Source organism: Vigna unguiculata, chromosome 11 (genome assembly GCF_004118075.2).
Source record: "Vigna unguiculata cultivar IT97K-499-35 chromosome 11, ASM411807v1, whole genome shotgun sequence".
Taxonomy (NCBI): Eukaryota; Viridiplantae; Streptophyta; class Magnoliopsida; order Fabales; family Fabaceae; genus Vigna; species Vigna unguiculata.
Genome location: NC_040289.1, coordinates 15,937,130 through 16,009,218, shown reverse-complemented (window position 1 = coordinate 16,009,218; position 72,089 = coordinate 15,937,130). Strand labels below are relative to the sequence as shown.

Below are 72,089 nucleotides of genomic sequence, written 5' to 3'. Positions count from 1 at the left end.
ACTTTTAGTTTGAAATACATCACAAACAAGTTACATCATATCAGTTGTAGCTTTAACATAATCCAAGGTTACAAGAAAAGTTAGGCTAAACAATCTCATTGTTACATGTTAGGTCTCCAATTTCTTCCTCTGAAAAATAAAGAAAGTAAGGGTGAGTCTTTCCCTTAACACCAAAACTTCATCATAACATTTCAAAGTATGGTCATTTGAATAAACTTTCAATTGAATGAAACATTTTCACAAAAGTTTAAATCTTCATAATGTCATAACTAACCATGCCAAAAATATCAAAATCAAATTAATTAATAAAATAATCATTTTCGTATATTTTAAATTTAGGATTTCAAAATCCTCATTATCAATCTTTTAATAATCATATTCGTATAATTTCGAGTTTCAACTCATCAGTATATTCATCTCATATTCTTTCTTTATATACTTTGGGTCCCAAACGCTGCCATTAGACTTTTCCGAATCATAATGGTCTTACACCAATATGGATAGTGCCAGCAGGCTAAACGTTCTCACGGATACAATGTGTATGTTATTCCACCTTCCTGGTCTTAAAGTATAGTCAAGAGGACGGTCGAGAATAGAGTGTGAGGCCTGTGAATTTTCGAATACCCGGCTAATTGTATACGTCAATCTAGGGTATCTATATCACCACCCTCGATTCTCCTAGGTCTATCAGACCTTTCTCTGGACTCTATACCCAATGTATCTTTGTACTATCCATACAATTCTTTTTATTCTTTATTTCTGTACTTTAATTTACAATCATCCTTTCGCATTATCTTTATGATTCTTGAGACTTTCACAAAATTTTGGCAGCATAACAACTGCGTTTTTAATTTGTCACAATTTTCAAAATAGTAAAAACAAGCAAGTTAAAAAGAATTTAAAATTAACAACCAAGCATAAATCATTCTTTCACAATAACTTTACAGAAAATTAATCAAAACAGTAATCATAATTAAAACATAATTTTCGTATAAAATTTTATAAGTAAAATAACAAACTTGTTTTATTTATAACCTTCTCTGTAAAACTCCAAATAAGATGATTCTTGAACCGAACCCTAGGTTTTCATACCCAAGGAATCCATTTTTCAACTCAAAATTTCAAGATAATATATAAAAATTTCAGAATCAAGAAGATAGATTGTATACTTAAAGAAAACTTGCTAAGATAAAGACTTGGAGATTTGAGATAGACCCCCATACCTTGGAGATGCTAATTATACTCTAAGATGAAAATGAAGACCTCAAGATTCTGGATTTCCCTCTCCAAATTTAATTTTTTTTCACAAGAGTTTAGACCTCTCCTTCTCTATTGTTTTGAATTTTGTGAAGAAGACGTGTAAAGTGAAGTCCTATTTATAGGAAAAATCTTGGACAAAGGGATAAGGATGTATTGATGGTAAATTTATGAGATTCCTTAGTTAGTATAAGTTTGTTTTGACCATAGAGAGAAGCTTGGTCGAAATTCCCATTGTAGGAGACTTCATGGTAGTTGCAAGAAGACTTGTTGACTTTCTAGAAAGACTTGTTTTAAACTCCAAAGTGTAAAATTCATATATCTTAACACAAAGCTCTATTTGTAAATCCCAACGGTGAAACTAAAGAACTATGTCTCTAGAACGGGTAGAACAAATTGGAGATCAATCCAACGGTTAATCAGACGGGAATCAAATTTTTACTAAAATAACCCAAAACAGGACGTAACTGACGCTAGTTCAAACTGCAAAAATTATTTCTATCACCACAGACCTCTAAATACAAATCCAAACGGTCCAACTCTAGTGCTATGTCTTAAAAACTCTGTATAAAAATTGCATCTTGATCCAACGGCTAACGATGCAGAAATAAAATATTTACTAAGGTAACTCAGAACTGGACAGCAGCTGGAGACCTTACTTTTACACTAAAGTTCGGAAGTAACTGCTCCTTGCATACACCTCCAATTCAAAATCTCACCGTTCATATTGAAGAACTATGTTTTAAGAATGTTCTATAAACATTTCAACCTAATCTAATGGTTAATGAAGCCTTAATCACAATTTTACTTACACAACTCAAAATAAGAAGTAGTTAGCACCCAAAAGATAACATCTTTTACATTGTATAAAGCCCTTTGTCAAATTACTTATGAAATCATAAAATTACTTCATACTGTATATTTAAACAAGAAAATTAAATATAATTAATATAAAATAGAGGGTGTTACAATTCTCCCACCCTTTTAAAAATTTCGTCCTCGAAATTTATTTAGTTTCAAATAAATGGAGATACTTCTCTTTTATCCTCTTTCATTTAGTGTTTATCATCACCTTGAAAATGTGCTCTAGGATTCCTAAATTCTAAGAATAACTAAATATCATAGGATTAAACTCGAAATCCATTCCATTCAATTCTTACAACTAATCATTAATTTTCTCAATTGATTCAACTCTGCTTTAATTAACTCATTTTCTTTCATCTAACCTCAAAGAGTCAATTTCACTACATCTAAACAAAACTAATTGATTATCCTTCAAACTTAAGCACATTAATCTTTACAATCTTTAAGAGATTCTAATCTTACACCGATTATCATGATTTCATATATCACCCTATATTCATACTACATAATATTCATTATTTTCTTCTGAAAAAATTCTTAAACACTCCCAATCCATAACTGAACAAATTTGATTTAGAATAATCTCTTGCAATGAGCACTTAACGCTCCAAAAATGGTCCAATGATATTCACGATGTCCTCATGTCAAAACAAAATTCATTCGACCTATTTACTCACTAATAAAAAATCATAAGTTTATACCCCATACATACTTCAACTAAAATATTAAATCTTCTATCACAAAAATCTCTAAAAGTCTTCAAACCTCTTAAACTAATTTTTTAAGAATGTTCTATAAAAATTTCAACCTAATCCAATGGTTAATGAAGCCTTAATCACAATTTTACTTACACAACTCAAAATAAGAAGTAGTTAGCACCCAAAAGATAACATTTTTTACATTGTATAAAGCCCTTTGTCAATTTACTTATGAAATCATAAAATTACTTCATACTATATATTTAAACAAGAAAATTAAATATAATTAATATAAAATAGAGGGTGTTACAATAGTCCTCTTCTCTTAATGCGATATCAAGCTCATGTTAATACAAACTATTGCAACAAATCAAACTCAGTCAAGTATTTGTTCAAATATGTCAACAAAGGTTCTGATAGAGCCACAATGAAAATTACAGACAAAGAGAATGAATCTACAGAAATGCGTATTGTTGATGAGATTAAAAAAGATATTATGATTGTAAATATTTATCTCCATGTGAAGCAGTTTGGAGAATTTATGGCTTTGATATCCATCATAGATGGCCTGCTGTTAAACGTTTAACTTTTCACCTACAAGATCAACAAATAGTTTTTTTTAAAAATGATGATAGAATTGAATATGTATTGGAGAGGAATGACAACTTCAATACGATGTTTCTAGCTTGGTTTGAAGCTAAGAAAAGATATAAGGAAGGAACTTGACTTATGCTGAATTTCTAACAATGTTTGTTTGGATGTCTCAACAAAGGCAATGGAAACCAAGAAAGCAGGGTTATAATATTGGTCGATTGACATATGTTCCTCCAAGATCGGGTGAATGCTATTACATGAGAATCTTACTGACAAAACAGAAAGGTTGTATTAATCATGATAGTATAAAGGCAATTAACAGTAAAAACATTCTCTACATACTAAGAGGCTTGCCAAGAATTAGGATTATTGGCAGATGAAAAAGAATTCATTGATGCTATTAAAGAGGCTAGCCATCTTGCATCTGGAAACCAAGTTAGAAGGTTATTTGTTTCTTTGTTAATCATGAATACAATGTCAAAGCCAAAAGTTGTTTGGGGTGCAACTTGGAATTTATTGGCAGATGGTATCCTATATCAAAAAAGGAAGGACTTGAAGATACCAAGTACTAAATATAAATAATCTCCATTCTTTATTCCATATTTTTTTTATTCATGACATGCTTTGTTTTGTAGGTTTTCAAATGGAAGAACATGATTTACACAATCTATGTCTCCTAGAAGTAGAAGAACTTTTAAATTCCAATGGGCGAGCTTTAACAGATTATAGTTCCCTTCCTCAACCTGATCTTTCAAATTCATTCAAATTTCATAATAGGTTTATTATTGATGAAATGAATTATGATAAAGAACAAATGGAGAAGGTACATCACTCTCTATTGCAATCAATCACTAATGAACAACTACATGTTTATAACAAAATTATGACAGCAATGAATTCATATGTAGGGAATTTCTTTTTCTTATATGGTTATGGTGGGACTGGAAAAACATATTTGTGGAAACTTTTGTCAGCTGCTATTAGAGCAAAGGGAATGATTGCGCTTAACGTAGCTTCAAGCAACATTGCATCTTTATTGCTTCTTGGAGGTAAAACTGCTCATTCTACTTTTTGCATACCACTAGCAATCAATGATGAATCAACGTGCAACATCAATCAAGGAAGTCTTCGTGCTAAACTATTGATGGAAACAAAACTTATCATACGGGATGAAACTCCTATGATGAATAAGTTATATTTTCAAGCTTTTGATAGAACATTAAGAGACATTATGAGAGCTAGAAATGAAGATAATGTTGACAAACCATTTGGTGGAAAGGTTGTTGTCTTGGGCGGTTATTTTAGACAAATCTTGCCAGTAGTAAGAAAGAGATCAAGGTATGATATTGTGAACTCATCAATTAACTACTCTGATTTGTGGCAATATTGCACAGTTCTTAAGCTATCAAAAAACCTAAGGTTAAAAATTGTTGTTTCAAATGAAAGTGCAATAGATATAAAAGAATTTATTGATTGGATTCTTAAAATTGGAAATGGAAATATGAATTTGAATGAAAGTGGTGAAGCGAACATTTCAATACCAAAAGATCTTCTAATTCAAGAAAGTGAAACACCTTTACTTTCTTTAGTGAAATTTGTTTATGGTGGTCTAATTGAAAATATCTTGACTCCTGGCTTCTTTGATGACAACGCTATACTTTGCCCTACAATTGATAGTGTTGAACAAGTAAATGACTTCATTTTATCTTTGAGTCTTGGTGAAGAACAAATTTATTTAAGTTCAGACACTCCTTGCCAATTTGATGATGATCAAGAAATTCAAGGTGAGTGATTTACTCAAGAGTTTGTAAATGATATCAAATGTTTAGGAATTCCAAATCATAGGATTAAATTGAAAGTTGGCGTACCAATTATGCTTTTAAGAAACATTGATCAAGCAAATGGTCTTTGCAATGGTACAAGGTTGCAAGTTAATGATTTGTGAAAGAATGTTATCTCTGCTACGGTAATAATAGGCAAAAATGTTGGTGACAAAATTATTCCAAGAATGAACTTGACACCTTCTGATTCCAGCATCCCATTTAAATTTCAAAGCAGGCAATTTTCAATATCCTTATGCTTTGCAATGACAATAAACAAAAGTCAAGGCCAAACTCTTTCTAAAGTTGGACTTTATCTTCCTGACCCAATTTTTACTCATGGACAATTGTACGTAGCAATTTCTGGAGTGACAAAAAAGAAAGGACTCAAAATCTTAATTCTGGATGAAGATGGAAAAGTAAGCAATACAACTACCACCAGTACAAACAGGGGATTTGGTCGCGGTTATTTTTACTATTCTACCCCGGTTTCAAAACCGAGGCATATAAAGTCGAGGCCAAAAAGGTGACTTTTTTGCCTCGGTTGAAAACCGAGACATATTCAACAGTTACTGCCTCGGTTCTGTAAGCAACCGAGGCCTAATGAGCATTAAAAAAAATCAGAACTGGACCTCCATCTCTGACCCCAGTTCCCTTTCTTCGCCACCATAGTGGTGCACCAAATCCTTCATGTTTCAGTGCTTCATCCTCAACAACAGCTCCTCAAACTCATCCTGCACATGGAGCAACGCCTGATCCAACAACCCCTCAAACCTCATCTCGTCCACCTCCCTCTCATACAACACCTTCAGCGTCATCAGCACATCCTTCAGCCTCACGTCCCTACCCTGATATGCGGCCTTGGTCCTGCTCACAAACTCCACCACCTCCTGCAGCCTCTGAACCACCATCTCCACCTCCTCACAAATCTTCTCTATCCCCTCCTTCACTTCCTCCATGCACCCCACGTACTCCACCAGCTTCTCTAGCCTTCTTTGCTACGACTTCCCCGACGACAACTCGGTCGAGAAGGTGACCAGCTTGGCCTGAAGATCCTCTGTGCGCTTGAACGTGTTAAGGAGTTCCACCACCGGGGAAACCGCTCTGGTGATCCTGGATTCGAGGGTGAAACAGTAGCGCGCATAAGAGGATGAAACAACAGCGCCCAATTTTAAACCCTAGAACCTTTCCCCTTCAGCTTTCTACCTCAATACCCTAGACAAAAGCTTTTTCAAAAATGCAGTCCCTTTTTGGCTTCAGATGTTGTTGGACCGAGGCCTATAACACTCTTTGGCACCGGTTTTACACGAACTGAGGCCTATAGTTGTCTTTAGCTTCGGGTGTTAGCTGAACCGAGGCATAAAACTTGGCTGCAATTGCAAAAATGCCACCGCGCCATTATATGCTTCGGTTCTTGGCCAACCGAGGCATATAAGGCGAGGTAAAAAGGAAATTTTGCACTAGTGTACAAATGTGGTTTACAAAGAAATATTTGAAAATCTTTGATAAGAGGTATACAAATTATTTTAACAACATTCTTATAATTTGTCAATTATTGTATTTTTAACTGTAATTCCTTTCTTTTGTTACAGATTATATTATGCAATAGTGTATAATATACACACCTCGAGGATATTTTTATAGCTGCACCGATATTGAAAAGTACATGGTCATTGATACATGTTTGAATTGCATTATTTGTTGTCCAGCATTATTTGTTGTCCACTCATGGATTGATGTTTTGAACACCATGGTTGCTGCAGCACAAATATTATAATTGTTATAAAGATTCTGAATTGTTGTTATTTTAATTTCTATTTGTGGTTTGACTATACAGATATCTACCTACATGTTCTTTTTGGTTACTGCAGTACATGCATTATAACTCTTATAACACCCACATTGATTTTGAGTAACAGAATGTCTCTAAAAATGTATAACGAATATAAAATATAGTGTGTTATAGTTATTTGTAAATGCTTTATGTTTTAGTTACCTTATATATTAAAGTATCTGCAAAAACTATTTTACAATTAAAGCCACTGTTTGCACGTGTTACTGAAGTTGTGCTGGCAGTTTCAGCTAAGATTCCTTTTCTCTGTTTTCACATGATGATCTTTGTTATTCCATTTCCAACTTTCACTTTACCATTCCATCCAGAATTTTCAGTTACCCATATATTTCAACCATGACTTCGTTCTGCAATTAAAGGAATGGAGATAGAGCAAAGCAGTACAGATGGAGTAAACAACACAACAATACTTTGGAAGTTCAACACAATCTACATATGATGTCAGGTATGATGTAAATTTGACCACAAAAATACATCTTTGGAAAGCATTGATATTTGTTGTTGTATGTGTTTTCTGCTATCAACGGTTTGTGGTATCTAATAAACTCTGTCATCCTCATATCTGACAAAAATGTTAAGATTTTTGCCACAATGGTAAACAAAGATATGGAGATATAGTAGGATTAAATAGGAAAATGTGTAGTAGAGATGGAGATAAAACCATCCGTGAAGATATGGTGTCTGATCTTTAATTTTTTGTCATTTTATTTAAATTTTCTGATATTTTTCATTTGTCTTCTTCATTTGGTTAATATTTTTAGATACAAAATTATTTAACCCAATAGGCACACAAAATCATTTTCATTTAAAAATTATTATATTTTATTTCAATTGTTTAAATGTTTGTTTAATATATTTTTTTAAAATACATAATATATATATATATATAATATAGACTTCTTTTCATAATTTTATTATTTTTTTAGTAATATTTAAATATTTTATAGGTTAATATAGTACTGAAATTTCTTTTCTTCTGAAATATTTATTTAAAATTTATTCTTATTTTAGTTGTTATTTACTAGGTTTAATGTTTTTTTATTACTTTGTAAACTTTTAATTTATTTTTCATTTGTAATAAATACATATGACTTTTCTAACCATTAATCATATTTTGAAGAAAAACATTTTGTACTTATATATGTTTGTGTTTATGTTTTCATTTCGTTGTAGAGAAAAATTTCTTCATGTTTTTATTTATTGTTGGAAAATAATTTATTGTCTTTATAATTAATTTGTAGCCATTTGGATTTGTCGATCGACACTTTGCTGTTGGTTATGCACACGAATTAGGTCCATAGTGGCACTTGCTAGATGTAAATGGTAAGAGCACGACAATTACCTATAACATGGATTCAAATAACCCAAAAATCATAGAAGGTTGGAGTAATGAGAGATTTGTATGACATACAAAGTGACTCTCACATCCAGTTCAATATTTGAGAAATTATTTATTTCACCTAATTGTGTTTAAAGGTGGTTGTACACCAAGGAGTTTGACAACATTTCTGTGCTGTATCAGTCATCAAGAAACAAGATCTATATTTTTAGTCAAATTGACAAAGTATCAAAGCAAAACAAGTCACTTGGTATATTCCTTCTGATTTCTTTTTATCCTCTCAAGTATAATTTAATATCAATTTACATATAATTAAATGAAAATACTTAATGCACTAACAATAACCTTTTGAATCATGCAAGACTTGGCATCAAAGTTTGCCAACTTCATTCGGGAGGAAAATGTACAAGATGTATTTCTTATAGGGCCTAAAACTATAGTCAATTGCAAAATCCTAATATCGAAGAAACATAGAAGTTCAACAAAGATAGGTCAAGATTGGAGGGTATTTTGTTCTGAAAATGAGTTAAAAGAAGGTGATATTGTTGTCTTTCAAGCAGACAATGATTTCATCGAACCAAATATTGAAGTGTTTGTTAATGGTTATTGTTGTGATTAGATTAAGCCTAATTCTGTAATGTTGTTGTTCAAGATGGTGTATTTCATGACTTATGTTTATTGAACTTGGTTATATGACATATTTTCTTTGATGCTTGATGAATATGGCTTCAATGGCACACAAAAATTATGTGTGCTTCACAATATAATATATTGATCAAACAAAATATTTGATTGGAAGGAATATACCATTTTATTGGACTGAAATTTGTTATTATTATCATGTCAACAATATCATTATCTAAGTTTAACATTTTATATATTAATTTATACTTCATTAAATTTTTAAAATTAGTGAATCAATAATAAAATATTAATCTAAACTTTTTGTTACACATTTAGAATTTATAATCAATAATAAAAATAATCCCGTGAATTGCACGGGTCAAAAAAATAGTACCATTAATTTGAAGCTTTCATTTTATGTTTAATCGACTCACCAACAAATAAAGAACCACAATGTTACAAGAAAGAATGGCTAAACATGATTTTCAGTACATTTCCAGAATTCTAATCAAATTTATTTTGAATGGTCATTGCCACTGAAAATGGAAAAACCTTTTATCTCGAGCATCATATCATCATATCTCCAAATCCGTAATACGTTAAAAACAAAAAAAATATTGATCTACGGAAGTCGACATCCACGAGTGTATTTGCTCTACCTGATGTCGACATTCGTAATATTCCCAATTGACAACAAGATCCGTAACACGTTGAAAACCAAAAAAATGGTGAAACGGATCTCGACTTCTGTAATTCATTTCCTTCTACCGGATCTGCAACTCTGAACTCAATATCGGATTTCCACATCCGTTTAAGGTTAAAAACCAAAAATAATTGATCTATGGATGTCGACATTAGCAACCTAATTTTTTCTACAAAATACCGACATTCGTAATGGTGCAATTTCACGTCCACATCCTTAACATAATAAAAACACACAAAAAAAGTGAAACAAATGTTAACATCCACAATTCAATTCCCTCTACCAGATGTCAACATTCGTAATGGTTATTTTATAGGAAAAAAAATGTAACTACGAAGTTTTGTTTTATTGTGTGGTTTACAAATTTAAACATACATTACAAAGACAAAAAATACAAATAAATAACTAAGAATAAAGGTGAAGAATTAACTTTACTCCAACTTTGCTTCACGCTGATGTGGACCACAAGACAAAATGGCAACACAAAATAACTATGAGTGGACTGCAGATTTGGAGGCTGTAATGGGGATCCGGAGAGAAAAGAGAAAATGATGGATGTGGAGAGAAAAAGGGACTGGAAGGTGCCACACAAAAGCTAGGTTAAATTGAGAGTGCATGCAATTGATAGTGGGCTTGTTATACTAAATAAGAGAGAGAAAATTTACTTTTTTAATTTCATTGTGCAGGGCAAACTCAGAATTAAATAATGTTTTGGGTATAGGAGAAAGGGGATGTAGGAGAAGCCCACTTGTTTGTATCGTTTTCAATTGAGTCAAAGATTGAGTTTGAATTCATAAATTTGCTATAGACAACTTTGTTATTTTAAATCTTTTATTAAATTCAAAATCATTTATTTTATAGAAAAAAAAAACTATTTGAAACTATTTTTAATACATTATAACATTTATTTTTATAGATTATTGATAATTATTTTGATTCTCATTTATTTTTTCAAATTTTAAAAAATAATTCTATGAATCTTATTAAAAATGAATTTTGCAACAAAATTACCGATGAAACCTAAAATTAGTAAGAATTTTAGTTTAAATTCATATTGAATATCAAATAAGACATAAGGATAATTTAATAGCGATAAATTGAATGAATAACTTTTTACTGAAATATTAAAGTGTTTATAGAAATCAACATAATTATTTTATTAGGGACGTAATTGTAATTATTACAAATTTGATGAAAGACTAAAATATAGTTATTAAAAATATTTAAAGACCAAGTTGTAAAAAATAAAAAATAATTAAAGACCAAATTTCTATAAATAGAAAATTTGTAGGGACCAATTTATACTTTTTAAAAGATTTAAGAACTTATATATCATTTTAAATATACGTACTTTCATATTATCTCATTTTAAAGATAACCATATTGTATATTACTCATGGTATAAAATAAAGTTAATAATAAACCTAATTAAAAAGGAGGGAGAAGAGACTAATACCAAATCATGTAATTATAGAAAATCAATCAATCATATGAGAAGATGCGGCAAATTAATGGACATACATTTATTCATAACACTTTTTCTTGGGAGTCTATTGATTCACTAGTGCATTTTGGACTTTTTAACTCGAGCTTTATGCCTCGGTTATAGCGAAAACGAGGCATATAAACACGCGGTGGTAGTTTTGTAATTTATGCAATGTTTTATGCCTCGGTTGTTATTGACCCGAGGCAGTAAAGCAAGTTTATGCCTCGGTTGTTATTGACCTGAGGCAGTAAAGCCAGTTTATGCCTCGGTTGTTACTAACCTGAGGCAGTAAAGTGTCAGCAATTTTTTTTTCTTTTTTTTTTCAGACTCAATGGTTTCAGGTGTTAGGACCCGAGGTAGAAGATGGTGATATGCCTCGATTTTCAATTGAACCGAGGCAGAAGGTGGGATAAAAATCTTCAAAACCGGAAAGAGTCCATCTCCTTCCTCTGGTGTGAAAAAACCCTCACCCTCACATTTCCCTCTTCGATCCTCTGCGTAAGTTTCATCAGAGAAGTGTAGCAATGGAGTGGCTAAAGCATTGCATTCTAAATGGGTTCGTGATGTTGTTGTGTTTGTGACTTTGGGTGCGGTGGTTATGAAGATCTGATGGAGGCGTTGCTATGTAGTGAATCTCGCGATTAAGGTTCGTCATTGCTTCGTTCAAATGTTGCAGCGTTGAGTTTTCTGGCGTGGTGGATGTGTGTTGGCTAGGTTCGTAGTGGTTTGTTTGCGTGGAAAAATCCATGGCGCGTTCTGGATTGATGGGTTCATTCCGTCTTGCTGCAACGGGATTTTGGCGAAGCACTGGTTCGTTTCGTGAGTGCATGACCGTGAACGAAGCTACGCTAATGGTGGTTCGAAGGTATTGTGTCGTTCTTGATCTGCCCGTGGTCGCACTTCTTGATTTGCTCCGTCAGCATTGTTCCGTCGTGATTCGTGTGGTGAAGATGGTGTGGAAGGCTGGAGTGGAAGGTCGGAGAAGATGAAAGAAAGATCATTTCTGCAATTTCTTTTAATTTTTAACGTATATTACACTTCGGTTGCCATCAGAACCGAGGCAGTAATGATGGGATATGCCTCGGTTGAGAACCGAGGCAGAAAGATGACCCTTTTTACATCGGCTGCATATGCCTCAGGTCTTAAATCGATGCTAAATGACCAAAACACTAGTGCAGATTTAACATTTTACTTCGCCCTATAGGCCTCGGTTGTAGAGGAACCGAAGCCTATAAGGAGGCGGTGGCATTTTTGCAATTTCGTCCAACTATATTGCCTCGGGTCCACTAAAAACCGGTGCAGTAAGGGGTTTTAGGCCTCGGTTACAAAAGAACCGAAGCCTATAAGATAACCTAGTAACCCTAATTTAAAAAATGCCACCAGCGTCAGTATTATTGGTCTCGGGTTTTTATTGAACGAGGCAATAAAGGGCTTTATGCCTCGGTTATTAATTGAGCCGAGGCCATAAAGCCTCTTATAATTCCCAATTCGCAAGCTCTCACTGTTCATTGTCTCCCACAACTCTCTTCCCTCTGCGCGAACCCTCCAATTTCTAGTCTCCGGCGAGCTTCATCCAGCGGCTGTGCCAGCGGCTAGGGTTTTTCATCGGAGCCGCCTTGCCTCAGCCCCCTGGAACCTCCTCCATCACGACCGTTGCGCCGCCTCTGAACGGCTTGCTCCTCCGTCTCTTTCTCTCGCGCATAACTCAGCACCTAAGCCCTAAGCTGCCATCTCTAGCATCCCACAGTTGTTGGCGTCGACGAGCCTCCACCTCGAGCGTCTTTAAGCCCACCGTGGTCCGCTGCGATTGCCGCTCTCGCTCAACTCCCGCATCTTATCGCTACTCTGCCACTTCGGAACCCTTGTCTTCCGCTGCAATTTCCGACGAAGGTTTCCCTCTCCGTTCTCGTAAGTCAAGTTGGAGCTACGACAAACTGGTTTCATCCTAACCCAACTCCATTGATGTTGTTCTGGTGTTTTATTCATTCTATTTGTTGCTCGCTGCATTTTGGGGACTCTGATGGGGTTTTGAAAGGGGAAGCATGTATGTTATTTCTGGATTGGTTGCAACGTTCCGAGTATATGGAAAATCACCTCCCACCGTTGCTGCAAAATCATGGATGAATAAATGAAAAAAAATGATGGTGATGAATGAGAAAAAGAAAATTGAGAGAATTCTTACCTGGAGGCGGAAGCAACGACGGAGGCGGAGCCGAAGAGAAAGGTGCTGAAATTTTGAAAAAAGTAAAATAAAATAAAATTTGATATGTTGTATAAGATAGAAAGGTTTGGAAGCTAAGAGTAAATTAGAATGCAGTAATAAGGAGTAACCTTTGCAGGAGGTGAGTTTGAAGTTGACGCCGCAAGATTGAAGAAGTTGAATAGCGTGAGAGAGAGTGGTACCTAAAGCTTCAAAGGCTCCAGGAGTTAATTGAATATGGCTTCGGTTCGACCACAACCGGAGCCGAAAAGAGGGTATTTTTGCTTCGGTTACCACCCGGGACCAAAAGTTACCCCCTTTTGCCTCACCCCAATATGCCTCGGTTCTGGAACCGGGGCAGAATATTAAAAATAACCGAGGCCATAAGGCCTTACTGCACTAGTGAAATAACCGCAACGAAAAGTCTTTCCTGCACTAGTTATTAAAGAATATGCCTAGTTAAAACCTTAATAGGAAAAATATCTTAGGATCAAAACCTAGTAAAGGAAGATGAGTACCCCATCCTTTATTCTTCAATACAATATTGTTTATCATATATTCTATGTCCTCTCTTCATGTAAACTCACCTAATTAAGATGACAAAGTCCAATCTTGTGAACCAATTGCTCAAAAGTTCTCTTTTGCAAAGAATTTGTAAATATATGTTAGATTTTCACATGAACGAATATTTTAGATCTGTATATCACACTTTCAATAATAATTCACTATTGTCTACATATATGGTTGTTGATTTCATTTTTTCTAAATATAGACCACAAGTTTGTCACACATGTTAAATTATAGACCTCATTAAAAAACATTCATGACTTATCTCATGTAATGCTAAAAATTTGCATGATTTAATGAGGTTGTTGTTATGATATGTTTAAAAAACTGCCATGAAATCGTTGTGCAACCACATTTGAACAAATCACTATAAGAAATATGATTATTATATACGCCAATCATTCATAGGTAATGTGTAAATTTTTCGTAGACAATTTAATGTTATCTACAAATTATCTACAAAGAAAATTTCGTAGGCAAACCACTGGAAAATAACTTTATCTACGAAATATGTGTTGGTAGATAACTTACCTATGAACTTTATCTATGAAATTGTGGCGTCAAAAATTATTTATGAAAATAACTTGTGAAAAAAATAATTGAATTACCTACGAAAGATTTTGTAGGTAACTTACCTACAAAAAATACCTATAAAATTTTTTGAAAATAATTTACTTATAAAATTTTTTGTAAGTAACTTAAATATAAAAAAAATATTATATATATATATATATATATATATATATATATATATATAAATTTATAAATACATAAACAAAATAAATTAGTTTATTTATTTTCGACCATCTAAAAAAATAAAGGTCACAACAAAGTATCTACATGGTCAGTTTTAGAGTTCAATTCTAAATCGTCAATGAGCATTCTACAAGACAACTAAAATACACTTCATAAAATGAAGCAACACAACCAAACCTAAATAAAAGAAAGAAAATTTACTTTAAATTTTTGAAAGAAGAAATTAAAATCACTCCATCGTTACTGCTGACTGTACTTCATTTAATTTTTTTTCCTTGGCATCTAAATTTTGATTATGAGAATTGGCTGGGTCATCCTTAGCTGCAACTTTCACCTCTTCAACAACTTCTATGACAGCCTTTTTCACAGAAGCAATTAACTCAGGCAACAAGCTTAATTTATTACCTAAATGCTTATAATCTTGTGGAACAGAATGGTCCTCATCAGGTAGTTTATCAACATGCGTGCAATCTCCTTCAGGTTTAGACTTTGAATTATTAGAATCAGCAGAAGCAGCAAGTGGATATGCATTCTTAGCAACTTTATTTTACTCTGAATACGATTAGTCTATGTGTCAGCCTTTAACTATGTCCTCAATTTTTACCACTTTTCCCTCCCCAAGCAAAGTAATTGATTCAAAAGTCTTGTGTAATTTTAGTTTCCATCAATCTAACTACAAATTTTCATTGTCGACATATATAATATTTTAAATAAGAGGTAAATATGTTTTTTTTTTCCTTTTAATTTAATTTTTAGTGAAATTTAGAATTAGTTTCTCTTTAATAACACTTCGGCCTAGTTTAATTTTTCAGTTTTAGAGATGTATGAATTTAATTTTTTTAACCAAATTTTATTAACTTTATTTGACATTTTAAATGTGTTTCTCAACTTGCATTGAAGCGAAAATATGTCAAAAACAATGTAAATAACTCAAACGCTATCATGTTAATAATTAATGTAAATGGTGCAAAAATGTTTAAAATGTCAAATAAACTTAATAAAATTTAGTTGAAATGATTAAATCCTCATTTCTAAAATTAAGGGACTAAATTGGACTAAATTCGACCAAAGTTTCAGAGGAACTAATTTCAATTTTCACTGAAAATTAAGATATCAAAAACATATTTAATCCATTATATTAAACACTATTTCCGAGGTTAATTTGAGTATTGTATAAATTCATTAACACTAAATAAAAATAAATAAGAAATCCTTATATTTGTTATAGTAGCTCATATCAAGATACATTTCTTAATCACCGATGTGACTAGAATGGACTTATCACTATGTTCTGGATTCTTTTACAGAAATGGTTGACAATAAATTTTCTTTAATTATTTGACAAAGTTATATTATTTCTGAAAATATTAGTACAAATATGTGAAATTATTATGCAAATGGATTACCATTATTCAAAAAAAAAATAGTCTATACTAAAATAGTGGAATTTTTTAAATTAATGACAAAGAATAGGCTATGATTCAGTTAAAATCATAGTATATATTGAGATAGACTAGAATTTTAAATGAATCATACTCTATAGTGTCTTGAGTAAATTACGATTTTAACTGAATCAAATGAGAAACGAATTATTGAACTTTTACAATATCAAATTCATGTTTTTTTAATAAAATCAAGAGCTATGGGAAGATTTTGTTTGGAGAATGATATCTCTTCCATTGAAGTGTTCAAATTGCAAGCAGATTCTCTAATTTCTGCTTCTAGCATCTCAATTGCACTCCGGGAAAGAGAAAATCACTATTAAAGTTGTTATGTTACTGATTTTTTCTCTAGCTAAATTTGCAAAGAAATTGAGACATAACTTGAACTTCCTCGATTCCTGACTTCGTATTAGAAAGATATAAGAACGTAGATATTGATGAAGAATCTAATCAAAATGCAACGCTTCAAGTACTAGAAAGCAGGGAACTTTTACTGAAAACCTCAATTTAATCACACAACTCCAACTAACTTTCCTTATCCTAGTTTATTTCTTCTTATCAGATATATTTAACTGTAATGATCAATTATTATATTACTAAGTCACTGGATTTCAATCCCCTGCACCTATTCAATGTTCAAGTTTAAATACGGTTACTTAAATTTTAAACTAAACAAAAACTAGGTAGGATTCTAGATTTGTAGTAAAGTTCCATTTCTACTTATTCTATAAATGAAAATGAACATTTTAGATGAATAATCTTGTATACACTTATTCATGATCTAAGGGGCATAAAGAGAAAATGGTAATAATAATAAGAAGAAGAATTATTTTTAATAATAATAATGTGATATTACAACTTTTGTCCTTCACAAGCTTATTAAAGAGCCAAGCTTAAACGGAAGTACCAAATTAATGTGTATACGTAGTTTTCAGAGACAAATTTTTTCTCTTCGTAGTATATTTGCACCTAGTTTTCTTAGCTTAATTGTAACACAAAACTAAGTCATTTGTTAGTATTATGGTGTTTGATTTAGTCCCACATCGCTTAGGATTATGAGATGTGGTTCTCTATTTTGCTATATATGAGACACTTTGTAAAATTTGATACACACCAAAATAAAAATACTTCCAAGTGTAGTTGTGGATGTAGGCATACACATTATACGCTGAACCACAATAAATTCTTTTTGTCAATTATTTTTCTCTCTTTTATTTTTTCCTTTATTTCCTTGTTCCTAACAATTGGTATCAGAAACATTTTTTCTTAGTATGCTCTGTGGTTACAACATTATCTTATCTTCCACATAAGAAAAGATTTTCGTCAAAGGCAGCAGGAGCTTTCTTCAAAAGCAGCGGGAGCAATGGCATTGGAAGAAGGAAAGGTGGGGATTGAGAAGTTTTATGGCAGTGGCTTCGGGTTCTGGAAGATATAGATAAAGGACTACCTGTATTAGAAGAAGTTGTATCTACCCTTAACAGGGATGAAGCCAACCGACATGGAGCAGTCAGAATAGGAGTTGTTAGATTGGCAATAACACTTGGTGTGATCTGACTAACACTAGCCAAGAATGTTGCGTTAACATCATGAACGAGAAAACAACCGTAGATTTGATGCAGGTGTTATCAAATATGTATGAGAAGCCATCTGAAGCAATAAAGTGTATTTGATTCTTAGGCTACTCAACCTAAAAGTGGGTAAAGGTAACTCCGTTACTAATCATATTACTAAATTTAATACAATTATTGTGCAGTTGACATCAGTGTAGATAACATTTGATGATGAGGTGAAAGAATTAATTTTATTCTCATCTCTTTCAAAAAGTTGTAGTGCAACTATTACTACGGTTAGTAATTCTGCAAGTGATGAACGATTGACACCAACCAAGGATGGAGGCACATGTTTAAGAAGACTAAGCATGTTTAGAAAGAAAGTTCATTAATCCTTCATCCCTTTCATTTGTGTTTGTTATTTTTTATTCCCTAAGTTGACTTAGTTAAATCAAACTTGTTGACCTTTGACTAAGTTTAACTTGTTGACTAGAGTTGACTTGACTTAAGCCAACATGCTAATTTATGTTTATTTGCTTTGTAGGTTAATTAGGAGTAAGAAAGCAATGCTAGGTGGTGCATGGTAATTGGGAAGCATAAATGATGTGGAAGAGAGAGTAAAGCAAAAGCATAAAGCATAAAGAAAAAGGCATAAAGCATACTCGTTTTTAATTATTGTCATCATCGTCATACTCATCTTTGTCATCATCATCATCATCATCGTTTTCTCTATATTCATGATCTTATTTTTCTTCTTTTTCTTGTTCTTGTTGTTGTTCTTCTTCTCCTTCCAATTCTTCAGGATTACTATCAAAGTCATGCAATCCAAATACACCTTCAATTTTAATTATTTCACGGAGGTGACATTTGATCAACTTGGTAGGGGATATCTCCTTTCACCTCATTTGACTCAATGCAACCCCTAGGTTTGGTTTGTATTACATACACCAAGCACATTTGCCAATGTGAATGTTGGATATGAGACATAATAAACTTGTCTTATATTATTTGCCAGAATGAATATATCAAATGGTTGGTATCTTAAACTCATTTCAAGTTCAACAATATTATACCTGGGATTCACTCTTGTACTTCTTCTAGAAGGATCATACCATTCATAATAATAAACAACTCTCTTTGGAGAAGTACAAGTGTTGTACTCTAGCTCATATATTTTATAAATTATCCCTTAAACATCATTATAACCACCCTTTGTAAAGCCTTTGACGTACACACCACAATTAATTGTCTCCTATCATTTGGACCATGCATTAGTGTGGAACTTGTACCCATTGACAAAGTACGTGTGTCATTCTTTGACGCATCTCATGGGCCAATTTGTCAAATCCCTTAGGTCTTGATTTTCGAGAATTAATGGCTCTTTATAAATCTACAAATATGTCACAATGAAGAGTTACATCAACTTTGATAACATCAATTTGTTTAATTAATGGGACCATACATACTTGATATTTGGACCAATGAGGAAACTCTGAGTGTATTTGAGTATAAGCGGTTGCTTGAGGTATTTTCTCAGCCATAAAGAATGAGTTGTTAAATATGAGACAATAGGGTGAATAGAAGCTTATATCAAATTTATAGATTAGGTTGTAGATAATGGGATTACAACATACTAAAGGTATTTAACTTCAGTGCAATTAACAATGCACATGAGCAGAGTTGAATTCATCATCAGTTAACTAGTGAGTCACCTCCTTGCCTACGTGACGACCAACTTGTTGAAACACTAATAATGTTGAGTCACATGTTTCACTTTGTCAATGTGTTTCATTCTTATAGTTGTTAGGCAACAACATGTAGTTTTTGAAATAGTGAGAACAAAAGTATGTGGTCCTACGACCAAGTAAGCTACCCAAATTGATCCTTCTACTTTCGCTTTGTTTTTTACAGAACGTTTTAATTCCATCAACACGAGAATAAAAGCCAAATTTAAAAAATATAGTAATCATTGGTTATCACCTTTCAAATAGATACATTCACCTATATTGCATTAATCCATTAAGTTATGCTTCATATGGAAGATGAATAGGGAAACACTCCATTAAATAAAAGAATCCAAAAGGGAATATTCTTTCCAATTTGAATAAATAAAATATTTTCCTCAAACCTTCTTAGTGAATCTTCCGTGAGAGTTGTTGAGCACAAGTCTTTGAAGTGACTAATTTCAATTAGAAGATTTAACACATGTATTGGTAATGAGATGAATACAACAAGTAGTAATATCTCAATGAATACATGAAAATCATGACTTTTCACACCGTGAATACTACCCTTTTCAATACTAGCACTTCTTGCCAAGTTTGAAGAATAACCATCTAACATTCTAAGTTCCTTGTTCCAACGACAAACTATTTTAGTAACATATTTTGTTAAGGTGTAATTTGCTTTTGGCTTCAACAACTTCCTGAAAGTTTATGGCTTCAACTCCAAGTCTCTTCATCCATAATATAAAGTTAAATCTCTTCTTGCCTTGCCATTATTGTTTTGTCTTGTCACTAACATTCATCATTGTGTTGAAGATGTTGTCAAAGAATTTTTTTTTTCTATACGCATGACAACAACATTATGTCTTAACAAGTTATTTTTCCAGTATGGAAGATAGCAAAAGATGCTTCTTTTAATCTAATTATGCCACTTCCCAAAATCCATTTATCCTTGTTACACACTTTCAATTAGTTTTGGAAAATATTCAACTTTTCTCCAAACATGTGATGTGACACCAAGGCTATCCACAAAATTTACAATGAAGTAGGATGCACCATTTTTGCCATCATTACTACAAAAAAGCGCATAAAATTATTCAAAACACAATCAATCTTCATAGCCTTCAATCGTAACTTTGAAACTAATCTCTTAACTTCATAATAATTGTTTGGCAAAGTATTTGGTGGTGTAGGATCGAAAAATATTTGTTAAATTAAGTCCAAGCATTGGTTGGGAACGTTCCAATTCAATTTGCAAGTCAAAAGTCTAATGCGTATTGACCGTTTTGACTTTGTTGCCCTTTGTAATACAAGATCATTTGTCTCTTTTAATAAATTGTCTTTTCATAAATTGTAAAACCTCTGAGTGGATTCATTGGAGACTCTTCTAAATGAATATAATCTAGTTGTTTGAATGAAGCATGTTAGATAAGAGCATTACTCACTATCTATTGCATATACATCTCTTGCAATTTTGATGTTCAGTAAAATCAACAGAGGACATATCTTTACCATGATCTGTCCAAATCCATTAATTTAGTCTGAATCCTTATTTGTATAGGTGAACTTTAATGACCTCGGAAGACGGTAATTTAACTTAAACGACATAAGTGCAACATAAAACAATTATCAAATATGAGACATTAGTGAGTTATGACATTGTGAGTTGACCCATTATTAATGTGCATATGAGGTGGAGAAATATCTTTGTGAGAAGATAATGCTTGACCTAATTAATTAGGTGAGTTGACGAACATCTTAAAGCCTCTTTAAGAAAAGAGGTTGAAAAAGATAAGAGTTTTTAAAACATTAAAGCTATATGATACACAATCCAAGTATGCACAAGGTGACCTGGATACTTGCTACCTAGGTGTTATAGGCCATATTAGTTAATGTAGTTAAAATAGTTGTAAAGGTTGTTGACTGGTTTTTGGAGGTTCCTATGACTTGCAATTATAGGTTTTTAAGTTTTATAACAACAAACATAAGACGATGAACTAAGGAAACTGTTATTCTATACAACAATGCATGCCTTAAAGTGAATTCAACGCAATGGGGAAATGGGTTGTTCATTGTACTCTAATTGAAAACTAAATGATTAAATTGTAGAGTAAGACAACATCTAAAATGTTTATCAAGAAATGAAAAGGTTGAGATGCTTTTTATTAAGTTGTATTAAGGTTGCTAAGGTATTTAGTACTCACAAGTTATGTTCACTCCAACTTTTTTCCATTATTCCTAAGATGTACCAATTTACCATGAATCATTAAATATGATAAGCCAATAAAAACTTACAGTAAAAAATTTAAAATGATTTGGGAAATGTTCTTCCTTTAGTGGTCAATGCTTTGGGTAAGATATCAAGAGCAGATCAATACTAATAGATCTTGCTGAAGGATTATCTTGTTTTCTTTTAGAGTTATGAATATGGTGAAGTTGTTTAAGAAAGCTTTTTGAAAATTCCCACTGGACATTAAGATAGCAAGCTATCTAGATGTGAAGGTTCATTTCTCAAGCTCATGAAAGGAAGAAAAGAGTTGGATTCAAGCTTAAACTCACACGGCATTAACAACACTTAAAGAACAAAAACGAAAGAAGAAACATTAAAAATGGAAAGCATAGAAGATGAAGCATGGAAGAAGCACGCCACTCATAGGGGGTGATCTAAGACAACCAAGCCCTAGAGATGAGTGATGGTGCCGCCACTTGCAAGCAAGATAAGGCAAATGTGAGTTCACTTTTAGGAAGGAGAGCTCACGAAAATTTAATGGTTGAAACACAATAGTTTAGAAACAAAATGATCAACCTTTTTACAACACAAGGAGCACCCTTTAAATAGGAGTTCATAGGGGTCCTTTAGCAAATACAAAAACATGAAAAAGGATTAACTAGCAAACCCTAAACCTAATGTGAGAGTGAGTCTTGGCCAAGTGAAGGGAGATGATTGGTGGAGGCATTCCCATGAGGATTATAGGCCAAAAGAGGAAGGAGACCAAGTGACCTTCTAAGGCATAAACCACAAAGGTAAAAGGAGACAAGGTACATGTCTACTTTTGCTTTTGCTTTATGCTTTTTGCTTTCCTCTCTCTTCCACTTCATCCAAGTGCTCCAATCACCAAGTGCCACCTAGCCATGCTCTACTTTCTCTTAATTACCTACAAAACAAGACAAACAAGGATTAGCATGTTGGTTTAAGTTAATCTAATCTTGGTCAAAGGTCAACTTTGGATCAAAGTCAACAAGTCAACCAAAATAAGTCAACTAGAAACCAACTTAGGGAATTCAAACTAAAAGTAATGCAAAACAAAGATAAAGGTGATGGAATAGAAGACTCCCCTCTAGACATGCTTCTAGTGATCCTTCTTGAGGGAGCTTCTAAGGAGGTGGTCACGCCTTCATCATCCTCCCCTTCTTGGAGAGAATTCGACCACGAATTCTTAAAGCCTACATCAAAAGGAGAAAGGTCACAAACATTGAATGAGTTACTTATGTTGTAGCTTGGGGGTAAGTCTAACTCATAAGCATTGTTGTTAATTCTCCAAATGACTTGAAAGGGGCCATTCCCTCTAGGGAGGAGCTTAGACTTCCATTGAGTAGGGAATCTCTCCTTTCTCAAGTGAAGCCAAACCCAATCTCCCTCTTGGAAGATGACTTCCTTTCTTCCCTTATTACTATCCTCTTGTTGTTTCTTAACTCTCCTCTCAATGGTTTCCTTGACTTGTGAATGCAAGTCTTGGATGTACTTGGCTTTGGCCTCACTATCTTGGCAAGTCCATGCCTCATGAGTGGGAAGGGGAAGGAGGTCTAAGGGAGTTAGGGGATTGAACACATACACAGCCTCAAAAGGGGAATGAGAAGTAGTGGAATGCACAACCCTATTGTAGGCAAACTCTATGTGGGGAAGAAGTTCCTCCCACACTCTAATATTTTGCACTATCATACATCTTAGCATTTGCCCTAGGGTTCTATTAACCACCTCGGTTTGGCCATCACTTTGGGGATGGCAAGTGGTGGAGAAAAGAAGCTTGGTGCCAAGTTTACCCCACAAGGTTCTCCAAAAATGGCTTAGGAACTTGGAGTCCCTATCACTTACAATGGACCTAGGTAGGCCATGTAGTCTTACCACTTCCTTGAAAAAAAGATTTGCAATATAAGTTGCATCATCAATCTTATGGCAAGGAATGAAACGGGTCATCTTAGAGAACCTATCCGCCACTACAAAAATGGAATCCCTACCTTTTTTGGTCCTTGGGAGGCCTAAGACAAAATCCATAGATATGTCAACCCAAGGCTTGGAAGGGATAGGCAAGGGAGTGTAAAGACCATGGGGTTGGACTCTAGACTTGGCTTTCATGCATGCTATGCAACTTTTGCAATGCCTATCTACATGCTTCCTCATGTGAGGTCAATAGAAGTGTTCTTTCAAGACTTCCAAATTCTTGTTTGGCCCAAAATGTCCCATTAATCCTTCCTCATGTGCCTCTCTAATGAGTGAGGCTCTTAAGGAACCTTGGGGAATGCAAAGTCTCTTACCTTTGAAAAGATATTGATCGAGAAGGTAAAAGTCTTTGTAAGTCCCTTGGTGGCACTCACTAAGAATGGAGGAGAAATCAGCATCCCTTGGATACAATTCCTTAATATGAAAGGAGGGAATGCCTTCTTGAAAGTGCATCCGCCACAATGTTAGCCTTTCCTTGCTTATGTTTGATCACATATGGGAATTGCTCTAAGAACTCTACCCACCTAGCATGTCTCTTGTTTAACTTGCCTTGGCTTTTCAAAAATTTGAGTGACTCATGGTCACTATGTATCACAAACTCCTTTGAAAGAAGATAATGTTGCCAAGTTTGCAAAGTTCTCACAAGAGCATAAAGCTCTTTGTCATAGGTGAAGTAGTTTATGTGACTCCCTCTGAGTTTCTCACTAAAATAGGCTATAGGGTGCCCTTCTTGGAGAAGCACGGCCCCAATGCCTACATTGGATGCATCACACTTAATTTCAAAAGTTTTGGAGAAGTTAGGGAGGGCTAAGAGTGGTGCATTGATCAATTTTTGTTTTAAAGTTTCAAAAGTCTTTTCTTGATCTTTGCCCCACTTATAGACCATACCTTTCTTGACCAATTCATTGAGAGGGGCGGCTATGGTGCTAAAGTTTGGCACAAACCTCCTATAAAAACTAGCCAACCCATGGAAAGACCTAACATTCTTTGGGGGAGGCCAATCCTTGATGGCCATCACTTTTTCTTGGTCCATATGGACCCCATGTTGATTTATTTTGAAACCTAGGAAGATCACATGATCCATCCCAAACACACATTTCTCCATGTTAGCATACAAGGATGCCTTCCTTAAGGTCTCTAACACACTCCTTAAATGATGCAAGTGGTCATCTTGAGACATACTATAAATGAGAATGTCATCAAAGTACACCACAACAAACTTCCCTAAGAACTCTCTAAGAACATGGTGCATGAGTCTCATGAATGTACTAGGTGCATTGGTCAAGCCAAAAGGCATGACTAACCACTCATATAATCCAAACTTAGTCTTGAAAGAGGTTTTCCATTCATCACCTTCTTTGATTCTAATTTGATTGTACCCACTCTTCAAGTCTATTTTGGAAAATATGGTTGCACCATGTAACTCATCAATCAAATCATCTAATCTAGGAATAAGATGCCTATACTTGATGGTTATGTTGTTGATAGCCCTAAAATCTATGCACATTCTCCATGTTCCATCCTTTTTGGGGACAAGAATCACGGGCATTGCACAAGGACTTATGCTATGTTGCACCCACCCCTTTTCTAACAACTCATTCACTTATTTTTGAATTTCCTTAGCCTCCTCGGGACTAGTCCTATAGGCTGGCCTATTAGGCAAAGATGAGCCTTGTATAAATCAATTTGGTGTTCTATACCTCTTAGGGGTGGGAGACCCTTTAGAGGTTCTTGAAAAACATCTTTGCACTCATCTAAGACTAATGACAAGTCTAAGGGACATCTAGAGTGAGGGTTTTGGAAGGAGGGGGAAGATTCACTAGGATAAGCTAGGAAGATGGGTTTTTGGGCAAGCATTACCTTCTTCACCCCTTTGAGGGTGACCATGCTCTTCTTGGACTCATTGTCATGCCCTTGTGCCTTCTTTTGCGCCTTCTCTTCTTTTCTTTTCTTTACCATTTGCAATTGGTCCTCATTGACTTCTCTTGGTGAAAGAGGTAGTAATGTGATCTTTTTGCCTTGGAAGCTAAAGGTAAATTTGTTGGCATGGCCATCATGAAAAGCTTTCCTATCAAATTGCCATGGCCTTCCTAATAAAATGTGGGTTGCTTCCATGGGCACTAAGTCACATAATACCTCATCTTTGTAGTTTCCAATGGAGAAGTTAATAAGGACTTGTTTGTCCACTTTAATCTCACCTTCCTCACTAAGCCAAGAAAGCTTATAGGGCTTGGCATGATGGATGGTTTTCAAGCCAAGCTTGTCCACAACCCTTGTGCTAGCCACATTAACACAACTTCCACTATCAATTATGAGGGAACAAGTTTTGTTGTTGATTTGGCACCTTGAGTGAAAAATATTTTCTCTTTGGTTTTCAAATTCTTTAGGCACTTGGCCTAGCATGCGCCTAACCACCAACAAACCTCCTTCATTAGGTTTGATTTCATTCTCACTTGAATATTGGGAAGAAGCGTGGGAGGAAGAACTTTTAGGGGAGGGGGGAGAAAAATGTTCACTTTCAACCTCTCCTTTAGGGTTCAAGATCATCTTCCTCTTTGTTGGGAAATTTGAAGCAATGTGACCATAGCCCAAACACTTAAAACATTTGATGGAACTAGTTCTTGAACTTTGAGAAGAGTTTGCACTTTCATGGAAGGTTCTAGACGAATTAGTCCTAGGTGGGTGGTCTTTGGAAGGTGGTTTCTCATCCTTTCTTTCCTTTCCTTTCCAAGTTCTAGAGTAGTATTCATTGTATGAAGTATTCCTCTTGGCCTCTTGTTTCTTTTTCAATTAACTTTCAACTTTTAAGGCCAAGTGTAAAATTTTGTCAAGAGTGGAATACTCATACAACTCAACTACATCTTGAACTTCTCTTCTAAGACCACTCACAAATCTAGCTACCTTTTCTTCTTCACTTTCAAATTGGAGTCCTACTTTGAGAAGCATGGACTTCATCATTTTAAAATATTCATTCACACACATAGACCCTTGTTGAAGCCTTTGGAGCTTCAAAAGAGTCTCCCTCCTATTGTAGGAAGGAACAAATCTAGCGCGCATCAAAGTTTTAATGTCCATCCAAGAGGCCGCGGGTGGCTCTTGGTTAATATTGTCCATACATAATTTATGCCACCATGTCATGGCATAATCTTCAAATTCTAAAACTACTAAATCTACTTGTTCTTGATCACTAACTAAATGAATATTGAAGATTTGGTCCACTTTTTGCTCCCACTCTATGTAGAGGTTTGGATCATTCTTCCCCTTGAACTTTGGAATCTTGATTGGTGGAGGTTGTCTTTGTGGGAGTTGATTGCACCTTCCACCACCATCATAGCCGTGTCTTCTTCTTCTTCCACCATGGCTAGAGTCCTCGGAAGAGGACCTCCTCCTTCTCCTCTCATCTTCCCTAAGCTCAAGTCTTTGGATGTGCTCTTGTAGGAAGATCTCACTTTGCCTCTTATCCGCCCTCAATTGGTCAAAAGTTTCTCTCCTACTCACTTCCATCTGGCGTAAGATGTTGGCAAGGGTCATTTGTTCACTTTCTTAGGCCATAGGAGTCACCATGGGAGGGGAATAAGGTGAGGCCGACTCCTCCTCTTCTTCTACCTCCAATATGGGATCCATATTCATGTTCATACACCAAATACTCACCAAAAATCGAGACAAGGAAGAGGTTAGCTAACAAACAATTCAAAACCCGAGACCAAGTGTGGTCTTCTCAAGCACCGAAGTGTTTTTTATCACACTCCCAAAGCACACAAGCAAGGCTAGCACTCAAAAACCTTCCAAATAAGTGAAAACACCTTTAAAGAGATGAAAACCTTTTCAAACCTCAAACAAGTGGCTCGGCCACAACACTCTAGGAAGACAAGGAAAAGAAAACTACTAAGACAAAACAAAGATTACCTAAAGACAAGCAAACAAAGCTAAAAAAAACAAGAAAGTTTAACTTCTAAGGAAACTTGTTTTTAAAGACAAAACTTGAACAAGACTAAAACAATGAAAAGCACTTTAAGGACTCTATGGAAAGCATTTGAACAAGCCAAGATTATACCTCAAATTATGCATACACCATGAAAGATCATAACCAAGTCAAAGCATGAAACTAATTTGTCAATATCACCCAAAATCCAAGTATAAATTTTGGTAGCATAACACCTAGTAAAAATGGCCAAATGGATTCACCAAGCATTGTAAAAGCTCTCGGCCAAACTGTTTTTGGTCTTGAAAACACTTTTTCTTTTCAAAACTAGGTACTTAAAATGATGAGAAGGATGTTTTAAGGTGTCTTGAACACTTAGTTCCTTAAAATTAGGTTAAAATCAATTTCAAGGAGCATACAACAACACGAGGCATAGATCTCATGCAATAGTTCAAAAACTTAGAAACAGGAACAAGAAAACTCAAAGAAGCATATGACAAGAGACTCAAGCAAAAGTTAGACACATTTAAAGACTCAACATGACATACACAAAGACACAAACATGTAGCTATCATGCATTTAAACTCATGGATTTGAGGCTCAAAGAGTAAGCATCAAAAGACATGTTATCCAACCACATTTAGGAGCAAAAGAGTCACAAAACCGAAGCCAAAATTGCCACAACATAACCTGAAAACGTTGTTTTTCGTATTCTCGGCAGCTCTGACCTTTGCTCACTCATTTGATCATAACTCTCTCCACAGAACTCCAAATGTGTTAATTCTTTTTTTGTTGAAAACTAGACTCACAGAGCTTTCTATTGATATAAACAACGTTACTTTTGAACCACTGAGATAGCTGCAGTATGTTTTTCAAAAACCCACACGTTGCTGCCAGCACTGCTTTTATATGGACCATTCAAAGATAGCTACACAAGACAAGGTTAGAACATGAAAACACCATATTCAAGGACAACCAAAGCTCTAGATACCAAATGATGAAGGATTATCTTGTTTTCTTTTAGAGTTATGAATATGGTGAAGTTGTTTAAGAAAGCTTTTTGAAAATTCCCACTGAACATTAAGATAGCAAGCTATCTAGATGTGAAGGTTCATTTCTCAAGCTCATGAAAGGAAGAAGAGAGTTGGATTCAAGCTTAAACTCACACGGCATTAACAACACTTAAAGAACGAAAATGAAAGAAGAAACATTAAAAATGGAAAGCATAGAAGATGAAGCATGGAAGAAGCACGCCACTCATAGGGGGATCTAAGCCAACCAAGCCCTAGAGATGAGTGATGGTGCCACCACTTGCAAGCAAGATAAGGAAAATGTGAGTTCACTTCTAGGAAGGAGAGCTCACGAAAATTTAATGGTTGAAACACAATAGTTTAGAAACAAAATGATCAACCCTTTTACAAGACAAGGAGCACCCTTTAAATAGGAGTTCATAGGGGTCCTTTAGCAAATACAAAAACATGAAAAAGGATTAACTAGCAAACCGTAAACCTAATGTGAGAGTGGGTCTTGGCCAAGTGAAGGGAGATGATTGGTGGAGGCATTCCCATGAGGATTATAGGCCAAAAGAGGAAGAAGACCAAGTGACCTTCTAAGGCATAAACCACAAAGGTAAAAGGAGACAAGGTACATGTCTACTTTTGCTTTTGCTTTATGCTTTTTGCTTTCCTCTCTCTTCCACTTCATCCAAGTGCTCCAATCACCAAGTGCCACCTAGCCATGCTCTACTTTCTCTTAATTACCTACAAAACAAGACAAACAAGGATTATCATGTTGGTTTAAGTTAATCTAATCTTGGTCAAAGGCCAACTTTGGATCAAAGTCAACAAGTCAACCAAAATAAGTCAACTAGAAACCAACTTAGGGAATTCAAACTAAAGTAATGCAAAACAAAGATAAAGGTGATGGAATAGAAGACTCCCCTCTAGACATGCTTCTAGTGATCCTTCTTGAGGGAGCTTCTAAGGAGGTGGTCACGCCTTCATCAGATCTTGTTTCATTCTTGCATAAATATGTAACTAAATCAGGGGACAAAAACATGAAAATATAATCTAAAGCAATATTAAAAATTGAAATATTAACCAGATTCAGCTTTCCCTTTCTTGTATCAATTGGTGGACATATCTACCAAGTTAGAACAAAATTAGGTAAATGTTTATTAATTATGAACACAGTACAAACTTACATATAGTATTTAGTGCAGTATTGTATGCTAAAGCATACAATTTTGAATACAGTACACTCTAAAGCATTAAATATAAATATGTGGTTCTGCTACTCCTACATGTGATCATATTGCACAATAGAAATCCCTGACTTATGAACATGTAGTGCCATCTAATTATCACCAAAATTAATCCATATATCATGCATTAATCAAGCAAGCCCCACACAAACTAGAACAAATGCCATATCATGACACATTCTAAAAGCATTTATATACTAACACATATTGGCCCCACATGCGGTTACATGTACATATTGTGAAAGAATCGATCATACCGAAAGAAATTGTTACTCTTTACATGGTTTTTCCTCCAAAGGTAGCCAACATTTCTTTGTTTGGAATTTTAGAACCCAAGTTCTCTAATGAAGAATATAAGTCATGTTTAAGTGTTTTGTTTCATCTCCATTTTCGTTTCATTTGCTATTTTCTGCATTTTCTTGATGAGAACCAAGTCCTACATCACACAAAAGAGCAATGAACATCAAAGTGATGCTTGTGGATGTGTAAGGCATGTTCTCACGGTTTTTGATCGATTTCACCAATTGGATTCTTGCTTTTGTGTGTTCTAGATGTTCTTCTATGATTCATGCTTGATTCTAGATCATAATCAAGTTCATTCTACTTGAATTTCATAGACCATCTTCTCAATTTTCGTGAGCAACTATGCTCCAGTCTCTATTTTCAGTTTTCACTACACGCACACCTACTGTTTGTGATGAAAGATTGACCCCAACCAAGGATGGAGGCACATGCTTAAGAATACTAAGCATGTTTAGAAAGGAATTTCACTAATCCTTCACCCCTTTCATTTATTTTTGTTATTTTTGATTCCCTAAGTTGACTTAGTTGAATCAACTTTAGTTGACTTGTTGACCTTTGACTAGGTTTGACTTGTTGACTATAGTTGACTTGACTTAAGCCAACATGCTAATCTATGTTTATTTGCTTTGTAGGTTAATTAGAAGTAAGAAAGCAATGCTAGGTGGCACATGGTGATTGGGGAGCATAAATGATGTGGAGGAGAGAGTAAAGCAAAGGCATAAAGCATAAAGTAAAAGGCATAAAACAAGTGTACCTATGTACCTTTGGTCTCCTTTATTTTTTAGCATACTTTGACCACATTTTGGAGACATATGAGACACATTCTTTGTCTCCTTTTTGTGCTAGAACGAAATTAGCCTTGCACACACCATAGTTAGCTCTTTTGTCTCTCTTTTTTGTAACCTTATTTGACCTAGTTTCTAGAAGTTAGGATTAGGTTTTTGTAGAGACATCCTTAGGTATCTTTTATTTGCTTAGAGGCCCCTAAACTCTTCTATATAAAGGGTGCTCCTAGACATGTAAAAGGGTTGAACATTTTGAAGTAAAAACACTCTTGTGTCTCAACCATTTTTGAGAGTTTCCTCCCTAGGGAGTGAATACTTTTAAGCCTTATCTTGCATAGCAAGTGGCGGCACACATCCACTCATCTTCAAGGATGCCATGGCTTCTAGCCTAGCCTTGTAGTGGCGTGCTTCTCACATTTTTACCATTCCTTTCCTTTCCATTTTATGTTTTCTTCTTCCTTTAATTGTTCTTAGTTGTCTATCGTTTATGTGCTTTCCATTTCCTTTTTGTTTTTAATCAATCCATCATCTTCTTCTCTTGAACTTTGTGAAAGGAACCTTCACATCTAGATAGCTTGCTATCTTAATGTCCAGTGGAGATTTCGCTTAACTTTCTTAATCAACTCACACCATATTCAACAATCTTAAAAGAAAACAACATAATCCTTCATCAGTTTGTGATTTATCCTGAACACATGGTTCGACAAAAGTTTTTTCTGATTTTTTCCTCTTAAAGAAGAGAGATAGACGAAAATAACAAAAAAAAGAATCACTAAAACATGTTGAGTACAAAAAATATGAAAAATCTGTGAAGTTGAGGCATCAATCAGCGTTTTCTGGACTGCCAGTTTCTGGAAAATTCATTTTCAGTGCTGTTTTATGTGCGTTTTGCTGTGTTTTAAGTGCTCTTTGTTGATATAATTCTTGGCTTAGGTGTGTTCTCTATATTGCCTTGAGTTACCTTAATTTCAAGTGGATTCTTCCCTTCATTTGGCACTGTTGCAATGAGTACTATAAGCTTCATGTTTGAGCGCTTCTTTTTCATATTTTCTCTTCAATTCTAGTGCCATTCTTTAGGTAATTCATTTGAGTGCTTAACTTGTTTCTTGTTTGTCTTTCTTTGTTAAATCTTTGAGTATGTTTCAACTATATTCCATTTGAGTTTAGCTCTTCTTTCATTTAAGCTTTTCTTGTTTTTCCTTATTGGCTTCTTTGGTTTGGTGTTACATTCTTGGTGGAAGATTTCTTTGGAGGTAACCAAATACTCAAGGCAGCATCCTAGGAGGTGGAAACCAAAGTGGAACTCCAAGCTACAAGTGAAGTTCACAAAGGAGAAAATTCAAAGCAAACACTTGAGGTAGACACACTTGGGAGGCTGGACCGAGAGCATGAGAGACATAGCTTTGCATAGCATAGTTTTATTTTGGTTTTTGCTGTTTTGATGTCACGGATTTTGTGTAATTTTCTTTCTTTCAGTTTTCTCCTTTTATTTAGCTTAGGTGGGAAAATGCTTTGGAGCAATCCCATCCTTAGCATTTAATTGTAATAGTTTAAGGTGTAGTGTGAGGTTCAAGGGGTTCCAAAGGCCACTTGAATTTTCACTTAGGATTTTCGTCTAGTTTATGTTTTCAGTTTTTATGTTTTCTGCCTTTATGTTTTAAATGTCCAGGTTTTGTGTAATTTGTATGATTACTTAGTTGAGCTTTCTTTGGTCATAAGATTTCACACACTTTGGAAGTTGTTTTTCACAATTAAGATTTGTCTTGTTGGGAAATTTTATTGAGAATTTTTGTGAAAGAAATTTAGAGATTTCTGGCTAGGAAAGGTTTGGTTTCTAAGCCTGTCCATGAGACTCACCTCCTTTTCCTGAGAACATCTCTAGAAATCTTTTCCTTTATATTCTCTTTAAAATTCCTAAAGTTTCTTTGTGAAAATTTGTTTAGATAAGTGTTTCAAAAGTGTTTTCCAAAATGAGTTATCGTTTGTACAATAGATTGCATTTAGGTGGTCATAGTGAAGATAAAATGCATCATACACATGAGAGTACATTCCTTTTCTTTGGTGAGGACATAAGTGCATTATCATACATATCTTGGGATAGGGAAATAGATGATTTGGTGCAATCATTCCATCTTAGACATAGTAAATACTACTTTCTTACTTTGTGCATTTCAAGTTTTGTAGGACATGCAAGAGAGTGGTGGGATTATAGGCAGTTTAGAGTGGAAAAAGGAAGAAAATCTCCCATTCAAAATTGGAGTGAGTTGAGAGCATGCATGAGAAGAACATTCATACCACCTTCTTTTGATTTAGATCGTGAGATAGAGAAAAAGAAAATTGAGATAGCAAGAAGGAAGGAGGAAAAACTCACAATACTCTTAAGAGAGATGAAGGAAGAAAAAGAAAAAAATAAGAATTCAAAAAAGAGAGCAAAAAGAAAGAGAGAAATTTGAGCAAGAATTGAGAGAAGAAGAGGAAAAGTTGAGAAAACAAAAGGAGGAAGAAAAGAGAATAGAATATGAAGAGGAAAAGAGAGTAAGACAAGAGGTAGAGTTTAAAAGAAAAGAGGAAGAGATTGAGAGAAAAGAAATAATGCTTAGGGAAGAGAGATACAACATCCTACAACTCCTTGCATAGACCTTAAGGGAGTAATTCCATCTTTCAACTCTTCTTTATTTGTTGTTAATACTTTTGTCTTAGTTCTCCCTAAAATTGTTTTTCCACCTTCATCATTCATTTTAAACATTTCAAAAGAATTTCCAAAAATCTTCTTTGACTTAAGTTACCTTTTAGGTATCAATTAAGTCAAAGTGACAAGCAATATTTTTGTGAAGTAGGCTATGTACCAAATCCTTCCAAAATTAAAAGGCCTTCTTCATAAAGCCCTTACAAATATATTCTGCTTCCATTTCGGAAAGTAACAGGAAAATTGTTTGATGATTACTGCATACATATTTTTGATCCTGGAGGAATCAAGCTTTCAAAGTTGTGGGCCTTAAAGAATCCTCTAGATCTGAGGGTAGATCCTCTTCAAGAGCGAGGGGATGATGAATATCACCCTACAGGGCTTTTCAGCTTGGGCCAATGGCCTGGCCCATTTAGTTTTTCTTTGTCATTAAATAAATAATCATTTTGGGCCTTATACTTTTATTGGGCCATTCTTTTGTGCTATCTTTAATTGTCTTGATTCTTTTTATGGCTAGGAGAATACAAGAGGAATGGGCCTTAAATGCGCATGCAAGGCCCAAGATGAACTTCACATGGGCCAAGGAAGATGTGAAGACCTAGCCTAGGACACTTTGCTTGTAAATACTAGATTAGGATTTTATTTTGGGCTTTGTATTTTGGGCCCAGTAGAATAGGGTTTTCTTTGGGCCATGTATTGGGCCTTAGAGGAAATTGGACTTTAGAATTAATTTTGGACCAAAAAGGGGAATTGGGCCAAATGGGCCCAAAGTAGTGTGTCTACTCTAGAAAGCCTAAAAGCTTCTCAAACTTGCTCTCTAAGGATGAGAGTTAGCTTCCCATGGCAAGACAAGTGTGACTTGCTCACATCTCCCACATGCTCCTTTTTTGCTCCAAAATTCAACTTTCGATACTCCTTTTTCCCTCAACTTTTTGGAGACTCCTTGGTCTCATTTTAGCCTATAAATAAAGAGCTTAGGACCCTTGTATTTTCATTCATGAATATAGTAGAGAAATTTTGTTGAGATGACTCCAGACTCCGCTCTTTTTGTGAATCAACTTAGGCTAGAGTTCTCCTTCTTGGTTTTCTCTAGCCCCCTTCCTTGAGTGTTGGCCCAACCTCACTTGAGAGCTTCTCCAAACACCATTGTCGCATCATTTCTCCTCTCATCTTCTAGCTTCCACACCTTCATCCTTCTCCATGGAAGCCTCATCAATTCCGCATGGCTTCTCCTTGGCTTCCTTACTCTTGAAGATGGACTCATCAAGATCTAAACTATTTGACAAATATAGTTTGGTTAATAATTTATGATATAATTAAATAAATAAATTATTTAAAGATATCTAATAAATTATCACCAAATAATATTTGTATTAATTTTCTAAATAGTTCATTTTCAATCTTGTAGTCCAATTTTACAGAGACATCCAAAAATATCAATATTTGCAGTTAAACCCTTCTCTTTTGACCAGTCTTTGACCAACTTTGACCACATTTGAATATTTGACCATCTTTGACCACTTTGAGTGTGCAATGACAGGATGACACATGACAGCTCCTTCTCTCTCCCAAATTAGGGTTTCTTCCTCCTTTGGCTGCACTAGGGTTTCACGAAGGCTTGTGGCTGGCGTCGAACAGTGGTGGCGGAAGTGGCTCACGGTGCAGACGCGGTGGCTACCGGCTCTCGTAGGAGTGGAAGGAGGCTCGAACAGGTGGCACTGCTGAATGCGTTAATGGTGGACGCTGGTTCTGCGTTTCGTTTCCGCTGCTCGGAGGGTGATGGCGCTGGTCTGGTGCGGTGGCTCGCTGCATTCGTGCGATGGTGCAAAAGGTTAAAGATGGTGGAGTTGCGGTGCGTTGCAGGTGCAGGGAGACTCGTGGAAGAAGATGATGCATGATGGACGAATGCTGAAACAGATGCGTGATGGTGGTGCGATTTCTGACGTGGTGGCCGTGAATGGTTCGTTGCAGAGAAAATGGACGAGAGCTGTGGTGACCGAAAGGTTGGAGGAGCTGTTGTAGTGCAGTGGTGATGTTGTGCGGACGGCGGCTGCCATGGTGGGAGAGAAGAAAGATTAGGGTTAGGGTTTTAGTTTAGGAGATGGTGACATGGTGGTGTATGATTGGTCTGTTTAGTGAGTGGAGGATCATGACACGTGTCATCATGTGGTTGGAAAGATTTAGAAGGTGAGGATTGCCACATGGCGTGATATGGTTGAGTGTAATTTAAGTGGTAGGAGGGGTGCAACTTAGTAAAAATTGGGGGTGCAGAACAGGTTTTTGTGGTCCACTTGTAAGAGTGTGTAAAATAAAATCGGGGGTGCATTAGTGATTTTTCCAGAACTTGCTAATTTCAGCCTTATTTAAAGGTGCTTTGTAACTTCAATCAATTTATTTTTCCACCTTAAATGAGCTTAATCTTAACTTCAGCTGCATCAACAAACATTAAATATCCAAAAATAATTTATGCAGCTAAAAATCACTTTTTAAGACATTTGTATCACACAAGCTCAAATAGCCTAATTATCAGAACTGTCAATTAAATCACTCTTTAAGCATACAAATTCAATTAAATACCCAGAATTGAACATTAAATGAGGGCAAAAATACACACTCATCAGCTTTCTATGTTCAACTTTTGTTTTCTAACACACTAGACAACGTGCGACGAACTTCACCACTACTTTCTTCATCCCAGACCACCAAAACATTTTCTTCAAGTCTTGATACATCTTTGTAGCACCCGAATGAATACTTAAGCTACTTTTATGAGCTTCCTCCATTATCATCTTTCTCAACTCTTCTTTTGCAGGTATGCAAATTCTATCTCTAAACTTGATGATTCCATTTGAATCGTTGTGGAATTCAGATTCCTTTCCTTCAACTTTTGCTATCAACTTTTCTTACAAAAATTGATCTCTTTCTTGAGCTCTCTTTATTTCTTCTAAGAATTCACTTGATATTTTTAACATTCCTAAGCATATGCTATTGCGTCTAAGTTTTACAGCTAAGTTCAAGTCTTTGAATGATTCTATCAGATCCAATTCCTTCACCATCATCATGGATGCATGTATAGACTTTCGATTCAAAGCATCAGCTACAACATTTGATTTCCCAGGGTGATATTGCAACTCAAAGTCGTAATCCTTAAGAAATTTCATCCATCTACGTTGTCTCATGTTTAACTCTTTTTGATCAAAAAGGTATTTCAAACTTTTATGGTCACTGAAAACTTCAAATCTTGCTCCATACAAGTAATGTCTCCATATTTTCAATGCAAACACCACTGCAGCTAATTCCAAATCATGTGTAGGATAATTAAGCTCATGTTGCTTGAGTTGTCGTGAAGCATAAGTTGCAATATATCTCGAAATATTTCGTAGGGTAAGGAAGGATTAAAACAGGTGCAGATGTTAATTTTTTTCTTCAACTCTTAAAAACTACACTCACGTGCTTCATTTCATTCGAAAGGTTGTCCCTTACGTGTTAACTTAGTCAAAGGCAATGCTAATTTAGAAAATCCTTCAATGAATTTTCTATAGTAGTCTGCCAATCCTAAGAAACTACGTATTTCTGTGATATTCTTTGGTTGTTCCCAAAGCAATATCGCTTGAACCTTTGAGGGGTCAACTGCAATGTCATTTTGTGATATCACATGTCTCAAAAATTGAACTTCTTTCAACCATAATTCACACTTTGACAATTTTTCATACAATTGTCTTTCTCTGAGAATTTATAACACAATCCTCAAATGTGTCTCATGTTCTTCATGACTTTTGGAATAAATTAAAATGTCGTCAATGAAAACAACCACAAATTTATCCAAAAATTCATGAAAAATACGGTTCATATAATCCATGAAAATGGCAAGAGAATTGGTCACACCAAAAGGCATTACCAAGTACTCATAATGACCGTATCTTGTCCTAAATGCTGTCTTTTGAATATCTTCTGCCTTGAATCGAATCTGATGATAGTCAGATTTTAAGTCAATTTTGGAATATACCACAGCACCTCTCAATTGATCCATCAAATCATCAATCCTTGGTAGAGGGTATTTGTTCTTAATGGTGATTTTGTTAAGCTAACGATAATCCACACACAACCTCATAGTGCCATCCTTTTTCTTGACTAACAATACTGGCGCATCCCAGGGAGAAACACTAGGTTTGATGAATTGTTTATCCAACAATTCTTCTATTTTTTTTTCAACTCTGCTAACTCTAGAGGTGACATCTTATAAGGGGCTATAGACACATGTCTTGATCCTGGTACCAAGTCTATAGTGAATTCTATTTCTCTTTGTGGAGGTAACCCAAGAACATTCTCAGGGAAAACATCAAGATACTCATAAATAATAGGAAAATATTTAATGTTTGGAATTTCCTTGACTTTTAAAGAAGTTAAGATCATGTATACTTGAGATCCTTTTGGGATTGCATTGTGATTGATAGTACTCTTTTAATTCTTTTGAGTCAAAAACTTCACCTATGTGTGATTCAAAAATTAAAGTCTTATCGTGACAGTTTAGGAGAACATGGTTGGAAGATAACCAGTCCATTCCAAGAACAATATCCAAATGAGACAAGGGTAGACATATAAGATTTACATAAAATTTTCTATTCCCTATAGAAATATGAAAATTTGTGCATGCAAGTGAAGTGGTGACTGGAACATTGGTAGGAGTAGACACAGTTAAATCATATGACAATAAGGAGATAGGTAACTTTAAATGTTTGACACATTCATGTGATATGAAAGAATGAGTAGCACCTGAATCATATAGTACATTAACGAGGTGACCATTTATGATGCATTTACCTTGGATTAGAGCTTCAGATTGAACAACTTCAGTACCATTCATTGTGAAGACTCTTCCGGTTGTCTTTGGTCTTCCAAGTTGATTCTTTCCTTTGTTGCTGCTTCCCCCACTTCCTTGCTCCTTAATTAACTCTTTGCATTCATTACGATAATGACCCAACTTCCCACAATTGAAGCAAGTTATAGTCCTTATGGTGCAGTTTCTTGACAGATGAGGTCCTCCACAGTGGAAACATTTGATAGGATTAGTTATGCCTGAATTATTGGCAGGATAGGAATGTTTTTGTTCGGAAGAGTTCCACGAAGCATAAGATGGACATTGGTAGGGTTTCTTATTATTAAGATCATTTCTTTTGTGCCTCAAAGACCCTCCATGCCTCCACTGAGTTTGCCTTGCTTTAGTATCATCCGCATAAATCCTACAATGATTTACAAGAGTATGAAAGGAAGAAATCTCTAAATAACCAACTGCTTGTTTAATATCAAGTCTCAGTCCACTTTTTAAACTTGGAACAACGGGAGCGTTCATCAACTCTATCATGAAAGTAAGGACAAAACTTTGACAACTCGTCAAACTTTGCTATATATTCTCCTATAAGCATGATTCTTTGACGAAGATTAAGGAATTCAACTTCTTTCCTCCTTCTAAGATCCTCTGGAAAATATTTTTCAAGAAACCTTTCTTTGAAGGCTTCCCAAGTAATTTGTCTCCCTTCATCCTCCAATTGTTGTTTTGTAAATCTCCACCAATTTTCAACTTCTTCCACAAGCATAAATGTAGCAAATGTGACTCTATTTGCATCCGCACACGTCATTGCGATGAAAATTTTCTCAATTTCTGCTATCCATGATTGAGCACCTTCAGGATTAAATCCTCCTTCAAATTTATGTGGATTGTTCCTACGAAAGGTTTCTAATCCTTGATTTTCCATGGGTTCAATATTTTGTTTTTGGCTCATATTTTCCAAAACAATTGTCATTATTTCCAATAATTCATTGGTAATGTTTGGTCCGTTATCCATCTTTTCCTGAAAGAATGAACAATTTCCTTAGTTTTCTTTAGATTTTTTTTAACTATTGTTAAAACTTATCCTTACAACAAGTATTAATTGTTATTATTACTTACTTTTATTAGTCTACTTATCTTGCATTTCTCTTTTATAAGAAAAATGTAAGAACAAACAACTTGCATCTCTACTTAGTAGTAGAGACTACAAACATGGAAGACACCATACCCAAGGTCTTGACAGAAGAAACTGCTCTGATACCACTAAATGTGACACCCCGACTACTATACTAAATAATTATTATTTGATAAAAAATATATGGAATTAATTTTTTTTACCATAAGATTTTCCTTGAGAGAACATTAATAATAGCATAACTTCATATTCATATATATAACTTACATCTTTGTAATTGTTCATGAAATATTACAAAAATATATATTTGTAAAATATTAAGAGTCTTACATCAGAATAGAAGATTTATCTATATTTTCAATATCTCCTAAAGATATTAACAGAAATTATTCATGAGTCAATCTTCAAAAGATCCACCAATAATATCCCGAACAATTCTCATTGAGCAGGTTCCTCTTCTGCTCATGCAACAGGTACATATGAAAGGAAAATATGAAAGGAGTAAGGTCTTTATAAGCCTTAAATATCAATCTTAATAAACTCAACAAATAATACAGACACTGGGGGCCTAGATTTGGACCTACAACCACAAAACTTGATCTTGTTTTACCAGACATATGGATCCATATTCCACTTCTTCTGATGATCCATTATGAACATCAAAAATATTTCTCATAAAACATTGGTAGAATCATAATTATTTCTTTCTCGAGAATATTAGCCATTCATCGGCTCACAAAAGAGATATATAGTCACTACCTAACCTTGGCGATGCCGAACAGGTATCGGATAGTCCCAAGTTTGCCTATGAATATCCTAGTCCAGTGCGTTATTCTGAACTATCTAGATATTCACCTACTTGGTAAAACTTCCTTAGACCTCACCATGGTCCCTGCCTTTCATCCCGTAGTGTACCAAACTGTGACTTCCCAAATATAAACACTTTGACACTAGTTTAATCTCAACTTATTAAAATCATACTTAACTCTTATTTAACTAATATACTCTTGGATATTTTCAAAGGTCATAAAATGTTATGACTATCAATTTATGTCATTGTATAAACTATACGCAAAGAATATAAAACAACGATAAAATGTACATGTAATTTTCTTCTATCCAAGCTCATTGAATAAAATAATATTTACATTTAGTTTATATTTATTTATTTATTTTTATTATAAAATAATGATAAAAAAAGAATCAAAGCAAGAACTTAAAATAAATAATTAGATAAAGATTAGAACATTATAAATAAATATAATAACAAAAATATAAATTAAACAGGACCAGTGCGTAACTGGAGATATATTAATTGAAATAAATAAACAGAATCAATGCATAACTAGAGATAAATAAAATAATTAAATAGGACCAATGCGTAATTGGAGATAAATAAAATAAAATAAATAAATAGGACTAGTGCATAACTGGACATAAATAAAATAAAATAAATAAATAGGACATGTGCGTAACTGTAGATAAATTAAATAAATAAATAAATAGGACCCGTACATAACTGGAGATTAAATAAAATAAATAAACAGGATCAGTGCATAACTGGAGATAAATTAAATAAAATAAATAAACAAGACCAGTGTATAACTAGAGATAAATAAAATAAAATAAATAAACAGGACCTGTGCGTAACTGGAGATAAATTAAATAAAATAAATAAATAGAATTAGTGCATAATTAGAGATTAAATAAAATAAATAAATAAACATGATCAATGCATAATTGGAGATTAAATAAATTAAATATAAGAGGATAATAAATAAAAATAAGTTAAATGAAAGTAAATAAAATAATATATGAATCAAAATAAATAAAATATTAATATAAAATCCATAAGTTTATCAAGATTAATATAAAAAGAGCTTAACCTCACTCCCCCCTTACCTTATTGATTCAAGGGCACATACACTAATAATATTTGAAGAGGACTAGGATCTCTTTGAATCTTTGCTCTAAACTTTCTTACCCTATATTTCTTTTCTTCTTATCTTCTTATTTCTTCTTCTTCTTTTTTTCTTTTTCTTTTCTATATATTTTTTTATCTCTTTTACAAGATTCTTTATATTTTTTACACACACCTATTTAATTAAAATACTTTTACCTAATATATATATATATATATATATATATATATATATTTTATTAGTTTTGTTTTCTTCTTATTGTTATTTTCAATAGGTAAAAATTACATCATGATAAAATATATTTTTATTATTTAAACTACATCATAATAAAATATGAAACGTTAGTAAAAACGGAAGATTTTCTAAGTGTTTTATTCAAAATAAATAATACAGTTTATTAAAAATAGGGATGTTACATGTATGAATTACAATTGGTGCATGGAAGTGTTTTATTCCTTGATTTCTTCTATGATTTGTTGTTTTACTTCTCAAGAGTGTGATGAATGATGTGCATGTATGACGTGGTGTTTTAGAATTATATTTCATATGATTAGCATGAGATGATAATATTGTCAGATAACATGTGAACTATGTGTGAGAATTTCATAGAAAAATTCATTTTGATGATAAAGTAATGTGTGTATTGACTTAAGGATTCAAGTAAGGTTGTATCCTGACACTCTAATGAATCAGTCAGACTCACATAGAGTAGATGGGTTCATGTAGTGAGAGTAGCAGGAGGTTGTAGTTTTTGACAGAATAATGGCCTTAGATGTCTAACCTTATGTGTGGTAGGGTGAAACTCATTAGCAATGGCTTTGCAGAGTAATAGAGACCACCACAAGTGCAAACTACTAGTGAATATGATTTCATTACATGTATCTAGATAATTGAGTTAGAGGGTCTTTTATAGTTTGCTATCACATGTTGTTTGTGCTCAAAATCTATTTACTTTTCTATTAAAATTATTTTCACTAGTTGACACTTCTTTCTTTCTGTGTTTGGTTTCTTTGTTGTGTTTTTCTTTTTGCAATGATCACTAATGTTAATGTGAGCAGACATGGAGACCTTGACGATTATCAAGATGGCAGAGATATTGTTGTTTAGACTAATGATGAAGGATTGACCCCAACCAAGGATGGAGGCACATGCGTAAGAAGACTAAGCATGTTTAGAAAGGAAGTTCACTAATCCTTCATCTCTTTCATTTGTGTTTGTTATTTTTGATTTCCTAAGTTGACTTAGTTGAATCAACTTTAGTTGACTTGTTGACCTTTGACTAGGTTTGACTTGTTGACTATAGTTGACTTGACTTAAGCCAACATGCTATTCTATGTTTATTTGCTTTGTAGGTTAATTAGGAGTAAGAAAGCAATGTTAGGTGGCGCATGGTGATTGGGGAGCATAAATGATGTGGAGGAGAGAGTAAAGCAAAGGCATAAAGCATAAAGAAAAAGGCATAAAGCAAGTGTACCTATGTACCTTTGGTCTCCTTTGTTTTTAGCACACTATGGCCACTTTTTAGAGACATATGAGACAAATTCTTGGTCTCCTTTTGTGCTAGAACGAAATTAGCCTTGCACACTCCATAGTTAGCTCTTTTGTCTCTCATTTTTGTAACCTTATTTGACCTAGTTTCTAGAAGCTAGGGTTGGGTTTATGTAGAGACATCCTTAGGTATCTTTTATTTTCATAGAGGACCCTAAACTCTTCTATATAAGGGGTGCTCCTAGACATGTAAAAGGGTTGAACATTTTGAAGTAAAAACACTCTTGTGTCTCAACCATTTGTGAGAGTTTCCTCCCTAGGGAGTGAATACTTTTAAGCCTTATCTTGCATAACAAGTGGCAGCACACATCCACTCATCTTCAAGGTTGCCATGGCTTCTAGCCTAGCCTTGTAGTGGCGTGCTTCTCACATTTTTACCATTCCTTTTCTTCCCATTTTATGTTTTCTTCTTCCTTTAATTGTTCTTGGTTTTCTATGGTTTATGTGTTTTCCATTTCCTTTTTGTTTTGAATCAATCCATCATCTTTTTCTCTTGAGCTTTGTGAAAGGAACCTTCACATCTAGATAGCTTGCTATCTTAATGTCCAGTGGGGATTTCACTTAGTTTTCTTAAACAACTCACACCATATTCAATAATCTTAAAAAGAAATAAGATAATCCTTCATCATTTGGTATCTAGAGCCTAGGTTATCTTGAATATGGTGTTTTTCATGTGCTAATCTTGTCTTGTTGTAGCTATCTTTGTATGGTTCAAATCCACTTCCATTGCACACAAAAACAATGCTGGCAGAAACTGTTCACGATTTTAAAAGATTAAACTGCACCTTCTCAGTGATCCAAAAATTATGTTCTTGATGTCAAAAGAAAGCTCTGTTAGTCTAGTTTCTAACAAAAAAAGAACCAATGCATTTGGAGTTTTGTGGAGAGAGTTATGATTGAAATAGTGAGCAAAGGTCAGAGCTGTCGAGATCACCGCGAATCAACGTTTTTCAGGTTATGTTGGGCAGTTTTGGCTATTGTTTTTGTTACTCTTCTTACTCCTAAATGTGGTTGGATAACATGTCTTTGGATGCTTAGTCTTTGAGCCTCAAATCCATGAGTTTAAATGCATGATAGCTACATGTTTGTGTCTTTGTGTATGTCATGTTGAGTCTCTAAATGTGTCTAACTTTTGCTTGAGTCATATGTCATATGCTTCTTTGAGTTTTCTTATTCTTGTTTCTAAGTATTTGAGTTATTGAATGAGATCTATGCCTTTTGTTGTAGCATGCTCCTTGAAATTAATTTTGACCTAATTTTTAAGGAACTAAGTGTTCAAGACACCCTAAAATATCCTTCTCATCATCTTAAGTACCTAATTTTGAAAAGAAAAATTATTTTCATGACCAAAAACAGGTTGGCCGAGAGCTAATGTGTTGCTTGGTGAATCCATTTGGCCATTTTTACTAGGTGTTATGCTACCAAATTTTATACTTGGATTTTGGGTGATATTGGCAAATTAGTTCCATGCTTTAACTTGGTTATGATCTTTCTTGGTGTATGCATAATTTGAGGTATAATTTTGGCTTGTTCAAATGCTTTCCATAGAGTCTTTAAAAGTGTTTTTCATTGCTTTAGTCTTGTTCAAGTTTTGTCTTTAAAACAACATTTCCTTAGAAGTTAAACTTTCTTGTTTTTGTGCTTTTCTTGTTTGTCACTAGGTGTTCTTTGTTGTGTCTTAGTAGTTTTCTTTTCTTGAAACTCTTGGGATGTTGTGGCTGAATCACTTGTCCTGCATTTGAAAGGTTTTGAACAAGTTTTTAAAAGTGCTTGCTTCACTCCTTTGGTGGATTTTGAGTGCTAGCCTTGCCTTGTTACTTTGGGAGAGTGATCTAAACACTTGGGTTACATTTTGGATTGGATTTGGTCTCAGTTTTCATGTTGTCTAACCTCTAATCCATTTATTTTGCGGATTTGAGTGTTTTTGTTGTAGGAATCATAGGAAGTTCATCAAATGGACCTACTCCAAACAAAAACAATACATTGATGAGATTGCTTCGGGATTTGGAGTTGTCTAGGAAGGAGTCCTTTGAACAATTGAGAAAAGAAAAGGAGCATAGTGACCTAAGAATCCAAGAGCACATTCAAAGGCTTGAAGCTAAAGAGCAAGAAAGAGAGGCTAGGAAAATAGGGCATTCTAGGCGCAACCCATCACAAGAGAAGCAAACTCCAAAGTTTCCTAAGTTTAAAGGAGAAAATGACCCAAACATCTACATTGAGTGGGAACAAAAAGTGAACCAAATTTTTACCATTCATGTAGTTAGTGATCAAAAGCAAGTAGATTTGGTAGTCTTAAAGTTTGAGGATTATGCCATGACTTGGTGGCATCAATTATGTATGGACAATATTAACCAAGAGTCACTCGCGACTTCTTGGAGGGACCTTAAAAATTTGATGTGCGCTAGATTTGTTCCTTCCTACTATAGGAGGGAGACTCTTTTGAAGCTCTAAATGCTTCAACAAGGGTCCATGTGTGTGGATGAATATTACAAGTTAATGGAGTCCATGCTTCTAAAAGTAGGACTTCAATTTGATAGTGAAGAGGAAAAGGTAGTTAGATTTGTGAGTGGGTTAAGGAGGGACATACAAGATTTAGTAGAGTTATATGAGTACTCCTCTCTTGACAAAGTTTTACATTTGAAACTCAATTGCAAAAGAAAAAAGAGGCCAAGAGGAGTGGTTCATACAATGACTACTATTCTAGTACTTGGAAAGATAAAGAAAGAAAACATGATAAATTACCACTCAAGAGTTCCCAAGACCCACCTCCTAGGACTAATTCATCTAGGCCTTCTAATGAAACTCCTAATTCTTTTCAAGGTACAAGGATAAGTTCTATAAAATGTTTTAAGTGTTTGGGATATGGGCACATAACTTCAAATTGTCCTACCAAAAGAACCATGGCCTTAAACCTTAAAAGAGAAGTAAAGAGTGAACATTCTTCTCCCCCTTCCCCCAAAAGTACTTCTTCCCACACTTCTTCTTCAAGTGAAAGGATTAAACCCCTTGAAGGTGGATTGTTAATGATAAGGCACCAACTAAGACAAGTTTCCAAGGAACTTAACCCTTCTCAAAGACAAAACATTTTTCATTCAAGGTGCCATATCAATGACAAACTATGTCCCCTCCTCATAGATAATGGAAGTTGTATAAATGTGGCTAGCACAAGGGTTGTGGACAAGCTTGGCTTGAAAACTATCCCTCATGCCAAGCCCTACAAGCTATCATGGCTTAAGGAAGAAGACATTAAAGTAACTCAACAAGTCCTCATTAACTTTTCAATTGGAAATTTTAAAGATGAGGTGTTATGTGATGTTGTGCCTATGGAAGCAACTCATATTTTGTTAGGTAGGCCATGGCAATTTGATAGAAAAGTCTTTTATGATGGCCATGCTAACACCTATTCTTTCTCCTTCCAAGGCAAGAAGTTCACACTCCTACCTCTCTCACCCAATCAAGCAAATGAGGACCAAAATAAAGTGAAAGATAAGAGAAAAGATGAAAAAGAAAAAGACCAAGTTACCTCCAAAGTGTTACTTGCCTCCAAAAAAAGATTTCCAAAGCAAGATGGACATCACCATTCTTCCTTCTCTTCCAAGGCTCAAAAGGAAGACCCAATGCCCAAGCATGAGAGGAAGAATGGTCTAAAAAAGAGGGATGGCCTAACCAAAGCTAGGGGTAATACCCTTAGACAGGATGGAACAAGAGCTCATAAAAGGGAGGTGCAAATCCTCCCCCAAATCAAGTCAAGCTCCATCTACAAAGGCTTAAAGAATTTGTGGTCAAATTCTCTCCAAGGAGGGGAGGATGATGAAGGATTGACCCCAACCAAGGATGAAGGCACATGCGTAAGAAGACTAAGCATGTTTAGAAAGGAAGTTCACTAATCCTTCATCTCTTTCATTTGTTTTGTTATTTTTGATTTCCTAAGTTGACTTAGTTGAATCAACTTTAGTTGACTTGTTGACCTTTGACTAGGTTTGACTTGTTGACTATAGTTGACTTGACTTAAGCCAACATGTTAATCTATGTTTATTTGCTTTGTAGGTTAATTAGGAGTAAGAAAGAAATGTTAAGTGGCGCATGGTGATTGGGGAGCATAAATGATGTGGAAGAAAGAGTAAAGCAAAGGCATAAAGCATAAAGAAAAAGGCATAAAGCAAGTGTACCTATGTACCTTTGGTCTCCTTTGTTTTTAGCACACTATGGCCACTTTTTAGAGACATATGAGACAAATTTTTGGTCTCCTTTTGTGCTAGAACGAAATTAGCCTTGCACACACCATAGTTAGCTCTTTTGTCTCTCATTTTTGTAACCTTATTTAACCTAGTTTCTAGAAGCTAGGGTTGGGTTTTTGTAGAGACATCCTTAGGTATCTTTTATTTGCATAGAGGACCCTAAACTCTTCTATATAAGGGGTGCTCCTAGACATGTAAAAGGGTTGAACATTTTGAAGTAAAAACACTCTTGTGTTTCAACCATTTGTGAGAGTTTCCTCCCTAGGGAGTGAATACTTTTAAGCCTTATCTTGCATAGCAAGTGGCGGCACACATCCACTCATCTTCAAGGTTGCCATGGCTTCTAGCCTAGCCTTGTAGTGGCATGCTTCTCACATTTTTACCATTCCTTTTCTCTCCATTTTATGTTTTCTTCTTCCTTTAATTGTTCTTGGTTTTCTATGGTTTATGTGTTTTTCATTTCCTTTTTGTTTTGAATCAATCCATCATCTTTTTCTCTTGATCTTTATGAAAGGAACCTTCACATCTAGATAGCTTGCTATCTTAATGTCCAATGGGGATTTCACTTAGCTTTCTTAAACAACTCACACCATATTCAATAATCTTAAAAAGAAACAAGATAATCCTTCATTAACTAAGCTCATTACTTATTTCTTTTTCGAGCACCTTTTGAAAAACTGGTCATATGTACTCCCTTGCTCTGTTGAGCAATCTTTTGCCAAATTGTTTTATATTTTAAGACATGTTATAACATTGTTCTTTGCCATGGAACTTTGGTATGATTCCAGCACATTTTGGGATGACATTAATGGTTAATTCTAATATGCTATTTGTCGTTGTTCTATTATATTATAATATGATATTTTATTTATTAGAGTTTTCTATAAAATGAGATGTGACGATTTGTGAATAAGTGTATACGATGCAACAAATCGGACAGACACAAAAAAATTAAAAAAATTAAAAAAAGAAATCATTTTTTGAATTTTAATTTTTTTTATTTTTGTGTTATTTTTCAAATATAATTTTATAAGTGTCTTGTTACATTGAACTTTTTGTACAGGCAGTACTGCAACTGCTTTTGAAGTGTATTTTCACATGAAATCTGGTTTGGACACAAACAAAAGGCCATCCAAATAATTTCATCTCCATGAATCATCACCAAACAACTTAAATAACTAATTGGAATTGAAGATTAAATTAAAAGCTAACTTCTCTGGTACAAGAATAAAATGTCTTTTTCTGATTCTATAAGTGTCTTTTTACACTCAACTTTTTGCACAAGCACTACTGAAACTGCTTTTCGAGGGTATTTTTGCAAAAAATTTGGTTTGGACACAATCCAAAGGGCATCCAAATAATTTCATCTCCATGAATCATCACTAAACAACTTAAATAACTAATTAGAATTGAAGATTGAATTAATAACCAACTTTTCTGGTACAAGAATAAAGTGTCCTTTTCTGATTCTATAAGTGTCTTTTTACACTCAACTTTTTGCACAGGCACTACTAGAATTGCTTTTCAAGGCCATGAAATTTGGTTTGGACACAATCCAAAGGGCATCTAAATAATTCCATTTCCATGAATCATCACCAAACAACTTAAATAACTAATTGGAATTGAAGATTCAATTAAAAACCAACTTTTCTGGTACAAGAATAAAGTGTCCTTTTCTGATTCCATAAGTGTCTTTTTACACTCAACTTTTTGCACAGGCACTACCGAAACTACTTTTCAAGGGTATTTTTGCATGGAATCTGATTTGGACACAATCAAAAGGCCATCCAAATAATTCCATCTCCATGAATCATCACCAAACAACTTAAATTACTAATTGGAATTGAAGATTGAATTAAAAACCAACTTTTCTGGTACAAGAAAAAAGTGTCCTTTTCTGATTCCATAAGTGTCTTTTTACACTCAACTTTTTCCACAGGCATTACTGGAACTGCTTTTCAAGGGTATTTTTGCATGAAATCTGGTTTGGACACAATCCAAAGGGCATCCAAATAATTCCATCTCTATGAATCATCACCAAACAACTTAAATAACTAATTGGAATTGAAGATTGAATTAAAAACCAACTTTTCTGGTTCCATAATCAAGTGTCCTTTTATGATTCCATAAATGTCTTTTTACATTGAACTTTTTGTATAAGTAGTACTGCAACTGCTTTTCAAGTGTATTATTACATAATTTCTGGTTTGGACACAATCCAAAGGCCATACAAATATTTCGATCACTATGAATCATCACCACACATCTCAAACAAGTCATTGGAATTGAACATTGAAATATAAGCTAACTTTTCTGGTACAAGAATAAAGTGCCTTTTTCTGATTTCATAAGTGTCTTGTTACATTGAACTTTTTGAACAGGCAGTACTGCAACTGCTTTTCAAGTGTATTTTCACATGAAATCTGGTTTGGACACAAACAAAAGGCCATCCAAATAATTTCATCTCCATGAATCATCACCAAACAACTTAAATAACTAATTGGAATTGAAGATTGAATTAAAAGCTAACTTTTCTGGTACAAGAATAAAGTGTCTTTTTCTGATTCCATAAGTGTGTTTTTACACTTACCTTTTTGCATAAGCACTATTGGAACTGCTTTTCAAGGGTATTTTTGCATGAAATTTTGTTTGGACACAATCCAAAGGGCATCCACTTAATTCCATTTCCATGAATCATCACCAAACAACTTAAATAACTAATTGGAACTGAAGATTGAATTAAAAACCAACTTCTGATACAAGAATAAAATGTCCTTTTCTAATTTCATAAGTGTCTTTTTACACTCAAGTTTTTGCACAGGCACAACCGAAACTACTTTTCAAGGGTATTTTTGCATGGAATCTGAGTTGGACACAATCAAAAGGCCATCCAAATAATTCCATATCCATGAATCATCACCAAACAACTTAAATAACTAATTGGAATTGAAGATTGAATTAAAAACCAACTTTTCTGGTTCCAGAATCAAGTGTCCTTTTATGATTCCATAAGTGTCTTTTTACATTGAACTTTTTGTACCGGTAGTACTGCAACTGCTTTTCAAGAGTATTATTACATAATTTGGGTTTTGGATACAATCCAAAGGCCATCCAAATAATTCCATGACAATGAATCATTACCACACAACTTAAATAACTAATTGCAATTGAAGATTGAATTAAATACCAACTGTTCTGGTACAAGAAGAAAGTGTCCTTTTCTGATTCCATAAGTGTCTTTTTACAATCAACTTTTTGCACAGGCACTACCGAAACTACTTTTCAAGGGTATTTTTGCATGGAATCTGATTTGGACACAATCAAAAGGCCATCCAAATAATTCCATCTCCATGAATCATCACCAAACAACTTAAATTACTAATTGGAATTGAAGATTGAATTAAAAACCAACTTTTCTGGTACAAGAATAAAGTGTCCTTTTCTGATTCCATAAGTGTCTTTTTACACTCAACTTTTTGCACAGGCACTACTGGAACTGCTTTTCAAGGGTATTTTTGCATGAAATCTGGTTTGGACACAATCCAAAGGGCATCCAAATAGTTCCATCTCTATGAATCATCACCAAACAACTTAAATACCTAATTCGAATTGAAGATTGAATTAAAAACCAACTTTTCTGGTTCCATAATCAAGTGTCCTTTTATGATTCCATAAATGTCTTTTTACATTGAACTTTTTGTATAAGTAGTACTGCAACTGCTTTTCAAGTGTATTATTACATAATTTCTGGTTTGGACACAATCCAAAGGCCATACAAATATTTCGATCACTATGAATCATCACCACACATCTCAAACAAGTCATTGGAATTGAACATTGAAATATAAGCTAACTTTTCTGGTACAAGAATAAAGTCCCTTTTTCTGATTTCATAAGTGTCTTGTTACATTGAACTTTTTGAACAGGCAGTACTGCAACTGCTTTTCAAGTGTATTTTCACATGAAATCTGGTTTGGACACAAACAAAAGGCCATCCAAATAATTTCATCTCCATGAATCATCACCAAACAACTTAAATAACTAATTGGAATTGAAGATTGAATTAAAAGCTAACTTTTCTGGTACAAGAATAAAGTGTCTTTTTCTGATTCCATAAGTGTGTTTTTACACTTACCTTTTTGCATAAGCACTATTGGAACTGCTTTTCAAGGGTATTTTTGCATGAAATTTTGTTTGGACACAATCCAAAGGGCATCCACTTAATTCCATTTCCATGAATCATCACCAAACAACTTAAATAACTAATTGGAACTGAAGATTGAATTAAAAACCAACTTCTGATACAAGAATAAAATGTCCTTTTCTAATTTCATAAGTGTCTTTTTACACTCAAGTTTTTGCACAGGCACAACCGAAACTACTTTTCAAGGGTATTTTTGCATGGAATCTGAGTTGGACACAATCAAAAGGCCATCCAAATAATTCCATATCCATGAATCATCACCAAACAACTTAAATAACTAATTGGAATTGAAGATTGAATTAAAAACCAACTTTTCTGGTTCCAGAATCAAGTGTCCTTTTATGATTCCATAAGTGTCTTTTTACATTGAACTTTTTGTACCGGTAGTACTGCAACTGCTTTTCAAGAGTATTATTACATAATTTGGGTTTTGGATACAATCCAAAGGCCATCCAAATAATTCCATGACAATGAATCATTACCACACAACTTAAATAACTAATTGCAATTGAAGATTGAATTAAATACCAACTGTTCTGGTACAAGAAGAAAGTGTCCTTTTCTGATTCCATAAGTGTCTTTTTACACTCAACTTTTTGCACAGGCACTACCGAAACTACTTTTCAAGGGTATTTTTGCATGGAATCTGATTTGGACACAATCAAAAGGCCATCCAAATAATTCCATCTCCATGAATCATCACCAAACAACTTAAATTACTAATTGGAATTGAAGATTGAATTAAAAACCAACTTTTCTGGTACAAGAATAAAGTGTCCTTTTCTGATTCCATAAGTGTCTTTTTACACTCAACTTTTTGCACAGGCACTACTGGAACTGCTTTTCAAGGGTATTTTTGCATGAAATCTGGTTTGGACACAATCCAAAGGGCATCCAAATAGTTCCATCTCTATGAATCATCACCAAACAACTTAAATAACTAATTCGAATTGAAGATTGAATTAAAAACCAACTTTTCTGGTTCCATAATCAAGTGTCCTTTTATGATTCCATAAGTGTCTTTTTACATTGAACTTTTTGTACAAGTAGTACTGCAACTGCTTTTCAAGTGTATTATTACATAATTTCTGGTTTGGACACAATCCAAAGGCCATACAAATATTTCGATCACTATGAATCATCACCACACATCTCAAACAAGTCATTGGAATTGAACATTGAAATATAAACCAACATTTCTGGTTCAAGAATCAAGTGTCCTTTTATGATTTCATAACTGTTTTGTTACATTGAACTTTTTGTACAGGCAGTACTCCAACTGCTTTTCAAGGGTATTTTTGCATGAAATTTGGTTTGGACACAATCCAAAGGGCATCCAAATAATTTCGTCTCCATGAATCATCACTAAACAACTTAAATAACTATTTAGAATTGAAGATTGAATTAAAAACCAACTTTTCTGGTACAAGAATAAAGTGTCCTTTTCTGATTATATAAGTGTCTTTTTACACTCAACTTTTTGCACAGGCACTACTGGAACTGCTTTTCAAGGGTATTTTTGCATGAAATTTGGTTTGGACACAATCCAAAGGGCATCTAAATAATTCCATTTCCATGAATCATCACCAAACAACTTAAATAACTAATTGGAATTGAAGATTGAATTAGAAACCAACTTTTCTGGTACAAGAATAAAGTGTCCTTTTCTGATTCTATAAGTGTCTTTTTACATTCAACTTTTTGCACAGGCACTACTGGAACTGCTTTTCAAGGGTATTTTTGCATGAAATTTGGTTTGGACACAATCCAAAGGGCATCCAAATAATTTCATCTCCATGAATCATCACTAAACAACTTAAATAACTAATTAGAATTGAAGATTGAATTAAAAACCAACTTTTCTGGTACAAGAATAAAGTGCCTTTTTCTGATTCCATAAGTGTCTTTTTACACATAACTTTTTGCACAAGCACTATTGGAACTGCTTTTCAAGGGTATTTTTGCATGAAATTTTGTTTGGACACAATCCAAAGGGCATCCAAATAATTTCGTCTCCATGAATCATCACTAAACAACTTAAATAACTAATTGAAATTGAAGATTGAATTAAAAACCAACTTTTCTGGCACAAGAATCAAGTGTCCTTTTCTGATTCCATAAGTGTCTTTTTACGCTCAACTTTTTGCACAGGCACTACTGGAACTGCTTTTCAAGGGTATTTTTGCATGAAATTTGGTTTGGACACAATCCAAAGGGCATCCAAATAATTTCATCTCCATGAATCATCACTAAACAACTTAAATAACTAATTAGAATTGAAGATTGAATTAAAAACCAACTTTTCTGGTACAAGAATAAAGTGTCCTTTTCTGATTATATAAGTGTCTTTTTACATTCAACTTTTTGCACAGGCACTACTGGAACTGCTTTTCAAGGGTATTTTTGCATGAAATTTGGTTTGGACACAATCCAAAGGGCATCTAAATAATTCCATTTCCATGAATCATCACCAAACAACTTAAATAACTAATTGGAACTGAAGATTCAATGAAAAACCAACTTTTCTGGTACAAGAAGAAAGTGTCCTTTTCTGATTCCATAAGTGTGTTTTTACACTCAAGTTTTTGCACAGGCACTACCGAAACTACTTTTCAAGGGTATTTTTGCATGGAATCTGATTTGGACACAATCAAAAGGCCATCCAAATAATTCCATCTCCATGAATCATCACCAAACAACTTAAATTACTAATTGGAATTGAAGATTGAATTAAAAACCAACTTTTCTGGTACAAGAATAAAGTGTCCTTTTCTGATTCCATAAGTGTCTTTTTAAACTCAACTTTTTGCACAGGCACTACTGGAACTGCTTTTCAAGGGTATTTTTGCATGAAATTTTGTTTGGACACATTCCAAAGGGCATCCAAATAATTTCGTCTCCATGAATCATCACTAAACAACTTAAATAACTAATTGAAATTGAAGATTGAATTAAAAACCAACTTTTCTGGTACAAGAATAAAGTGTCCTTTTCTGATTCTATAAGTGTCTTTTTACACTCAACTTTTTGCACAGGCACTACTGGAACTGCTTTTCAAGGGTATTTTTGCATGAAATTTGGTTTGGACACAATCCAAAGGGCATCCAAATAATTTCATCTCCATGAATCATCACTAAACAACTTAAATAACTAATTAGAATTGAAGATTGAATTAAAAACCAACTTTTCTGGTACAAGAATAAAGTGTCCTTTTCTGATTATATAAGTGTCTTTTTACACTCAACTTTTTGCACAGGCACTACTGGAACTGCTTTTCAAGGGTATTTTTGCATGAAATTTGGTTTGGACACAATCCAAAGGGCATCCAAATAATTTCATCTCCATGAATCATCACTAAACAACTTAAATAACTATTTAGAATTGAAGATTGAATTAAAAACCAACTTTTCTGGTACAAGAATAAAGTGTCCTTTTCTGATTATATAAGTGTCTTTTTACACTCAACTTTTTGCACAGGCACTACTGGAACTGCTTTTCAAGGGTATTTTTGCATGAAATTTGGTTTGGACACAATCCAAAGGGCATCTAAATAATTCCATTTCCATGAATCATCACCAAACAACTTAAATAACTAATTGGAATTGAAGATTGAATTAGAAACCAACTTTTCTGGTACAAGAATAAAGTGTCCTTTTCTGATTCCATAAGTGTCTTTTTAAACTCAACTTTTTGCACAGGCACTACTAGAACTGCTTTTCAAGGGTATTTTTGCATGAAATTTTGTTTGGACACAATCCAAAGGGCATCCAAAGAATTTCGTCTCCATGAATCATCACTAAACAACTTAAATAACTAATTGGAATTGAACATTGAATTAAAAACCAACTTTTCTGGTACAAGAATAAAGTGTCCTTTTCTGATTCTATAAGTGTCTTTTTACATTCAACTTTTTGCACAGGCACTACTGGAACTGCTTTTCAAGGGTATTTTTGCATGAAATTTGGTTTGGACACAATCCAAAGGGCATCCAAATAATTTCATCTCCATGAATCATCACTAAACAACTTAAATAACTAATTAGAATTGAAGATTGAATTAAAAACCAACTTTTCTGGTACAAGAATAAAGTGCCTTTTTCTGATTCCATAAGTGTCTTTTTACACATAACTTTTTGCACAAGCACTATTGGAACTGCTTTTCAAGGGTATTTTTGCATGAAATTTTGTTTGGACACAATCCAAAGGGCATCCAAATAATTTCGTCTCCATGAATCATCACTAAACAACTTAAATAACTAATTGAAATTGAAGATTGAATTAAAAACCAACTTTTCTGGTACAAAAATAAAGTGTCATTTTCTGATTCCATAAGTGTCTTTTTACACTCAACTTTTTGCACAGGCACTACTGGAACTGCTTTTCAAGGGTATTTTTGCATGAAATTTGGTTTGGACACAATCCAAAGGGCATCCAAATAATTTCATCTCCATGAATCATCACTAAACAACTTAAATAACTAATTAGAATTGAAGATTGAATTAAAAACCAACTTTTCTGGTACAAGAATAAAGTGCCTTTTTCTGATTCCATAAGTGTCTTTTTACACATAACTTTTTGCACAAGCACTATTGGAACTGCTTTTCAAGGGTATTTTTGCATGAAATTTGGTTTGGACACAATCCAAAGGGCATCCAAATAATTTCATCTCCATGAATCATCACTAAACAACTTAAATAACTAATTAGAATTCAAGATTGAATTAAAAACCAACTTTTCTGGTGCAAGAATAAAGTGTCCTTTTCTGATTCTATAAGTGTCTTTTTACACTCAACTTTTTGCACAGGCACTACTGGAACTGCTTTTCAAGGGTATTTTTGCATGAAATTTGGTTTGGACACAATCCAAAGGGCATCTAAATAATTCCATTTCCATGAATCATCACCAAACAACTTAAATAACTAATTGGAACTGAAGATTCAATGAAAAACCAACTTTTCTAGTACAAGAATAAAGTGTCCTTTTCTGATTCCATAAGTGTCTTTTTACACTCAACTTTTTGCACAGGCACTACCGAAACTACTTTTCAAGGGTATTTTTGCATGGAATCTGATTTGGACACAAGCAAAAGGCCATCCAAATAATTCCATCTCCATGAATCATCACCAAACAACTTAAATTACTAATTGGAATTGAAGATTGAATTAAAAACCAACTTTTCTGGTACAAGAGTAAAGTGTCCTTTTCTGATTCCATAAGTGTCTTTTTACACTCAACTTTTTGCACAGGCACTACTGGAACTGCTTTTCAAGGGTATTTTTGCATGAAATTTGGTTTGGACACAATCCAAAGGGCATCTAAATAATTCCATTTCCATGAATCATCACCAAACAACTTAAATAACTAATTGGAACTGAAGATTCAATTAAAAACCAACTGTTCTGGTACAAGAAGAAAGTGTCCTTTTCTCATTCCATAAGTGTCTTTTTACACTCAAGTTTTTGCACAGGCACTACCGAAACTACTTTTCAAGGGTATTTTTGCATGGAATCTGATTTGGACACAATCAAAACGCCATCCAAATAATTCCATCTCCATGAATAATCACCAAAAAACTTAAATAACTAATTGGAAATGAAGACTGAATTAAAAACCAACTTTTCTGGTTCCAGAATCAAGTGTCCTTTTCTGATTCCATAAGTGTCTTTTTACATTGAACTTTTTGTATAGGTAGTACTGCAACTGCTTTTCAAATGTATTATTACATAATTTGGGTTTTGGATACAATCCAAAGGCCATCCAAATAATTCCATGACCATGACTCATCACCACACAACTTAAATAACTATTTGCAATTGAAGATTGAATTAAAAACCAACTTTTCTGGTACAAGAATAAAGTGTCCTTTTCTGATTCTATAAGTGTCTTTTTACACTCAAGTTTTTGCACAGGCACTACCGAAACTACTTTTCAAGGGTATTTTTGCATGGAATCTGATTTGGACACAAGCAAAAGGCCATCCAAATAATTCCATCTCCATGAATCATCACCAAAAACTTAAATTACTAATTGGAATTGAAGATTGAATTATAAACCAACTTTTCTGGTACAAGAATAAAGTGTCCTTTTCTGATTCCATAAGTGTCTTTTTACACTCAACTTTTTGCACAGGCACTACTGGAACTGCTTTTCAAGGGTATTTTTGCATGAAATTTGGTTTGGACACAATCCAAAGGGCATCTAAATAATTCCATTTCCATGAATCATCACCAAACAACTTAAATAACTAATTGGAACTGAAGATTCAATTAAAAACCAACTGTTCTGGTACAAGAATAAAATGTCCTTTTCTGATTTCATAAGTGTCTTTTTACACTCAACTTTTTGCACAGGCACTACCGAAACTACTTTTCAAGGGTATTTTTGCATGGAATCTGATTTGGACACAATCAAAAGGCCATCCAAATAATTCCATCTCCATGAATAATCACCAAAAAACTTAAATAACTAATTGGAATTGAAGACTGAATTAAAAACCAACTTTTCTGGTTCCAGAATCAAGTGTCCTTTTCTGATTCCATAAGTGTCTTTTTACATTGAACTTTTTGTACAGGTAGTACTGCAACTGCTTTTCAAATGTATTATTACATAATTTGGGTTTTGGATACAATCCAAAGGCCATCCAAATAATTCCATGACCATGACTCATCACCACACCACTTAAATAACTATTTGCAATTGAAGATTGAATTAAAAACCAACTGTTCTGGTACAAGAAGAAAGTGTCCTTTTCTGATTCCATAAGTGTCTTTTTACACTCAAGTTTTTGCACAGGCACTACCGAAACTACTTTTCAAGGGTATTTTGGCATGGAATCTGATTTGGACACAAGCAAAAGGCCATCCAAATAATTCCATCTCCATGAATCATCACCAAACAACTTAAATTACTAATTGGAATTGAAGATTGAATTAAAAACCAACTTTTCTGGTACAAGAATAAAGTGTCCTTTTCTGATTCCATAAGTGTCTTTTTACACTCAACTTTTTGCACAGGCACTACTGGAACTGCTTTTCAAGGGTATTTTTGCATGATTTGGGTTTTGGATACAATCCAATGGCCATCCAAATAATTCCATGACCATGAATCATCACCGCACAACTTAAATAACTAATTGCAATTGAAGATTGAATTAAAAACCAACTTTTCTAGTACAAGAATAAAGTGTCTTTTTATGATTCCATAAGTGTCCTTTTACACTCAACTTTTTGCACAGGCACTTCTGGAACTGCTTTTCAAGGGTATTTTTGCATGAAAGTTTGTTTGGACACAATCCAAAGGGCATCCAAATAATTTCATCTCCATGAATCATCACTAAACAACTTAAATAACTAATTGGAATTGAACATTGAATTAAAAACCAACTTTTCTGGTGCAAGAATCAAGTGTCCTTTTCTGATTCTATAAGTGTCTTTTTACACTCAACTTTTTGCACAGGCACTACTGGAACTGCTTTTCAAGGGTATTTTTGCATGATTTGGGTTTTGGATACAATCCAAAGGCCATCCAAATAATTCCATGACCATGAATCATCACCGCACAACTTAAATAACTAATTGCAATTGAAGATTGAATTAAAAACCAACTTTTCTATTACAAGAATAAAGTGTCTTTTTATGATTCCATAAGTGTCTTTTTACACTCAACTTTTTGCACAGGCACTACTGGAACTACTTTTCAAGGGTATTTTTGCATGAAATCTTGTTTGGACACAATCCAAAGGGCATCCCAATAATTCCATCTCTATGAATCATCACCAAACAACTTAAATAACTAATTGGAATTGAATATTGAATTAAAAACCAAAATTTTTGTTTCCAGAATCAAGTGTCCTTTTATTATTCCATAACTGTCTTTTTACATTGAACTTTTTGTACAAGTAGTACTACAACTGCTTTTAAAGTGTATTATTACATAATTTGGGTTTTGGATACAATCCAAAGGCCATCCAAATAATTCCATGACCATGAATCATCACCACACAACTTAAATAACTAATTGCAATTGAAGATTGAATTAAAAACCAACTTTTCTGGTACAAGAATAAAATGTCCTTTTCTGATTTCATAAGTGTCTTTTTATACTCAACTTTTTGCACAGGCACTACCGAAACTACTTTTCAAGGGTATTTTTGCATGGAATCTGATTTGGACACAATCAAAAGGCCATCCAAATAATTCCATCTCCATGAATAATCACCAAAAAACTTAAATAACTAATTGGAATTGAAGACTGAATTAAAAACCAACTTTTCTGGTTCCAGAATCAAGTGTCCTTTTCTGATTCCATAAGTGTCTTTTTACATTGAGCTTTTTGTACAGGTAGTACTGCAACTGCTTTTCAAATGTATTATTACATAATTTGGGTTTTGGATACAATCCAAAGGCCATCCAAATAATTCCATGACCATGACTCATCACCACACAACTTAAATAACTATTTGCAATTGAAGATTGAATTAAAAACCAACATTTCTGGTAGAAGAATAAGGTGTCATTTTCTGATTCCATAAGTGTATTTTTACACTCAACTTTTTGCACAGGCACTACTGGAACTGCTTTTCAAGGGTATTTTTGCATGAAATCTGATTTGGACAAAATCCAAAGGGCATCCAAATAATTCCATCTCTATGAATCATCACCAAAAAACTTGAATAACAAATTGGAATGTAAGATTGAATTGAAAACCAACTTTTCTGGTTCCAGAATCCTATGTCCTTTTATGATTCCATAAGTGTCTTTTTACATTGAACTTTTTGTACAGGTAGTACTGCAACTGCTTTTCAAGTGTATTATTACATAATTTCTGGTTTGGACACAATCCAAAGGCCATACAAATATTTCGATCACTATGAATCATCACCACACATCTCAAACAAGTCATTGGAATTGAACATTGAAATATAAACCAAAATTTCTGGTTCAAGAATCAAGTGTCCTTTTATGATTCCCTAAGTGTCTTTTTACATGGAACTTTTTGTACAGGCAGTACTGCAACTGCTTTTCAAGTGTATTTTCACATGAAATCTGGTTTGGACACAAACAAAAGGCCATCCAAATAATTCCATCTCCATGAATCATCACCAAACAACTTAAATAACTAATTGGAAATGAAGATTGAGTTAAAAACCAACTTTTCTGGTACAAGAATAAAGTGTCCTTTTCTGATTCCATAAGTGTCTTTTTACACTCAACTCTTTGCACAGGCACTACTGGAACTGCTTTTTATGGGTATTTTTGAATGAAATCTGGTTTTGACACAATCCAAAGGGCATCCAAATAATTCCATCTCCATGAATCATCACCAAACAACTTAAATAACTAATTGGAATTGAATATTGAATTAAAAACCAACATTTCTGGTTCCAGAATCAAGTGTCCTTTTATTATTCCATAACTGTGTTTTTACATTGAACTTTTTGTACAAGTAGTACTACAACTGCTTTTAAAGTGTATTATTACATAATTTGGGTTTTGGATACAATCCAAAGGCCATCCAAATAATTCCATGACCATGAATCATCACCACACAACTTAAATAACTAATTGGAAATGAAGATTGAGTTAAAAACCAACTTTTCTGGTACAAGAATAAAGTGTCCTTTTCTGATTCCATAAGTGTCTTTTTACACTCAACTCTTTGCACAGGCACTACTGGAACTGCTTTTTATGGGTATTTTTGAATGAAATCTGGTTTTGACACAATCCAAAGGGCATCCAAATAATTCCATCTCCATGAATCATCACCAAACAACTTAAATAACTAATTGGAATTGAATATTGAATTAAAAACCAACATTTCTGGTTCCAGAATCAAGTGTCCTTTTATTATTCCATAACTGTGTTTTTACATTGAACTTTTTGTACAAGTAGTACTACAACTGCTTTTAAAGTGTATTATTACATAATTTGGGTTTTGGATACAATCCAAAGGCCATCCAAATAATTCCATGACCATGAATCATCACCACACAACTTAAATAACTAATTGCAATTGAAGATTGAATTAAAAACCAACTTTTCTGGTACAAGAATAAAATGTCCTTTTCTGATTTCATAAGTGTCTTTTTACACTCAACTTTTTGCACAAGCACTACCAAAACTACTTTTCAAGGGTATTTTTGCACGGAATCTGATTTGGACACAATCAAAAGGCCATCCAAATAATTCCATCTCCATGAATAATCACCAAAAAACTTAAATAACTAATTGGAATTGAAGACTGAAATAAAAACCAACTTTTCTGGTTCCAGAATCAAGTGTCCTTTTCTGATTCCATAAGTCTCTTTTTACATTGAACTTTTTGTACAGGTAGTACTGCAACTGCTTTTCAAATGTATTATTACATAATTTGGGTTTTGGATACAATCCAAAGGCCATCCAAATAATTCCATGACCATGACTCATCACCACACAACTTAAATAACTATTTGCAATTGAAGATTGAATTAAAAACCAACATTTCTGGTATAAGAATAAAGTGTCATTTTCTGATTCCATAAGTGTATTTTTACACTCAACTATTTGCACAGGCACTACTGGAATTGCTTTTCAAGGGTATTTTTGCAAGAAATCTAATTTGGACAAAATCCAAAGGGCATCCAAATAATTCCATCTCTATGAATCATCACCAAAAAACTTGAATAACAAATTGGAATGTAAGATTGAATTGAAAACCAACTTTTCTGGTTCCAGAATCCTATGTCCTTTTATGATTCCATAAGTGTCTTTTTACATTGAACTTTTTGTACAGGTAGTACTGCAACTGCTTTTCAAGTGTATTATTACATAATTTCTGGTTTGGACACAATCCAAAGGCCATACAAATATTTCGATCACTATGAATCATCACCACACATCTCAAACAAGTCATTGGAATTGAACATTGAAATATAAACCAAAATTTCTGGTTCATGAATCAAGTGTCCTTTTATGATTCCCTTCGTGTCTTTTTACATGGAACTTTTTGTACAGGCAGTACTGCAACTGCTTTTCAAGTGTATATTCACATGAAATCTAGTTTGGACACAAACAAAAGGCCATCCAAATAATTCCATCTCCATGAATCATCACCGAACAACTTAAATAACTAATTGGAATTGAAGATTGAGTTAAAAACCAACTTTTCTGGTACAAGAATAAAGTTTCCTTTTCTGATTCCATAAGTGTCTTTTTACACTCAACTTTTTGCACAGGCACTACTGGAACTGCTTTTCATGGGTATTTTTGCATGAAATATGGTTTGGACACAATCCAAAGGGCATCCAAATAATTCCATCTCCATGAATCATCACCAAACAACTTAAATAACTAATTGGAATTGAAAATTGAATTAAAAACCAACTTTTCTGGTTACAGAATCAAGTGTCCTTTTATGATTCCATAAGTGTCTTTTTACATTGAACTTTTTGTACAGGTAGTTTTGCAACTGCTTTTCAAGTGTATTTTCACATGAAATCTGGTTTGGACACAAACAAAAGGCCATGCAAATAATTCCATGACCATGAATCATCACCACACAACTTAAATAACTAATTACAATTCAAGATTGAATTAAAAACCGACTTTTCTGGTTCTAGAATCAAGTGTCATTTTCTGATTCTTTAAGTGTCTTTTCACACTCAGGTTTTTGCAAAGGCACTACTGGAACTGCTTTTCAAGGGTATTTTTGCATGAAATCTGGTTTGGACACAATCCAAAGGGCATCCAAATAATTCCATCTCCATGAATCATCACCAAACAAATTAAATAACTAATTGGAATTGAAGATTGAGTTAAAAACCAACTTTTCTGGTTCCAGAATAGTGTCCTTTAATGATTCCATAAGTGTCTTTTTACATTCAACTTTTTATACAGGTAGTACTGCAACTGCTTTTCAAGTGTATTATTACATAATTTGGTTCTGGATACAATCCAAAGGCCATCCAAATAATTCCTATGACTATGAATCATCACCACACAACTTAAATAACTAATTGCAATTCAAGATTGAATTAAAAACCAACTTTTCTGGTTTTAGAATCAAGTGTCCTTTTATGATTACATAAGTGTCTTTTTACATTAAACTTTTTGTACAGGTAGTACTGCAACTGCTTTTCAAGTGTATTATTACATAATTTCTGGTTTGGACACAATCCAAAGGCCATACAAATATTTCGATCACTATGAATCATCACCACACATCTCAAACAAGTCATTGGAATTGAACATTGAAATATAAACCAACATTTCTGGTTCAAGAATCAAGTGTCCTTTTATGATTCCATAAGTGTCTTTTTACATTGAACTTTTTGTACAGGCAGTACTACAACTGCTTTTCAAGTGTATTTTCACATGAAATCTGGTTTGGACACAAACAAAAGGCCATCCAAATAATTCCATCTCCATGAATCATATCCAAACAACTTAAAGAACTAATTGGAATTGAAAATTGAATTAAAAACCAACTTTTCTGGTACAAGAATAAAATGTCCTTTTCTGATTCCATAAGTGTCTTTTTAGACTCAACTTTTTGCACAGGCACTACCGAAACTACTTTTCAAGGGTATTTTTGCATGGAATCTGATTTGGATACAATCAAAAGGCCATCCAAATAATTCTATCTCCATGAATCATCACCAAACAACTTAAATAACTAATGGGAATTGAAGATTGAATTAAAAAGAAACTTTTCTGGTACAAGAATAAAGTGTCCTTTTCTGATTCCATAAGTGTCTTTTTACACTCAACTTTTTGCACAGGCACTACTGGAACTGCTTTTCAAGGGTATTTTTGCATGAAATCTGGTTTGGACACAATCCAAAGGGCATCCAAATAATTCCATCTCCATGAATCATCACCAAACAACTTAAATAACTAATTGGAATTGAAGATTGAATTAAAAACCAACTTTTCTGGTTCCAGAATCAAGTGTCCTTTTATGATTCCATAAATGTCTTTTTACATTGAACTTTTTGTATAGGTAGTACTGCAACTGCTTTTCAAGTGTATTATTACATAGTTTGGGTTTTGGATACAATCCAAAGGCCATCCAAATAATTCCATGATCATGAATCATCACCACAGAACTTAAATAACTAATATCAATTGAAGATTAATTAAAAACCAACTTTTCTGGTTCGATAATCAAGTGTCCTTTTATGATTCTATAAGTGTCTTTTTACATTGTACTTTTTGTACAGACAGTACTGGAAGTGTTTTTCGAGTGTATTATTACATAATTTGTGGTTTGGATACAATCCAAATGCCATCCAAATAATTCCATGACCATCAATCATCACCACACAACTTAAACAAGTTATTGGAACTGAAGATTGAAAATAAATACCAATTTTTCTGGTACGATAATGAAGTCTACTTTTCTAATTCCATAACTGTCTTTTTATACTCAACATTTTGTACAGGTAGTACTGGAACACCTTTTGAAGTTTACTAATACAATCGAAAATAGTACAATTGCCTTCCCAAAATTAAGTATATTGATGGTTAGATTACCATCAAATCATGAATATATCTGTCAATGTACAAACTACATATTAACTCCAACAAATGATTCAACAATATATACAATTGTGCCAACATAAGTGACTTTTTCAATCACACTTTTACTTCTAAGACTGCATAACACATTGCAAGTTAAATAACATATTCCAATGTATCAGTTTCTATTTCATCCAAGTTTCCAAAATACATATACAATGACTACATTCATTATCCTTCGTCTACCTCAATCTAACTATCTCTATCTAAAATTATCTCAAAAATCCTGTTATGGCATTCTAACTTCTACATTTACAGCAGCTATTTGTTCAACAGCAGATCGTAGTACTGAATAACTTCATCGCGTTGGACATTCAACCAATAAGCATTTCGAAACTAACCGCGTTCGAAAAAGGGTTTTGGACGATAACATACCGGCCAAATCTTTGTTGTGTGAATGACCTTTAATCAACCAACAACTATGCCAACAAGAGTGCGCCCAAGTAATGCACCGAACCGTACCTACCACTTTTCGCGGAACCCGCCGCCTCCAACAACCCAAACCACTCTCGAGAACTCCGCTATTCACTTCCACTGCGACCCACAACACCAACCTTTATGGAAGGATAGCCTTTTGGGGAAGAAAAAACTCTTGCGATACAAATGCCTCTGTGCTTGTGTGACCTGCTCGAAGAAAAAAGAAGAAACTTACGGACTAGAAACGAGGGAAAACGAACCAACGCACTGTATTTTTTTAAAATATTTCTCCAATATGGTCATGGAATTATTTGCAGTCACTGCATTTTTCTCTCACCAAATCAATTTTTCTTTGCCCGTGCCTCTCCCCTCCGTCCGTGCAGCATAACCATTTTTAAGATTATTTTTTATTTTCTGACAGTGTCATGTGGCGGACTCCCATTGGTGATGATCGGAGTTAAAAAAAAAAAAAAATGAAGAATGGAAACGTTAAAAGTTGATTGGATCTAATAAAAATAAAAAATCATTATCACTAATAATTTTTTGACAAACAAATTTTTAACAAAGTTGACAAAAAGTTAATAAGTTGGTATTTTTTTATTTTTTTATGGAAATTAGAATGATAAAATATTAATTCTCTCCTTTATTTATTTGTTTCTTTTTTAAAGTTTGGTTAAACAAGTGAGCCAATTTTTGTATTTTTTAATATATCTAAAAATTCAAAATTTCATCTCATTATTTTTTAATTTTTTTATGAACAAGAAAAAATATTTATTATTTATTTTTATTTTTTTAAAAAAATATTCTATTCTTCGTTTATTTATCACTATATAAAAACCTATTTTTAATTTTGTACGAAAATAATTTTATTCACTTAAACGAAATCTTATTGAACCGGATCCTATATCTTTGCCGCCAAAAAGCTCTGATGGTGCTGACGCATGATGGAAATCTTGAAGCATATAAAAGTTGCATATGAGTTGGCACAAAAGGACTACGAGAAAGAATTGAGATATGAATAAGCCTTGAAAATCAAACCTGACTTCTGCGAAGGATATCTTGCTCTTGGACGTCAGCGGTTTGAGCAAGCAATGTTCTTTTGCTCTTATGCATAGACACCACGGATCATAGCAGGTCTAGAACGAGTTTTGCTATTTTATTTTTACTTTTGTAAAAAAATTTTATTCACATTCTTATATTTAAATTTAACATGTATTAAACTTTTGTTCTATCCTCATCCCCACCGGATAACAGGTATAATCTCATAGTCACATGTACTCATTTTCTAACTACTTCCATATTAATTTTTATAAAACAAAAATTATGGTAAAGGAAATATAATATTATCAAATATTCAATATTAGGACGATGATTGTTTCTTCATATCAAATACTTTGAAATTAATTATAATTGTTTACATTTTAGATTAGAATACTAAATAAAATTTCATCTGAGCCAAAACATTTATTAAATTTGCAAACTACAAACATTAATGAAACTTAGTTGATAAAATTAAAAAATATTTTAAAAAAATATAAAGGAAACAGATATTCAAATTAAAATATATTTTAAATATTTGTTTACTTCAATTTTTTAAATTCTTATGAATATATTTTTTATACACTAATAAAAGTTATAATACATCACTTGATCAAAATGATACAATGAACAAATAATAAACATAATAATAAAATTTTGACATAGATTTTGTATCTTTTGAACTCCAATATATGTTGGATAGTGACAAAAAATATTCATGGCAATTACATTAAATTTTTATATTGTAGTAAATAAAAGTTATTTATACAATTAAAGTGAAAAAATTACAATATGATTGATAATGAGTTAGAAACTAAAAAATAATTAGATAGAATATATCGAAATATTATTCTACATGATGAAAATAAACAATAAATAAAAATATTAAAAAGTTAACAAATGTGTCTTAGAAATAATTTGAGAGACTATTGAAAGAAATCGCAAAAAGGAAATCAAATGTATAATTAAGGGTATAATAAGATGAAAAATACCTTAGAGATCTAAGAAAACTTTTCAAATATCAACATATGTACCCAATGGTTGAAAAAAAACAAAAATTATTTTAACGAAACAAAAGAGTTCTTTAAATTAAACAAAAATTAATAATAATAAGTAAAGAATTTTTTATATTACCTTAAATTGAGAGTATTAAACATTCTCATGTGAAAGGAAAATATATAATAAATAAAAAAAGTAAAAAATAATAGAAATATTCAAATGTGAGGCATAAAATTTTTTTAATTGACATACATCATTTTAACATAATTACATAATGGTTATGATAAGATGAAAAATATATTGGAGATGCGAATGAGTTTCATGACAAACCAAATAATTAGAAGAAATAAAAAATACAAAAAATACATATATATATATATATATATAGGATTACTTAATTAATTGTGAATATTTTAAAAATTTAAACGATGGCGGGGATGGGTATTATGGTGGGGATATGTACATCCCCAACCCATCTTATACCCAGTTGAAAAAGTTAGAGATTTCCCATACCCATACCCTTACCCAGTCAATGTGGGGATTCCCCGTCAAAATGGGGACGGGTTTAGGCAATACCCACGGAGACGGGTTTATTTTCTATCTCTAATCGGCATGCAAGGCCTCACGAAGCCACTCACGTGGCTTGGAAATTGGCATCGGATGTGTTTCGGATTAAAGAATTAATGTTTCGAAGGCATTATGAATTTCCAGAACTTAGGTGTGATTCTAGATTGGTCAATTTGGAATACATTTCTGAATCTGGAAGTGTGATTTTCAGATTAGTTAATCCGAAATGTATTACTGAATCTAAAAGTATATTTCAGATTGACCAATACGGAACACAAGTGTGATTTTGGAATTGACCAATCTTGAATGCATTCTCGAATTTGGCAGTGCATTTTGGATTGACCAATCTGGAGCATACTAGTATATTACGGAACAAACCAAAATATTTTGGAACAGTCTTTCCACAAACCATCCAAGCTCACCTTCTTTCATTCTCATTCTTGCTTACTTGGGTTCCATTTGCAATGCCACCAAAGGTTGGTTCAACCCTTGCAGCTTCACTATGTGAAGATGATGAAGATGATGTGAGAAGAAATGGGCTAACCTAACAAAAAATAGAAGGAGTGGGTATAATAGACAAACAATTTAAAGAGAGAAACTAGATGGAAACAAAGTTTAAGGATTTTAATATATTTTATTCAGGAGTAAAATGAAGATAATACATTTTATGGGGGTGTAGGAGGGAAAAAAAGGAGGTGCAAGAAGAATTTGTCCAATCAAAGTTTATGTGTGTGAAGTGTAGTATGGCCCAATCTAACCAAAAATAAAGTAGGTATAGCAAAAGTCTGAAACGGATGTCTGAAACAGATGTCGACATACGTGTCATGTTTTTCAGCGTTCCGAATGTCGACATCCATTTCATAAAAGTCTGAAACGGATGTCGACATCCGTGTCATGTTTTTTTTAATATTTTTTTAATCTATTTAATGGCCTCTTTTTGGTCACACCTCCTAATTCTCAGATGGTTGACCATTGCCACCTTGGTGGTAGTCACGTGCATGGAAATGGAAGGTCACTTGCAACTTATTTTATGGTCTTAGCAGGGAAAAATGAAGATGAATGGTAGAGCCAGAAGCAGAAGGCATTTGCATCTTTTTTTCTTGGTGTTTCAATTACGTATCAATTGTGCATGATGCATTAGTATATGTTATTGTTAATTTGAATTTGAGTGATATTGTTGTTTGTTGGTGATTTTTGTTTGTTTACGTGTCGCTATATTTGGTTACTGAAAATTTGATACTTTTAATTATAGATATGGTTAGGACACGAGGTCATTTATCTAGACGTGATGCACCCAAGAGTTCTGCACAGTGTGCTGCATGGAGGAAACCGACCGCTCCAACTTGTAGAAGGGGTTAACACGAGGCTGATGTTGTTGAGCATGAGGTTTCCGATGTTCCTCAGGATGAGGAGCAGGAGATTGATAACGATGATGCAGGATTTTCAGGTGGTCCCTCTAATATATCTTTATTGACCCAGTACCAAGATCATGTTGCATGGATCATATGGGATGGTCAGGTTAGTAAGAAGTTTTTATAAATGTTTTATTTTATTGTTGTTATGTATTTTTATTGTTTTATGTTTCTTTTTTCTTAGGATCGAGTTGTGAAAGTAGTCTCTCATATTAAAAAAGTGAAAAAATTAGGACCTCCTCACCCTTCTGTTCTCCCCTTTGTGGTAGCTTCTGGATTATCGCCTTTGTGCGATATTTTATATGAAGGTTTAATTACTCGTATAGTACCCAGTTTGGGGCTAGTGTGTCAAATAGGTACCCAATTTTAGAAAAGTGTCAATTGCATCCCAACTTTTGAAAATTGCTTCAATTAGGTCCCTTTCAGACAGAGTTGACTAATGCCGTTAGTCAATGTGCCACATGTCAATATGTGGTTCTTTTTATTTTTTTAAATTTTTTTTAAATTTTTTTAATTTAAAAAAAAATTAAAAATGTCACGTGTCTAGTCCCTGTGTGTGACACGTGGCATTGTCAGTGCCACGTGTCAGTATCACTATCAGATGTCATTGTGTTGATTTCGATTTAGTCCCCATTTATATTTTTTCGTTTCAATTTAGTCCCTACTTATGTGTATTTGATTCAATTTTGACCTAATATTTTTTAATAATTAAAATATTTTTTTATAAAATTATAAGTAATTAAGTATAAAAGTTTTACAAAAATTAAGTATTTGATATTTATATTAAAATTTAGTGTTAGAAGTCATTTTATTAAGTCATTTTTAATAAAACAAAATTAGTATAACATTCATACCAATAGAAATTTTGATTTAAAATTAGTAAGAGACAATATTGTTCTATTTTGAAAAAAAATAAAAATTAACAAAACATGAGTACTTAATGAAAAAGTAATTAATAAAGTAATATGTTAAAAAATCTTTTTTAATAAAAAATATTAGTATAACATTTATACAAATAATAAATTTGGTCTGAAATTGAGAGAAACATTATAAATATTAGAACTTAATTTTGTAAAAATATTTATACTTAATTATTTTTAATCTTATAAAAAATGGATTACAAAAATATTTTAATTATTAAAAAAATATTGGGACAAAATTGAATCAGATACACATACTTAGGTACTAAATTGAAACAAAAAGACATATATGAGGACTAAATCAAAATCAACACAATGACATCTGATAGTGACACTGACACGTGGCATGTAATGCCACGTGGCACTGACAATGCCACATGTCACACACAGGGACTTGACACGTGGCATTTTTAATTTTTTTTTTAAATTAAAAAAAATTAAAAAATTAAAAAATTTTAAAAAAAAAATCAAAAAAACCATAGATCGACACGTGGCACGTTAACTAACCGCGTTAGTTAACTCTGTCTGAAAGGAACCTAATTGAAGCAATTTTCAAAAGTTGGGATGAAATTGACACTTTTTTAAAACCGGGTACCTATTTGACACACTAGCCCCAAACTGGGTATTATACGAGTAATTATACCTTATATGAATATCCCGATGTTGGGTTAATATTGGGTTTCATGGAGAGATGGCATCCCGAGACTAATACTTTTCATTTACCAATTGGTTAGATGACCATCACTTTAGATGACGTCTAGTCGCTTTTCATCCTCCCATCACTAGATAGTTTTGCTCCACTAAAAATCTTGAAATGAAGATTCAATTGAGATTTTGATGACATTTCTTGGTTGAAAGAGCTGTATGATAGTTGTTGTGATAACGAGCTATGGGAGTTTACTGCACGTGCATATCTTTTGCACCTTGTAGGGTGCACGATATTTGCTAATAAAAGTGCCACCTATGTTCGTACCCATTACCTCGAGCTATTTAGAGATCTCCCTACATGTCGTACATATGCTTGGGGAGTTGTTGCTCTTGTCTACTTATATGAGCAGTTAGGAGATGCCAACTTTGCAAATACAAAGCAAGTAGCTGGATATCTACCTCTTCTACAGGTACCATTTTATATTACATTTTGTTAAATATTTTACTTGTTTTTCTTTTATATCAGAATAGTTAAACGAAATGTTATTTGATACAGGCTTGGATATACGAGCACTTCCTACATTAAGAAGGAAGCAATTACGGGATACATATGTGGAGACCGAACCTCGTGTAAGACATTATATCATTGGACGCGCTACTTCCGTTATAGCTGATGTTAGAGTCCAGTTGGATGCCTTGACATATGATGGGGTGATTTGGAACCCATATGGAGCACACTGGGCTAGTCGACCACTTGTTGTATCTGCCATGTTTTATGGCTACCTCAGGCTTGGTATCCTCGTACACCGTCATCTGCCGGAGCGTGTGCTGCGACAATTTGGCTTCATGCAGCCTATTCCATGACCGCCAAGTTTGCTTCCCATGTTGGACTTTGCTACTATTGATGATCGGTGGAGAGACTATGAACAGTTTGTCGTAGTTCAGGTGGTCTCCGAGCCAGCTCCTTTTTCATGTTCGGATGGATATTTGTAGTGGTTTAGGAG

At 33.7% G+C, this 72,089-nt stretch overlaps 2 protein-coding genes across 2 annotated transcripts; one reads left to right on the top strand and one right to left on the bottom strand.

Annotated features, from left to right (window-relative positions):
* Positions 1–14,989: 14,989 nt before the first annotated feature.
* Positions 14,990–39,407, bottom strand: LOC114170210. The gene is made up of 3 exons (XM_028055697.1): positions 38,983–39,407; positions 38,476–38,894; positions 14,990–15,234 (listed from the first exon to the last, which is right to left on the bottom strand). The coding sequence occupies exons 1-3, from the start codon at positions 39,405–39,407 to the stop codon at positions 14,990–14,992; spliced, it is 1,089 nt and encodes a 362-aa protein (XP_027911498.1).
* Positions 39,408–68,569: 29,162 nt separating this feature from the next.
* Positions 68,570–71,949, top strand: LOC114170209 (protein MAIN-LIKE 2-like). Its single transcript, XM_028055696.1, has 5 exons — positions 68,570–68,629; positions 69,510–69,623; positions 69,702–69,825; positions 71,368–71,555; positions 71,617–71,949. The coding sequence occupies exons 1-5, from the start codon at positions 68,570–68,572 to the stop codon at positions 71,947–71,949; spliced, it is 819 nt and encodes a 272-aa protein (XP_027911497.1).
* The last annotated feature ends 140 nt before the right edge of the window (positions 71,950–72,089 follow it).

Coding starts and splice junctions, on each gene's coding strand:
- LOC114170210 (XM_028055697.1), bottom strand. CDS start 39,407: ATGGAAAATCAAGGATTAGAAACCTTTCGTAGGAACAATCCACATAAA. Junction 38,895..38,982: donor GAACGCTCCCGTTGTTCCAA/GTTTAAAAAGTG, acceptor AAATCATTGTAG/GATTTATGCGGATGATACTA. Junction 15,235..38,475: donor ATCTGAAGCTCTAATCCAAG/GTAAATGCATCA, acceptor CTAAACCTGAAG/GAGATTGCACGCATGTTGAT.
- LOC114170209 (XM_028055696.1), top strand. CDS start 68,570: ATGCCACCAAAGGTTGGTTCAACCCTTGCAGCTTCACTATGTGAAGAT. Junction 69,826..71,367: donor GTGCGATATTTTATATGAAG/GTTTAATTACTC, acceptor TGCACCTTGTAG/GGTGCACGATATTTGCTAAT. Junction 71,556..71,616: donor GATATCTACCTCTTCTACAG/GTACCATTTTAT, acceptor ATATCAGAATAG/TTAAACGAAATGTTATTTGA.